We start from the raw sequence: 52,203 nt of genomic DNA on the forward strand, positions 1-52,203 counted from the left end.
TGAATTCTATCTATTATTTGATTAAATATATATTAACATAACTTTCTTTTAATTCAATTACTTAGTCTTGGGGGAAAAAAAAAAGTCCCTTAATTCTTTTCTTATTTGTCCTCAAATTTCATAAAGTTCCATTATTGTTATAACAAATTTTTAAACATTGACAAATGTTCAAACTCAATTATAAAAAGTGGTCAAGACACAAACAAATGGCAAAGGTTAACGAAGAACAATAAAAGAATATATGGGTCAATTAGTGAGTTAAGTTTCTAGTTGTAATAGTATTAAGTATGTCCTAGGTTTTTTTAGGTTTAAAGTATGTTAAAAAAGAAAAAGATTAGGGCTCATGAAGGGTATAAAAGTCATTTAATATTTAAAGGATATTTTGGTCAACCAATATTTATATTCATGCTTTTAAAATAACTAGTTTCTATGTACGTATGTTGCACAAATATTCCTTGTCAATTATTATAAAAACTATGTTATGTTGCACAAATATTCCTTGTCAATTATTATAAAAACTATGTCATAAAACCACATATGTTTATCATTATAAAGTTCTTTTTATTTGTTAAAATTATTTGATCATGCTAAATTCCTTCTCCAACTCCAATTCACATTTCTTAGACAAATCCTCCAGCAACTTTTCTTCCTAATAAAATCTTCAACACATATATACAATCCAAGTAAATATAACTCTCCACGTAAATATATTAGGGGTTGGTTAAAATTTGACTTATCCTTGTAAAATTGTCATAATTTTGGAATTGTCAATAAGAGGTATAATTTGGATGTGGTAGAAAAGATTCTTTAATTAATTAGTTTGAAATCGAAATTCGGATGTAGAATTCTTTTAAAACTCTATTTTCAACGTTGATTTTTTATTTACCAAAATAATCTAGAGAAATATGGTAGAATTAGAACAAAGAGCATATAAGTCGTCTAATATTTTAGGGATATTTTCGTCATTCAACACGTGCGTTGCACTTCTGTCCCAATCTACAATACTTATAAAATTTATATTTAAATGATAAAATTTTACTCGCATATAGTTTACCTAGTAACTGATTTTAGCTATATTGAATATTAACAATTATCTTTATAGGCATTGATCGCAATGCCAACTTAACCTTCAGAAGCTTCCAAAGTGAAGAAAGCTAATTGCAAGACAACTCCAGGATTCGATTGATCTTGGAATCAAATGTTCATAATTTTATTATATCTAATTTCTTGTGATTAATATCTTCCTTCTTTTCAAGCAAAAAGATATGAGCGCATATATAGATGGTCTTTCAAGGCTTAGTTGCTTCAGTGCGTACATGTTGGGAAAAAAAAGTTATGGTATATATATTTTTTTCTCAAAAGCTATTGAAAGGCTAGATTTATTAACTACTATGATACAATCAAAGTCTTCATTTTTAGACGTTGCCAGTAACCGGCAAAGACTTTCTTGTACACATTTTTGAGGACATCATTTATGACAATCATCTTTACTTTCTTCTAAGGGCATGCTATGACGTTGTTCTTTATCTTGTTTAATAGATGTCGACTACCACTTTTTTCCATCTGAGAATCTTCATATGCTTTAAGTGAGCGCGGGCTAAACTCCTTATGTCAGTTTAGTTGTTCAAAAGACTATCATTTTGCCTTTGTATCTTCACTTTTCGAAGAATCTCCACATTAGAATTACCCTTCAAGTATAATTTCCTTCTTTCATTATAATATGATACCTTTTCTCTATCAATGTTCAAAACAAATTAAAAAATAATGTCAAACAAATAGCAAGTATCCCAAAATACGTGATTTTTTTGGATAATAACATGCTAAGTCAGCAAATGTAATAGACTCGCAAGATTAATTTGTAATTTGTATTCGAATTATACAATTGAGACAGAATTGGGGATTTTATTGATTGGTTTGTTGATTACACAAGGAACCAAATGATTACACAATTGGACTAAGCCGAAGGAATAGAAACCAAAACAAGTCTATGAACTTCAATTGATCATTGAGCTCCGATAAGATCCTGCAATGGTGAATTTAGGATTAGAGAGAGAAGAGAGAGAGAGATTCAATATATATATATATATATATATATATATATATATATATATATATATATATATATTCAAGAGACCGCCTTCTACAAACGTTGTCCAATTGGTTATTTAACAATTTCCACCGTAATTTAACAACCTAGGAACCGTGTTTTAATCTCATCCGTAGGATCTCTACTTGAATTTCTAATCTGGGCCGTCGGTTACTGCTCTAATCTGCACCGTTGATGGTTCCACGTGGATAATTGACTCCCTCAACTCAGCTCGTGACCCTTTTCTGCACTTAACAAAATTAATCCCCAATTCCCCTAAACGAATTCAATCCCCAATTATTCGCGAACCCTAACCCCCAATTTATTCACAACAATACCCTCTCCTTCACAACGACCTTGTCCTCAAGGTCAGAATTGAGATGCAAAGTCGGGAAATTGGGCCTTAATGTACCCCCAATCTTCCCACGTAGCTTCATCTGCGCTCAAATTCGACCAATGAACGAGGACCTTCACCATAGCCGCAATGGAGCTCGACCATACGACGCCGAGTATCGCTAAAGGTTGGATCGCACACGACCATCGACATCACAAGTTGGTAGCCGAGTAGGTTGCGGACGATGTCAAGACCAACTCGCCGTTATCGCCAAGATAGACACAATGGAACACGGGTGGAGCGCGATCCCGCCGGACATCCAAACGATAAGCAACTGGTCCCACCTTCTCAAGTATTTTGTAGGGTCCGTAAAATTTAGCACTAAGCTTTAGATTCCTTCGAATAGCAACTGAAGCCTGTCGATAGGGCTGAAGCTTTAGATAAACCAAGTCACTCACTTGAAGGACCCTGTCTGATCTATGCCTATCTGCGAAGAATTTCATTCGAGCCTGAGCCACTTTTAAGTTTTCCTTTAGCTGTTGTAGCAAGTTTTGCCGCTGAGCTAGAAAAGTCAGCTTACGTAAGGAAATGACCGGGCAAGGACCCCATAGAGATCATTGGTGGCGGGTAACCATAGATCCCCAAACGGGATGGGTTTCGAGCGCAAATCTAATTCGTATGTACCACCACTCCGCTAAGGGCAACCATTTCATCCGAGACCGTTTAGGCCGAGCAAATGCCATGGCCCACATAAACAAAATGGGCGCACTCGTCGAGCCTCTCCCCGACCATGAATCGAGGACGGTGCGATGACATATTGAGCTTAGTCCCCATAGATTTGAATCGTCGCCAAAACTGGCTAGTGAAAATTGAGTCCCTGTCTGACACAATGGACTTAGGTAACCCATATAACTTGTAAATTTCTTGCAAGAACACCTCAGACACCTCCTTAGTAGTATAAGGATGCTTTAGTGGTATAAAATGGCCATACTTAGTAAGCCTATCGATGACCACTAAGATAGAATTTTTATGACCAGATGAGGGTAATCCCTCTATGAAATCCATGGCAATATCCCGTACACAATGTACGGGTAAGGGTTGCAACTCGGCACCCGCATAGTGGATCCTCTCAAAAGCCTTTAGTTCTATCGGCAAATGTCACAAATCGCTACCCAAGCACACACATCCCTTTTCATATGGGGACGAGATTGTACCATGCCCATCCTCTTATAACTATATTCATCTTCGATAGCCCCTCAAAGGAGAGGAGTGGAATACATTGAAAATCTGGAACCTGAGATTTGAGGATTTGCCCACATAGATTTTCCCTTTGACCCTCATAATGCCCTGATTTAGAGTGTAATCAAAGCCGGCGGTGGGCAGGACGTGATCGCCCGTCACCACTCGCAATGCTTCGTGTCCAATTCATAACTCTGAATGACCTCTAGCATCCAAGTAGGTTCTGCACTAGACATAGCATGACAATCAGCCTCTTCTTCTAGTCTTCTGCATGCATCAGCAACTCGTTTTCGGCCAGTTTTCTTATACTGCACCTCGTATTCCAACCCTAATAGCTTAGGAGCGAGTCCCTTTTGTGAAAAAGGAAAGGCGTTGTTCACCCCTTTGTTCTAGCATGATTATTTTTCGGCCGATAAGCTATATGATAAAATGACCCTTGTAAATAATGTTCCATCTCCGTCAACCGCCGACAGATGACCCATGTATTCCTTCTCTGTGTGGATAAACCTAGGGAAAGAGTGCCAAGGCTTTAGACAAGGCCAAGGTCCGAAGATTACATTAGGACTGCCTCCATCCCTGTAGAGCAAGCATCTGTTTCAATGATGAAAGTTTTGGTGAAATCGTGTAGGTACGTGCCAACAAAGCGTGATCATAGTGTTTTCGGGGCATTGTTCAAAGCAGCAAGAAAGATCCTTATTCCACTGGAAGGCATTTTTCTTCAATAAATCAGTCAAAGGTCTGCTGATTATTCCATAATTTCGCACGAACCTCCTGTAGTAGCCTGTGAGACCTAAGAATCCTCTTAAGGACTTAAGAGATTTAGGAATAGGCCATTTTGTCATGGCTTCAATCTTGGTAGGGTCAGTAGCCACACCTAGGCCAGTGATAATGTGTCCCAAGTACTCCACTTGCTTTTGGCCAAATGAGCATTTGGACAGTTTGGCAAAGAGTTGTTCTTGTCTTAGTAGCCTCAACACCTCTTGTAAGTGAAACTTGTGTTCCTGAACTGTAGCACTGTATACCAATATGTCATCAAAAAACACCAACACAAAGTGTCTTAAATGGTCTCTAAACACATGATTCATGAGACTTTGAAATGTGACTGGGGCATTGGTCAAGCCAAATGGCATCACCTTAAACTCATAGTGTCCTAAATGAGTTCTAAAAGCTGTTTTGTACACATCCCCCTCAAACATCCTAATTTGACGGTACCACATTAAAACCGTAGATCTATTTGAGAAAAACAAGAGATCCATGTAGCTCATCCAAAGAGATCATCTACCAAGGGAATAGGAAATTCATCCTTAACTGTCATTTTGTTAAGTTCCCTATAATCTACACAAAACCTCTAACTCCCATCCTTCTTTTTAACTAGCAACACTGGTGATGAAAAGGGGGAATGACTAGGCTGTATTACTCCATTATCCATCATATCCTTAACTTGTTTTTCAATCTCATTTTTTTGAAAGAAGTTGTATCTATATGGCCTAATACTTACCGGGTATTGAATCGTGCTTTAACGGGACGAAATAGTCATGTTGTCTCTCGTAAGGGAAGGCTTTTTGGGCTCGCAAACACATCTCAAAACTTCGGATTAGCTTGATCGATATCCGAAGGTATTTCCGCCTTTCCTTGCACTTTGTGGGGTAAATATGAATAGGCGAGCCCGATAGGCGTGCCCTTTCGAGTAGTTGTTCGACACTACCGGCTCATGCTCCTAAGCTCGCTCGATGATAAATCCTTTCAATTCCACCCTTCTCCCTTTATGTGTCACCTGAACTTTATATTCCACAAAATCCAACAACACTGGATTGTGGCTCCTCATCCAATCTCCTCATCCAATCTCCACCAAGAATCATATCATTAGCCCCCATCCGTATGAGTCTCACAGAATCTTCAAACTCAATATCATGAATTTTCCACTTAAAATTTGGACAAGATACGTACCATGACATGATTTCCATCGTCCGTCGTCACCTCTATCGGTATGGCCTCCTAATCGCATCCTAGCTTTTTAGCAAATTTCTAAGTCTAGAAAAACGGCGAGTACCGCTGCAATCCAACAATATGATCAACTTATTCTTTTATTTTCTCCTCTCGACCGACGGTGAGCATCTCTGCCGATAAGGCATTCAAACTAACAAGTGCCCCATCAATGACTTCCCCATACCGAAATGACGCATTAAGTTCTTCTTCGCCTGGTTCCATGATAGTATCCATTGCCGCCACTAATGTCCTCCTAGTGATTTCTAAGTTACCCTTAGCAAAGAAGTTCTACCGTTTGTCTCACACCGGTGCCTGTGGCAACTTGTCTCCACACTTATAACACAATCCTTGTGCTCTTCTGGTCTCAAATAGTTTGTTCCCTGGGTTGCCCCCACTGTTATTGCTTGGACCCTTGTAACTAGTCATTCCACCATAGGTCAGAAGTCGTAACTCTCTAGTCCATTGAGTTCTAGCTCTTCTAGCATTAGAGTCTAACACCTTCTCCTGGAGTTCAGCTTTCTCCACCGAAGAGAAGGAGTAAGGCTCTCGGCGGTTAACTGTGTTCCTTATGTCTTCCTTCAGTCCTTCAATGAAGAATTCTAAGATACCATCTTCAGAATGGTTGGGTTCCTGATTAATACCCATGCTTTTAACTGTTCAAACTTTTCCAAATAGTCATTAACAGTCCCCTTTTGTTCTATTTTCTTGAATTCCCCTATCAAATTGCCTTTACTATTATTCTCGAATCGAATAGAAACCTCTTGCAAATAAATATATATATATATATATATATATATATATATATATATTTGCTAATGTGATAGGAAAAATACCAGGAAAAAGCCCTTGCCATTAAGAATCGCACCGCCAGAGAGCCTTCTCGTTGACGATCTATGTATATCGTGGTACTCAAAGTACCTCTCACACTTCTACCAAGTAATACGGGTCTACTCCATCAAATCTTTTGGAACTCCACTCGAGCACCGAACCCATTCCTCCCACAATAGTTCCTCGGTTGTCAAGGTTCATTACCACCACTACCATGATAGTCGAGGGTACGGTTTCAATCGGTCCAAAATCTAATTTTTAGCGCGGGTTTGCACATTTTCACAAGCATTATTTAAATGTTCCATTTCGAGGCGGAAACATCCTTTCCATCATCCTATCAAGTTTCTTACCCAAATCCTAATTATTATAAAGTTGTTCTCCTACGCCATTTTTATTAGCTTAAAAATACGAGTCAAGATTAATGAAAGGATCTAATTTCTTCATATTTTCTTCCAGGATTTCGATCGAGTTTCGTTATGGTCATTGTGTGGATAGGCTCGATACCAATTGCGTACCCGCAAGATTAATTTGTAATTTGTATTCGAATTATAGAATCTAAGAGATTTTATCGATTGGTTTCTATTACACAAGGAACCAAATGATTACACAATAAAGACTGTTTAAATATAAACCAAAACAAGGATGAACTTCAATTTATCATGAGCTCCAATTTAACATCAAATGGTGAATTTAGGATTGTAGAGAGAGAGAGAGATTCACGAGGAAGAGTAGAGAAGAGAGAATAGAAAGGAAAATACCAGATTCAATAACTGCCTTCTACAGCTGTCCAATTGGTTATTTAACAACCTCCAGCTGTGTTTAACAACCTCCAGCTGTGTTTTAATCTCATCCGTAGGATCTCTACTTGAATTTCTAACTGGGGATAACACTAATCGTAGAATGCACCGATTTTGATGGCTCCAAGTGGATAATTGAGTCCTCATAAGACGTGCTACATGACCCTTTTTCTACACTTAACAAAATTAATCCCCAATTCCCCTAAAAAACGAATTAATCCCCAATTATATGTCGAACCCTAACCCCAATTTATTCACAACAGCAAATGACTTCAATTTAGCCACAAATAATTGAAATAAGACTAAATACCATAACTTTTAATAATCCTGAAGCAAACTCTAAGCAAACAAAAGAGAATTCTCAGATCTTTGTAAAATATAAAGCAAAGGATTAATAGTCAACGTAAAAACAATATTGTGTGAAAAATAGTTTTGAGAATCAATACATTACTTGAACCTGATTCTAATAAGCCAATGTTTCAGTCACATATCATAAGCCTTTCTTTATTCACGAACAATAATACTGAAAAAAAGAAATATATATATTTGATTTGTTAGATAAATAACATAGAGAAAAAAAGTGCTAAAGAAATATAATGGAGAGAGAGAAATCTCGATTGCATCTCGATTTGATACACTCAAACCTCTACAACAAACTCGAAATAAATGTTTATTGTTATAGAAAATAGTTATTATGCACATATAACAACAGTTGACATTTAAATGATAGTTGGCTGTTATAGGCAAAAAAATGCATAAAATCTAATTTTTTTATTTTTTAATGTAACAAAAATAACAAAATTATTTAAATTTTAAATCTTAAAGATATGCATACTTCACTAACTAAACATTAAAGAAAGTTAATACAATTTCAATAAATTCATAATTGAATGTATAAAGTTTTAAGCTCTAAGCCACACATTTTAAATCTACTTAAAAATTAAGTTCTTTCAAGATTAATGAAAGAAATTTATAATTGTAGCTTAAAAATTTCGTATTTCAATCGTAGCTTGATTCAGATTTCAATCTCTTAGGGTGATATAACACCCAATCTGCTTAAATTTGGTCCAAACTTTTATGTATGAAATATGTCAATATCTCATAAGGATTAGAATCGTCAATATTTATCTTAGTCCAAGTAACAATAGATATTGTATTTTTATAAAGATGTTTAATTATTATATTACCAAAAAGTTTAAGATAAATGTTATATGTGTGATAATTTTACACAAATGTTATAACATTGGATACAACTTATAGATCACATGCTAATATAACATAAAAAATTGATTTCGAAATAACTTAGCTATTATAGAGAGTTATTGTTATAGAGATGTCATATATATCAAAAAGTCCATAAAAATATAATCTAATACTTGCTTAACAACAGATAACACTAAAACGTAGAATAGTAACCGATTTTTTTTCCAAGAAATTACCTTTTATAGACCTACATCAAATCATATATATGTCATCATAACATCAAGAAAAGAAGACATGAAGTTCACATGGAATTAGAATGTGCGTTGGAGTTTCATGTTGTGTTATGGCTTTACTTCAAACTCCTATGTTTTAGGTATTAAAACTCTTATTCACGTTATGTTATGGTTTTAAGACTTTTTTACTATTAGTTGGTTTCAAACTCCAATATTTTAGGTATTATAACTTTGGTTCACGTGGTTTTTAGCAATTCTACTGTTAGTTCGTTTAAAACTCATTTATTTTACGCATTATTACAATTTTATCCAACATTATGTTTTTTTGTGAAGAAATAATTTAATTTTAAAGGTTATAAAAGTGGATCAACAATTAAAGGATATTTTCGTCGATATTTTTGTCATTCAACATTTAGCAAAAAATTTGTGCTTTTAATATATGCAGATAGATAGATATAGATATAGATATCTACATTTCAAAATAAATTACAAGTCACTTGCTTATGTTAATATTTGTGCTTAATTAAAATTGACCAATTCTTTTTGTTTGCTAATCGAATTGCTTGACGACGTGATTTGTGACCTCAACTAATCCTATAAATCACGTTTTTCGGTTGATTATCGTCCTAAAGTGACCAGATACTTCATGGTGGCAAACAACTAATATTCTCTTTCGACAAGTCACTGTTTTTTGGGAATAAAGTCACCTTCCTACATTAATTTAGCTATGAACAAAAGCTAGCAGGAGAAGTTTAATTGGACTATAACTTTTCTAGATTAGTAAGTGGCATACTCAATAATTTTTACTAACTATTAATCATAGTGCTTGATTTACCACCACGTGATTTGTTAGTTGTTACCCACAATTGAATCCACTGAATATATTTTGTTTTCTTCAATTATTGTTGTCCTAAAGTGGCTTTTGGGCATGCTATGAAACCAAGTGGGGCCGCAGATCCTATCAACCGTTTAAAAAAAAAAATGGGGGTAAGGGAAGGACAAACGGGAGAAGGGAGTACGGGGTGACGAATCGAACCCTCACCAATAGGGTGAAAGTTCAAATAGTCAATCAAATGAGCTATTAAGACTCCCTATCAACCATTTCAAACACGATTAATATTTTTTTGTATACACCTATACGGATAGTTTAAAGATTTTTTACGCTATCAACTAGGAATAGCTAATTCTTGTTTCGAGCGATGTTACGTGTCGTTGCTTGTCGATTATCTTTTTACTAAATATAACTATAGGTACCTCTTCACTGACCATGATTGTAAATTTAAATTAAATTAAATGTGTTAGCTTGCTCATGTTATCGGTACCAAAACTGATAATAACTAATTTAAAACTAGCCAATTCACGATAAATCATCAAAACAACTAACTAATTGTCCATAAATAACAAAATTACTAACTTTAAGATAAGCGAAATTATGATAGATTAAAATACACTAATGATGTATATGATGTTACTTTGATGTTATATCTGAAAGAGACCCAATTGTGCCGTATTTGCGTCCATGTTCATTTTGATGTCCCTAACCGGTCCCAATTGCGACGTCCATGTGCACTTCTCGAATATTCAAACTAAATCTGTCATCTTCACCATATTTCCAACTTTACCCTCATTATGACTAATCTTTAATTTGTTCCCAAGATTGCTTTTGGTCCTCCAATTATTGATAAGTTTTACTTTTTGTCCTTATAATATTTGATAAAACACAATTTAACCTTCAATTGATTGAAATGTGTGTTTTCGGTCCATTTATGTAAGAAATATGCTATATTTGGACCATTTTTATAATTATATTACTGTCCAATATGGTGCAATACAAGTTTGACATAATGTATGAGCCGTGTTTTCAAAGGCGAGTCACGAGGCTGGGCGTACCAAAAACGCTTCGGGGCGCAAATAAAAGGTGTATCCATAGGGCCTAAACCCTATAATTTGGGGCGTAAGTCCAAAGCGTTAAATTTAATTGTTATTATTTTAAAAGTATTTTTGCTATATATTAAATTTTTTGTTATTGATTTAATGATATTTATACTTTATGTTATCAGTTTTCATGTTTTAGTGATTTTTCCTAAAATATATAAATAAATAACACAACTTTCATAGAAAATGACATTGTCATAAATAGTTTCTTAGATGATTATGTCTGAAATTGGTAGGATCGAGATTTCATATCTTATGTTCCCAAAGCAACTTTATACCTTTGTGTCATTACTGATGAAGATTTCATTTTAAAGATTATTTAGGTCAATATCATTTTTTGTGTTGTTACATTTCTCAAATAATAATTATAATTTTTTTTAAAATAATTGGTGATTTATTTGAATTTATTTGTAGAATTTTAATGAAAGTTGTACTTTTACTTATTTTTAGTAATAAAATTAAAAAATTAAAGATATATGAGACATAAGCCCAGTAGATCCATGGGACTTACGAGCCATGTCTCGGGGCTTACGCCTCGCCCCGTGCTGCGTAAAACGCTTCGGCTCGCGCCCTCACCTCTTAAAACAATGTGTATGAGTAATTAAGTGGTGGGAACAATTGGTGATCATGATACACTTGTGAAAGTTTACAAACAGATGGATCAAAAATGCACATTTCAATTAGCTAAAGGTCAGATATGCTCAGTCAGATACTACAAGGGCTAAAATCAGAATTTATCAATAATTGAGGAACTAAAAATGATATTAATCCTTATTGCCATGTGCCAAAAATGTCTTATACCCTTTTGGTAAATTCATCAAACTAGTCAATCATTGTTACATGCTTTTAAAAAGCACAATATAAAAAACATAAAAACACCAAGAAAACCAAAACAAGAACACAACATTTAATTTGTCTCTCAAGGGATGGCTCAGGCCAAGAATGGTGCTGACATTCCCCTGTTGCCAAAAACAGAATCTTGTTCTACAAGGGAAAATAAGCTGTTAATTTTGAGGGCAGTGTTTAATGTATCGACGAGTATCATCGGTGCTGGAATTATGTCTGTTCCAGCAACTCTTAAGGTTTTAGGAGTAATCCCAGCTTTTGTATTGATTGTGTTGGTTGCTCTGTTGGTTGACATATCGGTAGATTTCATGTTGAGGTTCACGTATGCTGGCGAGTCGAAAACTTATGCTGCATTGATGAATGAGTCCTTTGGAAAGATTGGTTCTGTTGTTGTGCAAATCTCTGTCATGATCACCAACCTTGGTTGCTTGATCATGTACCTTATTATTATTGGTAAGTGCTGATTTTTACTTAAAAAATGAAATTAACTATCTGTCGCTAAATAGTCCGTAGTGAACAAGATTTATTGATAATTCATCGTTAAATAGGATTAGCAACAGATTTTTGCTGCTTAGAGACAGAAGTTGTCCGTTGTTAATTGCTGTTGTTGTTTTGTTTTGTTTTTTTTTGTAGTGAACTTTCTTGTTAATGTGTGCAACATGCTTTGCCTGATGCAAGTCATAATCTGACTTTTCTTTAACTTTTAGAGCCAAAAACACTATCTTTTCTTTCTTTTTGTTTTCTTATTAAAATCATATCAAACTAAAAGAAAAAGCAATTAGTATATTGAAGTAGTTTGATGTTGAAAAGGAAAGGTCTGATTTACTTACAATAGTTGATTATTGAATGACTATGTGGATGAAGTAGCTCAAAAATTTAGTACTATTGTAATCTATATGTTGCTTTTCTGAGGAAATAATCTTTGTACTCGGTTCCTTTAGGTTGAACCAAATTGTCCAATTTAAAATACCAACATACTATTAATACTATGTGTATCTAATTTCATGTGACAATTAATTTTACTATGAATTTCTGTTTTCAATTTGTCTAAATTCAAAAACCTTTATATTGGAAGAAAAGTAGAAAAGAGCCTCGGCAGGATATCCCTTCTGAAAGGGAAAAAAGCTTTAGTTTCAATCTGCAAATGAAGATATACATGATATCCTTGACCTTTTTGTGGATCGCCTTTTTTTTTGGCATTTATCCTCGGAAAAAAATTCACAAATAGCCATTTTTCAGCCCTTGTAATTGAAAGATAGCCACTATCCTGGAGTTATCATCTTTCTACTAGTGTAACTCTAGGATATTGTCATGGAGTTTCACTTGTGGAAATTGAAACTCCACGGCAGAGGCTATTTTTCAAAGATAGTGCCGAAAAGTGGCCAGTCGATGATATTTTTATGTTTATCCTTGTGCTAACCTACTAATGCTTTTCTTATGCATCACTGAGGTTGAGTTGTATGCTTAGAATTGAGTTATTGATTCTAGTGGTAATATTTTTTGTTATTTTCTACGAGCAGGAGATGTTCTTTCTGGACAAGGAGAACATCTTGGTGTTGTACAAGAATGGTTTGGGATTCACTGGTGGAATTCGCGTAATTTCGCCATCCTCTTCATTGTCTTGTTCGTTATGCTCCCTCTAGTCCTCTATCGACGTATTGGTCAGTAAATACAACCTTTTCTTGATGAATTTCTACAAAATTAGTGAAGATATTATTGCTGACATTTTGTTTATGTGGCCTGTGATTGCTTGCAGAATCATTATGGTTGAGTTCAGCATTAGCAGTTCTCCTAGCAATTGTATTTGTTGTCATATGTTCAGTAATGGCAATCACAGCAATCCTAAAAGGGAAAACAGTAAGTCCAAGAATGTTACCACAGATGGATAATGAAACATCTTTCTTCAACCTCTTCACCGCCGTCCCTGTCATTGTTACAGCATTTACATTTCACTTCAACGGTAAAAACTCCAATTCTTGTTTAGTTTTATGTTAAGTTCTATGATGAGCGTGACGTTATAACATGTTTGCAGTTCATCCAATTGGGACCGAGCTGGGAAATCCTGCAGCTATGTCCTCTGCTGTCAAGATTTCACTAGTACTATGTGCAGCTATCTATTTTTCAATTGGTATTTTCGGGTACCTTCTATTCGGGGATTCAATCATGCCAGACATACTTGTAAATTTCGACAAATCATCTGGTACTTCAGCAATAAGTTCACTGCTAAATGACGTAGTTCGTCTGAGCTATGCATTTCACTTAATGCTCGTGTTTCCCCTCTTGAACTTCTCCTTAAGGGCCAATATAGACGAACTCGTGTTCCCTAAGAAGCCCTTTTTGGCAACTGATACCAAACGATTCGTGTCTCTTAGTTTGGTCTTATTAGCCTTCTCATATGTAGCCGCAATTTTTATCCCGTCTGTATGGTACATTTTCCAGTTCATGGGATCAACTACTGGGGTTTGCCTTGCTTTCATATTTCCAGGCGCAATTGCCCTGAGGTATCTCTCTTTCTCTCCTTCATGTTTACTCCTATGACAATATGAATCGTTTTCGTTCTTCATTTTGGTGCTAACATATTGATTTCTTATTTGGCAGAGATGTCCATGGTATATCTTCAAGAAAAGATAAGATCATTGCAGTGATCATGATTGTTCAAGCAGTTGTGACTAGCCTTGTAACAATTGCTACTAATATCTACAATATGAGTGGAAATAGGTCATAGTTTATAGCTTGTCAAAATCATATTTTTTTCATTCTTTTTCATAGATGAGTTCGTTCATACCTTTGGGATTGAGGCGTAGTTGTTATTGTAGTTGTTGAGTTTGTCTGTATTCTTATGTAATACTATCAAATGTCCAACATACTATTTGTGAATACAAGATTTCAGCCGTATTAAGGATAAATAAGCTCGTGTTTACCTGTAATTTCCTTATAACTGGCCTAGCAATATGCACATCAAATTTCAATGATATTGCTGATTATTTTTTTCCCAAACTTAGCAATGTATCAGCATCCTCACACCTACCCCTACCTCATACTCTTCTGAAGGGAAAACTGATAAAATACTAAAATACAGGGTGATCAAATCAGAGTTTGAGATGAAGTTATATACACTTACCGTGTAAAAATATTGAATTACTAGGATCTAGTCTTCAATTCACCAGAAAAATTCATCGAGTCCAACCAAGCACTTCCATTTATTAAATTGTGAAATATAAAGGAAGAAGCTAACGAATCAAATATATGAAGGAGAGGTGAAAAGAGGTGGAATAGATATTTCCAAGCTTGCAAACAGAAAGCAAAATAGTGCAGCTAAAAACCTTCATAATATTTCTTAATTTATCAAACCATAATTACAAAAAGAAGTAACATAGGCTCAAAACCACTCAACTATGAAATTGCAACATGAGGGAATGCTCATTCTGAAGTACAAATAATAAAGGACTTCAAGTAGTAGGGACGATCGATGCTAACTTCTATGTTCCCAAAAAAGTTTTGTTAATTTTGCTAAGCCTGTTGACTACATCTTTCATAGTTATTCTTGATTCTAGCTTTTCCTTTGTGCAATCTAAAGCCAATTCTATCACGGAGGCTATGCAAATTTCACTTTTGGTATTGACCTGTTCTTCCTCATGAAAAAGATTGGCATCCACAAATTCCATCATAGTCCGTCTTGAAAGATTTTCATTGAATATTGTTGCGTATAAGTTTAAACTTGTCCATTCCAGATTACACGGTATAAAATATTTAAAAGCCGGAAGATGAACGAAACGGTGTTGGAAGAGCCCACTTATATCTCTTTATACTGGAGTACCGATTGAATGTTTGCAACCATTCGACCGATCGGTCACGTTTTTTTGGAGGGAATTTTGAAAAAAATCAAATCCAAATCCAAATCCATCAACAGAGAAGGTGATGTAATATATACACCTCTCTTTTCCTCTCTTTTTTCCTATGTGGGACAAATGCTTTATCTCCCTTCACTTTTCATCCCATCATTTCCCATTCACCAATATTAAAACCCAACAAATATCTCTTTATCTGTTGGTCTTCTTTTTGCCAAAACCTCCATCAACAAGATGCCATAACTGTAAACGTCACATTTTGTGGACACTATCCCCTCCAAGCCGAATTCTTAGAAAAGAATGAAAATGAAAAAAAAAAAAAAAAAAGGTTATTTGAATTTTAACAATAATTTTGTACAAATAAAGACTTGGTTTTTCAGTTCTAGAATTTGGAAAGGCTTAATTATGATAAGAGAAAGGGCTTATGATAAGTGAAAAAAGAAGAAAACTAGTATAGGTACCTGGTGCAATGTAACCAAGAGTGCCTAATGTCTCGGTATGTGTCATTGAGTTGCTTACAACCAATATCTTAGAGATGCCGAAATCACCAACGTGAGCCACCATAGCGTCATCCAAAAGAACGTTGGCCGGCTTTGGGTCGCAATGAACTATCGGAGTGTCATGGCCATGATGTAGATATTCAATTGCCATAGCCACGTCAAGCATTATGGTGACTCTTTTCAGAAGGTTCAAGTGGCATTCTTCTCTGTGCAACAAATTATCAAGACTTCCATTTGGCATATATTCCAGAACAATTGCTCTTATGTGTTCACTAGAGCAAGAAGTAATCACTGTTACAAGATTTCTATGCCTAATGTTTCTCATCACTCCACATTCTGTATCAAACCTTTTGTATAGTTCCTCATCTTGCAAATTTAGAACCTTTATTGCCACCACAGTTCCACCAAATAACGCACCTTTGTACACATAGCCAGAACTTCCCACACCAATTAAATTTGATCCATTAAAATTGTTTGTGGCTCGTTGAATCTCGTGATAAGAAACTAATTGATAAGTCCTGATCTCTATTACCTTTTCTACATCTTTGGACCTTCCTTTCTTCCATCAACTCATTATCCAGATTGAAGCCAACAAGAATATCAGAAAAGATGAAATAACCACTGGAATAACGACTTTTAGCACAAGCTTCTTAGACTTTGATTGTTTTTCAGGATTAGTGATAGCACAAACAGGAACCCCAAATATGTGCATTCCACATAGACCTTTGTTCCCTCAAAAAGATTGTGGAGTGGAATTTGCAAACACGCCACCTCTAGGTATTCCACCTTCTAAATCATTAAATGAAACATTGATGTCTTTAAGGTATATGAGTGTTTCCAATGACTTAGGAATGATACCTGACAAGCCATTTAAAGACAAATCCAATTGTTCCAAGCTTATCAAGTTGGAAAAGGATAACGGAATTGGGCCTGAAAATGAATTATTCGATAGGGAAAGAAACTTCAAGTTTTGGAGGTCCCCCAAATTGCTAGGTATCATGCCTGAGAAGTGGTTACCAGAAATATCTATTCTACAATGGCCTTTAATTCTCCAATGTCCGATGGAAGTTCTCCCTCAATAGAATTTCGTTCACAGACGACTCATTTTCCAAAGGCTCAAAGGTAACTTTGACGCTATTTTGTTAGAAACTCAACGAAAGGTATTTAGCATGCTTAGATTTCCTAAGCATTCTAGAACCACCCCAGAGAGCTCATTATCTCGTAGAGATAATTGAACCAAATTAGATAAATTACATACTACCTCTGGAATATGCCTATGCAATTTATTGTTTTCTAGATATAGCCCTTGGAGTTGTTCAAGTTGTCCAATCTCAGTAGGAATATTTCCTATTAAGTTGTTTCCATAAAGACTTAGTTTCATTAGACCACTTATGTTGCCTATACTTGCGGGAATGGGGCCTCTGATGTGTGCATCAGTAGTATGAAATACTTCAGTAGTAGATGAAAGATTCCCAATAGTACTGGGCAAAACAGCATTCAACGGATTGGAACCAACAACAACATACCCAGTTGGATCCCACAATGTGGGGTCTGGGGAGGGTAAAGTGTACGCAGACCTTACCCCCACCTTGGAAGGTAGGGAGGTTGTTTCCGAAAGACCCTCGGCTCAAAAGAAAACAAGGAAAACATCTTACAGTCCACCAAAGAATTTAAGAATCGTAATTCATGTTCTCTTGGTTCATTGGTAAGTTGATTACCAAATAGGAATAATTCTCGCAGCTCACGAAGATTTCCCAAATTAGTCGGTATAGTCCCACTGAAAAAGTTCACTTCTAGACCTAGTATCTCGAGCTTGGAAGCATTTGTGATGTACGGAGGAATTTCCCCTACGAGTTGATTGTGTTCCAAGAGAAGTTCTTTAAGATTAGGAAGATCTTCCTGTAGTGGTTGGAATTATCCCAGAAAGTTTGTTGAAAACTAAAGAAATACCTTCCAAGGAAGATATATTGGAAATAGCCTTTGGAATTTCACCGATTAGATTATAATTCCCCTCAAAATCTAACTCCCTCAAATTTGATAGCTTCCCTAACTCTCGAGGAATTCGCCCCACTAGGTGAATTTCTTCGCCGTGAAGATATTGCAGAGTGAAAATATTTCCCAATGAAGTAGGAATAATCCCACTTATTTCATTAAATCCAATATACAACCTCTCGAGCATGGCTAAACAATCAATAATTCTAGGTATTTCCAGAGGCGAATCCAGGATTTAAATTTTATGGGTTCAATCTTAAGATTTTTAACATTAAACTCATTATATTTTTAAAGTTAGGGGTTCATATACACTAATTATTGCAATTTTAATAATTTTTTACACATAAATTTGGGTTCACGTCGAAAGTTTGGGGTTCAGTTGAACCCCTACCTTATAGGCTAGATACGCCTCTGGGTATTTCTCCAGTTATGTTGTTGTAAGATATGGACAAAATTTTGAGCTCAGTGAGTTGGCAAAGTTTGGAAGGAATGGAACCAAAAATGTTATTGTAAGATAAACTTAAAATCTTTAGTTTTGACAAAATATTTCCTTCACCAAGCAAGAGAGGACCAAAAAGGCTATTGTATTTCAGATGCATTTCCATTAGTGTGCAGAGATTAAAAAGTGTTGCAGGAATGGAACTTGTTAATTGATTATCGACTAAAGACAACCTTTGCAAGTTGGTTCAGATTACCAATCTCCTTTGGAATATCACCGTTGATTCTATTCCCAGACAAACTAAAATTCATCAATTTTGTGGCATTTCCAACAGAAGGAGGGATTATACTTGTGAGTTCTGAGTTCTGGTACATACCATGGCCCTTTCCACAGTTCACCACCGAGTTTATTGAAAGCCAGCCGAATGAATCGAACTCTCTGGTGTTGAAATAGACTTGTCGGAATACTTCCTTGGAGCTGATTGTTTTGAATATCAATCACTAGCAAGCGAGGCAAGTGGCCTAGGCCATTAGGGATGTGGCCATGTAATAAGTTGTTTCCAAGATTGAGCTCTCTGAGAAAGGACAAATTGGATAAAGAAGGTGAAATTTCGCCTTGAAGTTGCAAATTAGGAAGAACCAAGGACCCGACCTTTTGACTTTTTGAACTGCAAGTGACACCAAACCAAGAGCAAAAAGAAGTATTCTTGGTCCAATTATTGGCCAAAAAATGACTAGGACTTGTAATAAGATTTTGAAAAGCTAGTAGAGCTTCTTGATCTGTTTCATTTGAGGAAGTAACTGATATAGAAACTTGAACTAGAATGAGAAGAATCAATAAGAGAATATGCTTCTCCATATGGGCTGGAAACAGAATGCTTCAGGTATTTGGAAAGTGGACTTGGGTAGTTGCCAAAATTTGTACTTCCATTATATAGCACCAAGATTCCAAAAGAGAGAGAAGAGAAGGAAATAGAAAAAGTCCAAAAGGATAGTCGATCATTAACATGAATAAAAAGCTAAGTAGTTGGTAAATAGTCAAAACGTTGTTGGAAAAAAGGTATTTGGTCAAAATGGGAAAACATATACTATATAGAAATCTTGATACCTTGATTGTTGGCAAAACTTTGTATTAATGTTTCCATAAAACACAAGAAAAGTCGTCAACTTTCATTAATTAAGAAAGAAAAACACCTCTTTATGTGTGTATGGTTGAGAACAAAGTCAATAACAAGTTCAGGAAAAGCGTGTAGTTTTGGATTTGTAGCTTATTACAATTTTTTTTTTTAATTTAGTTTTATGTCATTTTTTTCACAAAATCTTTATCTTTACACGAGATATAATTATCTATTTTGTAAAGTTATTTTTTCATTCAAATTATAAAGGGTTATATTGTATCATTTCTTCATTATTTGGCTTCTGTTACCATTACATCACAATCCGACATGCATTTGTCATCTACATTGCGATATCTGAAAGCAGAATGTATAAAGTATAAACAATAGTGTAAACTTGTAAAGTTCAATTGCACCAACCAACCAAAAGAGATATCACCCATCTTGTACTACTGCAATAATCACTACCCCCTAATTCCAAATTAGTTGGATTAGTTATATAGTACTGTAATATTTTTTTCTTGGTAAATATGAATTATATCACTCAATTTAGACCTGTTTGTGGTTAAGAAAAATTAGACTTGTTTTAATCCAATATTCAATAACTTACATTCTTAAAAACTAGAAGTTTTTGTTATTTCTATTGGCCTGCTAAGGCCCACACCACCCCAAGGCAGAGTAATGAAAAAACCAATATTAGCATGCAAATCCTTGACAAGATCAAAAGAACCATAGCAAATGATAGATCTAAAGTAAAGCTTGCCACATGACTAATAGATTGTTTGGCCAAGTTTCTAAAATCGACTTATTTCTTTTGGTGAGAAACAATTTGTGTTTGACCGATTAATTTAAAAAAACACACATTTAAGCAGCCATTAGGGGTGTTCACGGTTTGATTAAAAACCGATCCAAACTGAAAACCAAAACCAAACCGATTGAATAAACCGATATTTACTCAGGTTTGGTTTGGTTTTGAATTTTTAAAAACCGATAATATTTGGCTTGGTATTGGTTTTACTAAAGCAAACTGAACCAACAAATTTTATACATAATTTTTATAATTATATATATACACACAATATATTAATTTTTATAAATACTTTTAAATAATTTATATAATTTTTAAAGCAAAAGTATATTTTATCTCTAATAAGCTAATGAACTTTATACCTTAAGCTGATTTTAAAAAAGAAATCCATGAATTCAAACTCATTTATTCAAAGAAACAACTATATGAGATTTACCTAGATTTGTTTTTTGTATTTCTTATAAACTTTATTCACTTAATTTAAATCATAAATCCTAAGACATTTTCTCCATAATGCAAGAAACTATAGCTACCACAATAAAAGGGTAACAATGGATTATAAGTTGGAAAAGGATAGAAAATTCTCTCCAAAATTGTAGAAAAAAACAAGATATAAGCCTTAATCCTAAAACGAACCAAACCTTTATCGATGGATATATATTTTATTTAGTTTGGTTTGGTTTTATAATTAGGACTAGATTGATTTGGTTTTGACATAAATGGTCATGAACACCCCTAGTGAATTAGTGTTTGACCAAGCATCTAAAAAGTGTTTTAAGTGTATTTTTTCCTCAAAAGTGCTTTTGGAGAAATCTATTTTTTTTAGTTTTTAGAAACAATTTTTGCTATTCTCCAAAAGCACTTATTTTCTCACAAAAGCTTGGCCAAACACCTCACTTTTTTTTTTTTAAATCGCTTTTTATAAAAAAAAAAAATAAAATAAAATCGCCTAACTATATAACTTGGCCAAACAAGATATAAGCCTTGATCCTAACTAATCTTTATCATGTATATGGATCTCTTTTATGTTAGGGAAAAGGACGCAATATATATTCACTGAAACTATATATGTGGCTCAAGAAAAAAGTTATTTTTTAGCTTTTACAAAATAATTTCATTTTCTAGCCGTTTTTCAACATTATCGTATATAAATGTGTATCATTGTTGTATATGTATATGTATATATATAGAAAATGTATTATATTAGTTGTATAATTTGTTGTATAGAATAAATATATATGTATATGTATCAACGTATATTTTAGAATATGTATTAATAAATGTTTATGTATAGAAAATGTATACTTACTAATTATACATGTTTTGAGATATCTCTTGAAGGCTCAACTAACGTATACTTACTAATTATACACATATTATACATTTTTGAGATATTTTTTGAAGGCTTGATGTGAATTTTTTTCGTTGGTGGCGACTAAAATCGCCACAAATAGTCATGTTCTTTTATAGCGAACCTTAGAGTGATGACTTTTAGATCTTTTGAAGCGACTAAAGTCGCCACAAAAAGTCTATTTTTTTTTTTTTTTTTTGTAGTGAATGGACTGGGCGGTTAGCGCATGACATTATTTTGGGCCGAATGGCCAACTCGGTCCAAAATGGGGCCTTTTTTAGACTTTTTTTTGTTGGTGGCCTCTCAATGTCCTTTTCCTTTTATATTATGCTTTACTTTTCGTTAAATCTGCACATATTCTGAAGAATTGTTTTTCAAGGATCACATTTTCTTTTCAACTCCTTCAATTGATGTCATAGTTAAGGACTTGTTCATTTGTAGGACGTAAGAACTGACAAAATCATCTTAAGCGATCTTCTCTCTTGTTGTACTTTACGGGTGCTACTTGCATCTTATCAAGACTAATAACTTTTGCTCTTGTCTAATATATTTTCTACAGAAAAGGGCCACTTTTGCCCCTGTAGCTGTTTTAAGCCCTCACTGTGACAAAAAAGGCGCATTATGCCCTTAATGGACTAACAGCTAGTTCTTGCCAACCAAACCCCGTCCATGCCTACCGGTTCACAGTTCACACCCAATTAAATCCCCAAATTAATTCCCCTTTATTTTTACCAGCCTCATTGCCTTGTTTTACCCGACCCCTTGGTTTTATAGTTAACGTAAACCCCAATTTTGACAGAACCCTTTACCAGACCTAATTTTTTCCTTTCAATTTAAGGTCATGGTCTCAAGAATCTGCCAACAATTGTTCTTTGCATTCAGCTGCCATTAACCCATACTAGTCTTTTGCTTTTAAAAAAACTGTCTAATGTCGTGGCATAAGTTGGTTTTGAAGAAATTCCTTCAGTGGCCTGATTTGCCCTGGCTGAGGGGTGGCATTCCAGACGCTCCGGCTGCGTGCCATCCGATTGCTCCATGAGGAGGAGCGTGCAGAGTACTCGCTTAGTCAGTAGTCGTTCCCAAAGAAAGAAAAAGTTAAAGGTGGTGCAATAAACAATTAACTATGGCCTTAAATTAAAATCAATGTAACACATGGTCAATAATAGCAATATAACAATTTTCCACCAATATCTACTGAGATCTATGCAGAGCTAATCAAAGTATACAGGATCAACAACAACAGGACTGAGAGTGACATAGCAGACCTTATTGTACATTGGTTCCTAATCTCATCATGTCAAAAGCAGCACATAATTATAAGAGGAAGAACAAAAGGAAGACATTTGCAACACAGAATTAGGAAGAACTGTTGGAGCTAGAGTGTCGGCTACGGATTCAGCCGATCCAGTAGCTTTAGTTCAAACCTTAAATTTGTCTTAAATATCCATTGAATATGTACAAATTGTAATTTAGAACTCAAAAAACTTGAAAAGATTAGAATTCCAATCCTGACTCTGCCTCTCATTAAATTAACTAATTCACCCCTCCTCTTCTTCTTCTTTTAGTATTTTCCCCTTCTGTTTTCAAGCCACAGTAATAAGTCAAATTAATAACAACCAAAACTAGACAGACAACCTGCTATAACATGTTTAATTACATTAAAAGGAAAAAAAAAATTTAAGTTATCACTGTATATAACTAATACTAACATAAGTTAACACTGAAAACTTCTGTACTTAGGTGAGTGAAACATACATATCCTGCATAGGTCTTAAACTCTCCGTTTCTTCTGTTTATTAGTGGCGATAACGGAAGCCCTTGTAATCTGTAGAGCTAGATGAGGATTCTTGACTGCAAATGAATCAAATTTAGGTGTGAAAACAATTCCTTCGACGTTATTAACGATGAAGCTCATGGCTGCCACCTTTAAATGCGGGTAAGATTTATGTGTGTCCGAGATCTCCAAATGCTCGAGAGCATTCGACGTGTTCAAAGTTGTCAACATATGGTTCTCACAGCGTATCTGCAATAATTTGATTTCATACTTGTCTGCCGCAACTGATAATGCGTAGATATGTGTTTCCAGTTTCTCTTCAGGCAATCCTGCTCTATAAAGAAACTCCAGCAGAGCATGCAGCTCCAAGTAGCTCAGCTCTTCCAGTGTTATTGTGTGACCTGGTGGAGCTTTGCACCCATCTGAATCCAACATGAACTTGAAGACAACAGAATTTGCTGACTGTTGGATCACAAAATCATATGGTCATTATCATCAAATAGGATTAGTGACGAATTTTTGTTGTTTAGCAACAGAAGTTGCCCGGCGCTAACTGCTTGTTTTTTCCGTAGTATACGTTTTTAAATATAGATATGAAGAACTGAAGATGGAAAGCAATCTTGTTCAACTACAAGATGATTAGAAGCCGTTTGTGTTAACAGGTAAACATCAAATGTTGAAAAGTACTTTTATGTGCTGAAGCTGATTTTATAAATAAGAATCACAAAAGCATATGGTCATTATCGGTCAAATAGGATTACCGACGAATTTTGTTGTTTCAACAGCAATTGTTTGTCGCTAATTCCTATTCTTTTTGTGGTATATGTTGATAAATACAAATGAAGAACTGAAGATGGAAATCAAGATACAAACTGTGTCTCAATTCATTTCATCAGATCCGAGATTAGATATGGTTCCGAAGGATGAAACAGATATGGACAATTCCAATATGATTTCATTCTTGAACAAAACATCATTTTTTGACTTATTTCATCTATCCTATGGTTAAACAGGGGAGGATACACGTTACACTACGATTTTGAATCAAAAGAGAGATTTCATGAAATGACAAATCTATTCACTCTATCAGAGCCGGATCTGATGTATCATAAGGGATTTGCCTTTTAATCTTGTTCAACCAGAAGATGAATAAGGCAACTACTACTCGAAGAGGATTCAAAAAGAAGTTTCTCCACTGCCAGTGATACTACATAGGAAAATACTCAACAGACTTTGAACAAGAAGAGCAAGTATAAATTGAAACAAAGATAAGCAATGCGCACACAAGCAAGAAAATCAAAATCACAAGCTTAGAAGTTTTCTGAAAAACATTGAGCTTAAGAGTTTTCTCTATCCACTGAGAAAGACTACATTGTACCAAAAAGATAACCTAAAATATGAAGGGTCAAACTCATCTGTACGAGAGAAAAAATTCTAACTTTCAAGTGTGAAAGTGTAGGCAGCCATTGATTGTGGTGAAGTCAAAAATCAGCGTGATCGAAGAACAAAAAACATTCTCGTATAAAACTACTCGTCAATTGTGCTCAAGACAAATAAGATTGATCAAGTGAAACTCTTTGAACGTAGGTCATACTGACCGATCATTATAACTCTTGATATCTAAGATATAGAGAAAAGATGGCTACATACCAGAAGAGATTTATGTGCTGCTATTGAGGGGCCATTGTTTCCAGGCTTAACTAGAATATCCGTAGGAATTTGACCTTTGAAAGCATCAAGACAACAACTGAGATAGTTAAGCCTCTCCTTCATTTCTGTCGTCCGTCGCAAGGCATATGCAAATCCCTGTGGAATAATCAAATTATAAGCAACTTCAAGTTTCTCTACATCTTTGGTATGATGTAAAACGGTTTCTAAATATGGCATTTTTTTTTGTGGATTCGTCCCTCTACAAATTGCTATCGACTCAAATGAGGTAATCAATTTAATGAAAGAATCACAACTTTGCACATTGTGAATGACATCTAGTATAGTTTCGGGATCAGAACAGAGTGGCGGATTTGTTATCAAAGGAGTTGGGTGGGGTTGGGGGGGGGGGGATGGGGTATCAAGAAGCATATTTATAATAATCTTGTGTATTTAAAAGTTCCTCCTCCTTCGTTTGCCGTATAGGCTCTTGAGGCAGACTAACTATAAACTATTTTCACTGTGCAGACTACAGAGAGTACTTATTTGGAAAGATCAAGTACTCGTAATAGAACTACTTTTTGTAATGACGCATATCAAGTATAGTATAACATTTCTATCTTTTGAACCAAAAGAAAGAAAAGAAATCATTAGGGTAAATAACCGGAGAAAGGTGCTTTGAGAACATATGAGAAATGTTCATGTGGTAGCAAGTCAATTAATATTCTCGAACTCTTAATGTCTTTGGGGAAATTAGTACAAGAAGTCATGGATACTTGATAATGGAAACGTAGACAACCAATGAGGGACGATCATAAGGTTTTTTCTTATAACTATATTATTGGGGTTAGGTTGCATGCACCTCGACTAATTCTATGAGCCACCAGTAGAGGTGCCGAGGCAAGTCTGTCCACCAAGGCCTTGGACAGATGGAAGAAATCACCTAGTGTTTTCGCTTCCGCTTGAAATTGAACTTGAGACCTCATGATTTTCAGCCCCTTCATCGACCAAGAGGCCATACACTCAGGTGCTTCTCAAACTAAATTTGTTTGATCACATCCAGAAGTAAAGATCAAATTAGGTAGTCAAGAAGAGATCATGATATACATGCCTTACTAACAGTTACATTGGATGAAGAAGTATTAGCTTCATGACTTGTAGAATTGTTGATTCTGTTATCAGGCATGGTTAATAAGGCATGTAGGGCTTTGGCTCCATTAAGACATCCTTCACACAATTTATTCCTTGCCAAAATACCACATATTTCACAAGGCATCTTCCCCTGCATAAACGTAAAACCAGATGAATTCAGTAGAAGCTCAAAACAAGAAGCAAAAGGAGGGAAAACAGAGAGCACTTAAGAATTCCTTTTTACAGTAATTTGAGCTACTTGATGTGGATTTTCAATTTAACAAAATCTATAATAAAATATATTATTTTGAGCTTGCTTGTTTGGATGGTTGTTCTGGACTAAACACAATGGATTAGACTTTTAGAGTTATCACGGGATTGGAAGAGGTCTATTCGTCTTTGATGTTGTTAAGCCAAGAGAGCAAAGCACATGCACGAAATGATAACTAGAGGAATGGGAAGACAAGAGACTGCCCCGGTACTCCATCTACCAAATGAAATGATTGAAATAGAGTGAAGAATGGTAAGGCAGGTTGCGAACTCAAAGGCTGATAGAATTGAACTCAAAGAAAAGTTAATTGGCTAAGCAAGAAGATTTACCATTATAGTGAAAGACGAAGTGATTCACTAAGAGCATAAGGGGATTCAACATCTAATATATATACCAAAGAAAATAATATTGACCTTGTATATACAATCCCGTAGCTGCCCCTCTAAGGTTATTACACACATCGTTTCACAATGTATCGTTTTGCAGTAATAATATAGTATTTACTAAACTGAAGTTAAAATTACACATCCAACACTTACTATGAATCATTCAATTTGGACATCAATTAATTTTTACATAGAACATTCAATCAATTGAATCAAACAATTATAATTGCATTACACACGTAAACTAAAAGGAAGAACTGCTTCGATGAAAGATTAAATCAAATTTGAATCAAAATTTAAACTAGAATAATAATAAGAAGAAATTGGATTAATATAACAAATCCGATAACAAAGTTTAATAGCTCATTACACACTCCTCAGATTCAATTCTTGTTGTCTCCTTCTCTCTTCCAGTTTTCTGATCCCCAATGTAATGGAATAATAAAAATTCTAACAGAAAATACAAATTTTATAAGAATTTTATAATAATTATCCAAATAAACTAACCAATTTTTTTTATTTTATCTTCGCAGGTATGTTGTTCGTTCTCCTCAATAAGTTCATACACTTTGCATGCCTTTATATGACTTGCATGGCAACAGCCCTAATGGGCTGGGCCCTTTTTTTATTTATGCTGAAACTTTGAGTTATGTATTTTTTTAAAACAAAAAAAATAAAAGAAAATTTTTTACACCCCGCGAAATTTCTCTCTTTTGCTCGCATGTTAACATAAAAACCGATCTTTTGTAGAAGAAAAAAAGATTCAAAATAGTATATTATATTAATTGTTTTTAGATATAACATAGAAATAGAAATTGTGAAACCTTAAAACTTGTTTGTAGAGATTGACGCTAAAGTTTACCGATAAATACGCATTAACAACTTCAGCTTGATTTTCTTTTTTCTAATTTAAATCCACATTGTGTTATCAATTTTTTTTTTTAAAGTAGATTTTTACGACAATTAGTTTAGGGAAAAACATTATTAAATAAAATTTATTTGGATCTATTATTTTGATGTTTTCATTTAAAGAGTCAAGCAAATTACAGATGATAAAGTCGAAGAACTTGTCACATTCATTTCACGTACAAATTTTTAGTTCATATCAACAATCTCAAATAGTAACTGAACAATTTCCTTAATCAAACACTTTTCAAGTTTCGATCTCTTGGTTCAATTTCTCAAGTATTTCCAAATCAGTCGTCTTGAAATTTTTCGATTGAGAGTGAGATCATATATCTTAAAGTAAAGGGGAGACAACTATTAAAAAATTACTGGATTTAGCTACGAATTTTGAATCTGTCACTAATATTTGGGTTACCATATAGGAATAATGGTTGACTTTCAACTGAAAAAAGGGAAAAAACTCAAATATGTCATTGAACTATGAAAAATGGCTCATGCTTAGTTGGGCGAATTTATGCCATCGTTGTGACCGAAATGGCTCATTCATGCTACTTACCGTTAGCAACTCAAATGTCTGGTTTTAAAATACTAGATTTTACACTTAGCTTCCAATTAGAGGTCCACGTCGCCAACTTAAACCAGCCCAAATTAAATCCCAAATAAAATTAAAACCTGACCCACCCAGGACCCTCTTAACCCAAATCTATATTCTCATTTCCCACATCCAGATTACTATTGTTGGGATTTGTTTAAATATAATTATTATTTTAAATTTAAAATTAAGTGAAAGAATGTGTCTTTTATTAAAGGGTGTGTTAGTTATTAAATATTTTATCTATATAAAACAATTTAACGTTACTTTGTTGAACAATTTTTCTTTCTCGCAAAGTAACTTTTTCTTCTTCTCAAATCTTCTGCAAATAATTCTTCTTTTCCAATTCCAAAAGATCAAGTTCAAGTTTTTGCTTTCCTATAGAATTTCTTCACTATTTGCTTAGTCCAGAAATTCATAGGCTTGTCATATCCACTAAAACTATTTGCATAAATTCCATAGCAATTTCGCAGAGGAGCGATGAAGCAAATATCATTTTTATGAAGCGTTTCATGCGTGTTTCAAGCCTCCAATCCAGTGTTCTTCATTCATATTTTCCAACAACTATTAGTAGTTATAATAGAGGAGCTTGTTATACTAGATCAATTTGGTGATTCTTTGGTCTCTTCTATTAAGTAGGCGTTTGGACATGCGATTTCATCTCATGAGATGAAATCATGAGATGAAATCAGCGTTTGGACATGCGATTTCATCTCTGATTTCATCTCATGAGATGAAATCCCAAATCATCCAAAAAGGCATGATTTGAGATTTGAAATCATGATTTCAAAAAATATAAATATAAAATTTGACCCATACGTTTATATTTTGTAAAAAAAGACCCATAAGTTGGTAGATATATTTACCAATCATATTTACCAACCATTTGTATTAAATATTAATCTGCAAGTTGGTAAAATATATTTACCAATCATGTTTACCATGTGAGAGGATTATATTAAAGAGTAGTTACGTTACTATTCATGTTAAATTTTCCTTTTTATTGAACTAAAGTTTGATCAATTGATATAATATTTTTTAGAAAGGCCTTCTAGTAGTTTATTAATTTTATTATGAACTATGATTTACTCATTTGGTAAGATTGTATAAGAATTGGAAAATTTTTGATGGTTTTCACAACTTGTGGGGTTTTTATGTTTATAAAAAAAAAAACTGCAACTTAAGAAATCTAAATTGCATATCCAAACATGATTTCATCAGATGATTTCATCTCATGAGATGAAATCATGTCCAAACGGCTCCTAAGTTGACTGTAGTTAAGCACCGAGTGTTTTGCTACACTTTGCTCCCTTTGGTCCATCTTCATGACGATTTTTCTCATCACAAAAATAGTAGTATGCACTCACTTCCTCACCTGCCTTTCTCATCTGTGAATTGTTCTTCTCAGTATGTGCTTCTCTTCTGCCTAGGTCCTCCATTAATTAAAATAAACAACACTCAGTATCTGCTCCTCTTACCCAGTTCAATGGAGCTTGACACACTTCTGTAGGGAAATAGGAATAGGGATTTTGGTTATAAGGGTTTTGGGTGGGTCGGGTTTTAATTTTGTTTGGGATTTAATATGAACTAGTTTATGTTGGCGATGCGGACCTCTAATTGAAGGTCATGTGTAAAATCTGATATTTTAAAATCAGTCATTTGAGCTGTTAACGGTAAGTGGCATGGATAAGACATTTTGGTAACGGAGCCCAACTATTAACAAGTGGCACAAATGAGTCATTCCTTCTGTGGCATATTTGCATAAGGTAGAAAGTTTATTCGTTATTTTACCAAGAGCTTTCTGCATGTGGGAGATGGCAACATCTTAAACACGTTCATCTTGTATTTTTTTTCTTATTATTGGAGAACTCTTTCTCTGCATGACCACAACAACATAGTGAAAGATTCAATTTCTTGCCCAAAGAGCGGTTCGAAACTCGAATTAGAATGAAAACACCACTAAAACTAAACCTGCAAATTTATAGCTGACAGTATGAAATTGTATACTATTAGGTCACCTAAAAGGCAAATAATAAGTTGGAACAGGTAACCTGGTGGCTAAATTACACTGACACCGTAAAAAAGTTATTCTATCGATGTATATATAATTGTATATAAGCTAAATCCTACATAAATAGCGCACATATATATATCCGAACAGCGAAGTAAGTCATCTCATAAAATCTCCTGTACGTGGTGAACCATAGTAATATCATGCCTAGTTCAAAGTCCAATTTTCCTTTTCTTAGTGGCCGCGACGGAATCCCTTGTAATCTGTAGAGCATGCCGAGGATTTTTGGCTGCAAAGGCCTCAAATCTAGCAGTGAAAACAATGTCTTCAATATGTTTAACAATGAAACTCATGGCTTCCTCCTTTAGCTTTGAATGCGGGTTCGAGTAAGTATCTGAAAACTCTAAAACATCGAGAACATTAGACGTGTTCAAGGATCTCAACATCCTGCGCTCACAGTATGTCTGTAGGAACGGGATTCATACTTGTCTGCTGCAACTGACAATGAGTAGACATGTTTGTCCAATTTTTCTTTAGGCAATTCTCCGGTATAAAGAAACTCCAGTAGAGAATCCAGCTCCTCGTAGCTCAGTTCCGGCAATGGTACTACAGTGTAGTGATCTAAGGGAGCTTTGCACCCATCTGAATCCAACATGTTCTTGAAGATTACAGATCTTGCTGCCTGTAGATCACAAGCATATAGTCATAATCATCAAATATGTTTATACATACATATGAAGAATTGGAGATGGAAATAAATCATATAGTCTGTTTGGTCAAAGCTTTTGCCACGCCAAAATGGCGTATTTTAGAGAGTTCAGGTGTTTGGCTAAACTTTAAGTGGTTTCATGTAGTAGAAGAAGCTGGAAAAGTTAGCTTTTCCACATAAGCACTTCTGGAACCTTGACCAAATACGAATTCTTTGCTCTAGTATTTTAGCCAAACACAAATTGCTACTCTTCAAAAGTACTTTCTCGAAAAGCAATTCTTACAAAAAACATTTTTTCAAAATAAGCAAGTTTTAAAAGTTTGGTCAAATAGGCTATTACTCAGCTAGAAGATGATTATTGAGGCAACTATTGCTAGAAGACAATTTCAAACAGAAATTTATCCAAGGCTAATAGTGCCACATATGGAAATACTTAACACTGAGCAAGTACAAAATAAGCAATACACACACAAGCGAAAAAGAAAGAGAGGGGAGGGGGGGGAGGAGCTCGGTGCACAAGCATCCCACATTGGCAGGGCCCCAAGGGGTGTGATGTAGACAACCTTAAATATTGGTGGCGGCTTCCACGGCTCAAACATGTTGCATATCGATCACACGGAGACAACTTTACCGTTGCTCCAAGTGTCCCCTTCAAACACAGGATGCAACACAATGACTTCTCAAGCAGTGGTGGACCCAGAATTTTAAGGTCATAGGTGCTGACCTCCCTTTAGAGTAAAGTTGTTACCGATCATAAAGTTTTGCTACCGATCATAAAGTATAGCGTAGAATTAATGAGATTTAGAGTAAAGTTTGTTGAAATGTGAACCTTACCTTGGAAGAAGAAAAAGATATTTTGATCTACGTGATACATGAATTTAGTTAGTTCATGTATTTGAATATTAGTGTAAGGATACATGTAGGGTTGAATACATGTATTTGAGAAAAATGAAAGGATGAATAGAATTAAATGATGATACATATGTACTAGATTAAGTACATGCTATGATGGTCTTATAAATACCTAGGTACTATAGTCATATGATATGAGAAGAAAAAATGTAGTCTTTTATGCAAGTTAAGTTGGTGGAATAAAAAATTCTCCACTTATCTTCAAAGAGAATGATTGATTATGCAAGTCAAATTGAGAGGAACAAAGAAAAGTCATTGCCTCATTTGTCTTCAAGAGAGAATTTGAGTGATTGAGAATGTTCCTCCCCGATTTTCCAACATTTGGTATCGAGCCACTTGTCTTAAGGGACCTGTGGAGAATCCGACTTCTTCAAAAAATTTGAGAGATTTAATATGAAAGAGATTAGCTATTATAGCTATGAGAATGTTGTGCTAGAGGAGCACCAACTTGAAGAAATTGTAGTGGTAGATGTGGAACTACCAAAATTTTAAAAGTTGAAAAAGCTTTTGAAAGGTGTTTTTTTAGGGCAAGGAGCCCAACAAAGGTGTCAACCTTTATAAAGCAGTTGCGTTTGAAGTAGTTGCACGTTGAAGAATCTCGAGTAGAGAGGTTGCGAATGATATTGCTGCCATGAGAAAGATGGATATGAAAATCTACACTCGGATTGATAAAGAGATGCCGAAGAAGGTTTCTTTTTGTGAAACCCGAGAGAAGATGAAGATGAAGATGTATAATCATCATCGTGAGAAATCATGTTGTCAAATCTGACAACTCAAGCTTTGATGAGAATTTAAAGATGTGAATCCTGAAGAGATGGACACTTCTAAAATATTATCTATTGTTGTAGAATCTAAAAAGATTTTTACAATAAAAATGATAATTGAGAAAATAATGAAAAGAACTGTTAATGCTACTGAGAAATCTCCAGAAGGGGAGGGCAATGCCTTTTGAAGAACAATTAGTAAAAATGACAACCTCAATCTTAAGAAGAAAATATCTTTTGAGAAGATGAGGATCTTTTAAAGGATGATGAGTTCATATAACGAACATAGTCTTGAGCTAGCTTTGCAAGTCAAGGCTGTGATCGACTCAAACTCCTCGTCGAAGAAGAAGAAGAGGAGACAACTGTTGACACCCAATTTTGCCCCTCCTCTATTTTAATTAATAAATCAATATCTTATTTTTACCTTTATTTTATTATAATTTCTACTACTATATTAATAGTTTTAAATATTAACACGTCGTACATCGCTACTTACTTATTATATATGAGATATAACTTAGGTAATATTTTACTCTATTATCGCTTCGTTTATATTTTACGTACTAATGCTCATATTCTATATTAACGCTAAATTACGAAATCTATTATTACGGTCATTATTATTATTATTATTATTATTATTATTATTATTACTACGTAATATATTTGATCTAATTTTAGAAGCCAAAAGAAATACGGGGGAAAAGATATTTCAATCCCAAAATTCGGACCACAACAACCCATATTTTATACCCAAATTAGACCATTGCCATTCGGACCAACTGAGCCCATTAATGACCAGGCTAAACCAACCCATCCGAAACACTCGACCCGACCCGACCGGCCCAATATGTTTACCCCTAAAACCCTTCAGCCGCCTCCCTTCTCCCTTCTTTCATCTTTCTCTTACCTCTTCTCTCTTCCCCCTTTCTACACAAAAATAAACCCTAATCCCCTTCAAATCTTGAACGCCGCCGGCTCACCTAAATCGATTTTTGGCAAAAATTCGTCTGCATTTCATGTTACCAGTGTTGTTTGCCCATTTCGGGTAACGCATTTAATGTTGTTGTCTTCATCCTCTCCATTCGACGACTCCAACACAGAAAAGTGAATCCTCCTCCCCTCCCATTTTTAGATGAATCTTGCGCCTTCTTTCATCATAACAAGACTTTGCTCCACCATTTTGGTGAAAATTTCAGATATTAACCAAAGCTATTTTGTTCCCTTCGACAAATCTTTGGTTCCAAGTCAAAAGTCAGGACGAGAGATTCAAGAGAGATCACGGGTTTATTGTCTCTATTGAACGATATCAGTCCTTTTCTCTTCTCTCTTCCATCATGACTTTGATGTCTCACAACGACTATATTTGAAAGTTGAAAATTCCCGCCTAGCGAAAACCCTAGCCATTTTCTACCCATATAAATGCTTGTTTCGAGTTTAGGTTGGGCAGTTCTTGATCATCCGGAAGAACTCCTCAAAAAAATACTTACCTTCTTTTTAGTCACTATATCTGGGAAAGAACAGCGATAGCCTCACTCTAAAAAAAAAAAATGAAAAGAACAGCCACATATCATTCTATTTTCATTTTTTAGTTTGAAATTTTAGTTACTTTAATCGGGTTCGGGTTCGTTCGTGTTCGAGCATAAATCCGAGACCTCCGCACCCCGTTCACTGCACCAACAAAAGGTCAGTGCATTGTCTTTTGCTTCGAATCTAAAATTTTTGATGTATTCGTGTTCTGTTATGTGTGTTGAGACTGTCGATTTCCTTTAGATTTTTTATATATTAGATATCGTAAAAAAGTTAAATGTCTGCTTACCGGTTAATGATGATATTTGACCACAAGATATGGATCTGTACTTAATAGCTTAATTTAGGCAGTCGACGACATTTAGATTATGGTATCTGATCTATTTGTGATTAAGTTATTTATCAATTTTATTACTCGTATCTCTCGTCGAGTCCATGAGAGTATGTTCATCATATTAGTGTAAGTTTCTCTTTCATGTTCTTTTCTTACATATTTGTTTAGAACCTAGATTAACTAAGTTAAGGTTTAAATTTCCCTTGTCAACCTGCTCTCTGAGTTTTAATATGTCTTGTTTGGTGTATCTGATGATTTGATTCTACTTTGGCTAAACGATAAGTTGAACAAAATAGGATAACTTGTTAGTAGTCGTTATAATATAGGGGAATCATTTCAGCTTAATGGTCGCCTGAAACATGACTACTATTTTGTTTGTTAAGTTGAAATCCTGTTTCTCGTTATGTTTGAACCATGTTTGTCAAAGTTTTATGAAGAAGCTCTGATTTATGTGTTTTGTATTTCTGGATGTGTTAAAATCATGTTCTTTGGTTTAAGCTTAAGGTCACATTTCGTGGCTGCATATTATCCAAAATATGAGGGATAGATGTTCGATAAAATGCTCGGGAGTGTTCCATTTGTTCCAAAATATTTATCTTGTGTGTTCTAGACTCCAAGCTTAGGGGATCATGTCACATTCTGGTTATTCATCACATTCTCTGTCATATGGTGGAATAGCTTAGCCTTTTTTTTGTTAAAATTCTGCTAGACTTAAAACTTGATTTGTACAACTCTTGTAAATTTGCCTAGACACAATCTGTTTGAACTGATTTCTTACTATAACAAATCGACTACTATGGTTTAGAATTAGATATGCTATTTAGAGAGATTGTAGTAATCAACGCATGGTCAATTAACGAATATGGAACTTGTTTGGACATGGTAACAGTGGAATATTGATCCCTGCCCACTCTCTTTTTTTCATTTTCCTTGAAAGTCATATATATGGAGTGTGTTTTGGCGTAATTTTAATCTCTGCAAATCCCACTTGTTGTTTCCAAGTATATGAAATATTCTAGTTTGTGTGGAAGGTACCGACAATGAAAATCTAGACTATTTTTAAAAAACAACGTACATGATGTTCTCTGTTAGTTCCTGTTGCTGCCCCCATGTGAACGTGTTCAGTTAAACTCTCAATCCGGCCTATGAATCGGTGCCGTAAGGTGCTCACTGGATTTAGCGAAACTTGTCTCTAAATATTGATATATAAATAATAGATCTCATGATGTAGTTTCATATGCATCTTTACACGGCTTTAAGTAATACTAGGAATTCTGCTTATCTCTTTATTGATACTCTCACTTTAGACCCATGTCTTAGATGTATAATAACAACGACTTAGGAAAGAAAGTGAATTAACCATATAAAATCTTTCATTGATCTTTTCCTTATTATATGTTACATTCATATTGCATTGAAATACCCCAAACATGGTGCATCTTGACGTTCATTAGTTAGGATTGATTATTTTGGTTGCACTCATTTTACTTTCTCTTTTTTTGAGAATCAAATTTTCTTATACTAATCCTCTGGTTACTTTTCATTGTTTGACATGTACACCGGAGCCGAAGAGTTTCACTTTGAGACTCAACGACGCCGCTACCACATGGAGCCTGTACATCCTAGATTATTTCCAGCTTTACATCGCCGGAACAGAACCACAAAATAATCAAATCTTTCTGTCAGGAGCCTATTTTGGCTAAATTTATTTATTTGTTGACGCTGCTTGTTTATATGTTTGGTGTGCCTAATATTCTACCTAGTTGTATGGTTATTATTAAATGCTTAACTGCTTTATTTTAACCAAGTCCCATGTTATCCATATTAGGATGTCCTAATCAACAATTTAGTTCTCAAATCAAGTGGAGCTTAATTGTTACTCTCGCGGGTTTGGCATTTTTTTAGTTAGAAAGAAAAGATATTCTTTCAAAGTATCACAAATTTTACACCCAAACGTTAGCTTGTTTTGAGAATAACAAAAAAAAAAAAAAAAAAAAAAGCAAACTGGTTGTTATGGACAATTTTTTTCACTTTGGCTCCTTTCCAATATTTGGAACATGTATTTGTTAAAACAGCCTTTGCATAGTTTTTATTGAACTGAGTCTTTTCATAAGTCTTTTATGTTAAGCTAATCACAACTTTCGAAATACACAAACGTTTTTTTTCTAAACTTTATTTAATCTACTATTTTTCATATGATATTTGTATTTTTAGAATGTCTTCACATTTGTATACCACAATCAGCCTCAATTTTTCTCAACTTAAGTCCGGTCGGTTAACCATTTTTAATGGATCTTAAAGGATGCTTAATACCTTCCCTTTAGATTAATTGAACCCTTACCTAGAATCTTTAAGTTTAGTAGACCTTAAAACGGAGTGAACTTTAGACATGTACTTTATATAACTTTAGGTGTCCTAATTCACCATAAAAAATTAGGTGCGACTCCTTAATTTTAACTAACCTCGGAATTACCGAAATGTTCTAAACCATTTTGACTCCGGTTAAAATGGGGTATAACAACAACTTTGCTACTGGCACTTCACGAAGAAGATGCTGAAATCTAGATTTGAGAAGTCGAAGAGTACTTTGCGAATTCCAACCACAAGGTTCAAGGGAGAATGTTGAAATGTGAACCTTGCATTGGAAGAAGAAAAAGATATTTTGATTTACGTGCTACATGAATTTAGTTAGTTCATGTATTTGAATATTAGTGTAAGGATACATGTATGGTTGAATACCTGTATTTGCGAAAAGTGAATGGATTAATAGAATTAAATGATGCTATTATAGTACGTATTATAGTCATATGATATGAGAAAAGAAAAAATGAAGTCTTTTATGCAAGTTAAGCTGGTGGAATAAAAAATTCTCCACTTATCTTCAAAGAGAATGATTAATTATGTAAGTCAAATTGGGAGGAACAAAGAAAATTTGTTGCCCCACTTGTCTTCAAGAGAGAATTTTAGTGACTGAGAGTGCTTCGACTCCCCTGATTTTCCAACATTTTTTGAAATATAATTTTGAATATTATAAGTTCATGCACTTTGATGTTATCTATGTGGCTTTTAGGATATCTATGCAATTAGATGCATAGAATTTAAATGTTATTAGGTGCATGATTTTGTGTTTATGAGATGACTAAGTTCATAGTATGAGTGTAAAAGCATTTAGTAGTTTTCTATCTAGAATTATCTATTAGCACCTAAATATACCCTCTTTGTAGTGATATTATGTGAATGTATATCTCCCTCTTCCGTCTTCTTTGTGCCCTTTGATATTATCAAGGGCCTGCCCGATATTTCCAACAAGTGATATCAGAGCATTGGTCTGATCCCGAAAGGTGTAAATGTGAAATTTTGGTAATCTCCATTAAAGGTGTGTCTCCAGGTATGATGACCTGTTGAGAGGCTGGCTATTTGCAAAAGAAGAGTGGATTTCTCCAGGTTTGTGAAGAGAAGCATTAATAACCCGTCAAGAAGGTGTGAGTCTTGAAGGACTTCACAAGGTCATAAAGAAGATGAGAGAAGTCTTCCGTGAATTTGTACTTGCAAAAGCCAAAAGTTGAAAGAAAATGGAGAGTGAACTGCATGTATCATGTGGTTGTTCAGTTTGAGCCAATTTTAAAGGAATTACTGGAAAAGTTGAAATTATAACCAACAATTTGTGAATGGGGAAAGTTATGCCTAGATCACCAACCTAGATTCATGGAAAGATTATGTTTGAAGGCAAATTTGAAAGGCGAGCACAAAGAGGATGTATTGGAAATGAAGTACAAATCATCAAAGAACGATAAATGATCGATATGAAAAGAAAATTCAAAATTAAGGGGGAGTGTTGATAATATAATTTTGAATATTATAAGTTAATGCACTTTGATGTTATCTATGTGGCTTTTAGGATATCTCTGTGATTAGATGCATAGAATTTAAATGTTATTAGGTGGATGATTTTGTGTTTATGAGATGACCAAGTTCATAGTATGAGTGTGAAAGCATTTAGTAGTTTTTTGTCTAGAATTATCTATTAGCACCTATATATACCCTCTTTGTAGTGATAATATGTAAGAGTGGAGTTTTCTAATGATATGAAATGAGCATAATGGTTATCTCCCTCTTCCGTCCTCTTTGTTCCTATGATATTATCAAGGGCCTACCCGATATTTCGGACAAAGTTGTTACTGATCATAAAGTCTAAGCGTAAAATTAATGAGAAATGGTAAAAAAAAAAATAAGTATATATATAAAAAAAATAAAAAATAAAAACTGAATGAAGAAAGTTTCAAAAAAAAAAAACAAAAAAAAAGGGAAGAAGAAAAACAATCTATATTGGAGCAAAAGAGCTCTTAAATTTTGTGTCTCCTGGAATCAATCCAGGACCAAGCCCATGAAGCCCTTCGAATTGGGGCTCTCAACCAAAGCACCCACCACAACTTTTGGTTGATGGGTGCTATTCAACTAATATATTCATGTTTTAAGAAATTTTTACATAAATATATATAGTTCGCGTCAGGGTCAATGGGTGCTCGAGCACCGGAAAACAGTACGTGGGTCCGCCCCAGTTCCCAGGGGGTCACCCATCTTAGTACTACTGTCGCCCAAGCACGTTTAACTTCACATTCAATACACACACAAACAAGCAAATCAAAATCACAAGCTTATAAAAATTCTGAATATCATTGAGCTTAAGAGTTTTATCTATCCCTTGCGAGTGAAATTGCATTGTACTAAAAAGATACCCTAAACTATAAAAGATAAACCATATCTATACACTGTAGACAGTGGCAGATCCAACTTGAACCCATAAGTTTAAAAGTACAATGAATTAAGTCGTAAGAATTTTATATTTTCTTTGACTATAGGGAGAAAAAGCCTTAACTTTCAAGTGTGAAAGTGTAGACTACTTTTGTTTTTGGTGCAAGTTGAAAATCACAGATCGTGGAGATTGAAGAGTTAAAGCATACCTTGTGTTGCTCGTGTAGAAGGACCCGTCGCTTGTGTTCGAAGAAAAAAAGATTGATCTAGTGAAACCCTTTTAACGAAAGGCTAGACAAATGTCACATTGATCGAACACAGTACAACTATTGGCGTCTCAATCTTTTAGTTCTTGGGCTTACATTTTCTTGTTCCACTAACTAATTAAGACCAAATTCTCACATGTCTGTTTCATTATTACAACCTTCTTTTTTTGTCAAAGACTGGAAGCTACGCGCAAATTCTGGCTTGCTCAAAAGTTAAATCGTGTTTTCTGAAACAACGTCATCTAAGACATTCACTTCAAGAGGTTGAGCATTTAGGTAAATCATTTTTCGTTGAAATCTAACTACGAGTCAATGCATATAAGCCTAATTAGTCAACTAAAGTTTTGAAAAATAAATAGCACCAATTCACCTCTCCTCTTGTGTGTTTTTTGTCAATTGATCTTTTATAAAGGGGGTCGAGGATAGTAAAATGTCTTGTTGTTAACAGTTGGGGGGGGGTGTTATGAGTTCAATACATATAGTTGAGAGATGTTCGATCAATTAGTCTAATATATATTTAAAATTTTCATAAAATGTATAACCAGTATATGTTAAATTTTTGAAAAAGTGAAAGTAAAAATGGTATTTCACTCTCCAAATGTAGTTTCATATTTGAACTTTGAAGTTGCACCAAACCTAAAGATAAATAATGGCTACATACCAGAAGAGCTCTATGTGTTGGTATTGAGGGGCCATTGTTCCGCGGCTTAAGTAGAATATCCGTATGAATCTGATCTCTATAAGCAGAAACAAAACCACTGAGATAGTTAAGCTTCTCCTTATAAGAATCAATTGCCTGTAAAACAATCAATTATAAGCAATATCAACTTTATAACATAAATGCATAGAAGGTGGAACTAACATGCTAAGAAGCATAAAAGCCTAGATTTAGGGTTGTGTTTGGTATGGAGGAAAATGTTTTCCACGAAATATGTTTTCTTGAAAATAAATGATTTTCTTACTTTTATAAAAAAAAATTAAAACATATTTTTTTATGTAATCAAAACGGAACTCAAAGGAAAAGGTATAAGTAAGTGATTTCTTATTTATTTTCTAGTGTTGGATAAGCAAACAAAAAATATTGTCCCCAACGTATTTATATATAATCTAGGCAAGGATACACTATGAGGGTGATGGGTAGGGGTGGGTTGGTGAGGGTGCTATGGATCGGAGGGTAGGGGTGTGTTTCAGGGTGGGGGATCCCAATTATGGAACCTACTCTTTTTACTTCCATCGAGGAAGTCATTTTCAAGGGACTAACCAAACATGAGAAAATTAAATTACTTTCCTCCATTCCTTCATGCCAAACACACCGTTATTGGAAAAGAAAAAGGAAAGGAAACAAAAGAAAATAAGGATATACGACCTGTTTATTGGCCTTCAACGTCTCTGTAAGTATAATTTTCTGAAATAAAAATAAAGAAAATCAAAATCCCAATAAAATACAATTCCATTACCACAAAATAAAGACACTATATAGAAGACTGAAAAACACATCCCTATTAACAAAGCTAGAAGAAAAGAATAAAGGCACACTGTAAAAAAAAATTGTACTCTTGAGTAATGACTAAAGACACAGAAAATCCTCATGATTTTCAAACACACTACAGTATTGAGGAGACTAAGGAGCGTAAAGAAAAGCTTACGCTCTTCGTTTATTCATTTTCCTTTGTGTTTGTTACTCACATTTATAGTCCATAATTATATAACTATAAGAAAGATAGATAGGTGGTATTCCACATGCTACCGACACCTTATCTGAAAGTCCACACCTGTGTAGAGTAGCTAAGAATTGCGCTATCAAACATATTCATCTCTCTAAGAATTTCTACCGACTCAAGAGGTAATCAGTTTTATTAGAAATAATGACAACTTTACAGTAATTGCGATTGACATCCAGGACAGTTTCGGGGGCAATTGGTTTGTTGTATTAGCTCTTTAGGCACACAGACTAGGAACTATTTTCACTATGCAGACTACAGATAGTACTTATTTGGTAAGACCAAGTACCTGTAATAGCACTACTTTTTTTCTTTTTTGTAATGATGGATATTACATGTATATCACATTTCTATCTTTTGAACCAAAAGAAAAAAGAAATCATTTTTTTGTGCGGAATGCCCTTCAAAGGCACTAGTCTTTACCTCCTCGCCCTTCGCTAAAAACCCCTTGGTTCCGGGTTCGAACCCCGCTTAATCAAAAAAAAATTAAAAAAATCGCAAGTTAGAGTTTGGATTCGTAAAACAGAGTTTTGCCTCAAACTCTACCTAATTAGGCAGAGTTTTGCTAACCTTCAGGCAGGGTTTGCGGCAAACTCTGCCTTAAAGTAGAGTTTTGCCTTCAGGCATGGCAAAACTCTACTTGCTTTATACCTGAAACTCTACCTTAAGGTAGAGTTTTGCATTCAAGCCATTTTTTTTTTATTCAGTTAAAATTTTACAAAACTCTACCTTAAGGCCTAACTTTGCTATGAAACTCTCCCTTGCGATTTTTTTTTTTTTGAGTGAGCCGGGGTTCGAACCCCAAACCTCATGGTTGTTAGCGGAAACGCAAAGAAAGAACACAAGATTTAACGTGGTTCGGATCAAAATGATCCTACGTCCACCAGAGAACAATTGCCTTTTTATTATTAACAAAGAAAGGGGAGATTTTCCAATTACACTTAAGGGAATTGCTCTCTCGACTCTCTACTCACTACAAAGGATTGCATGAATTTTGGGATGATGAACAAAGAAGAATTGCCTCTCATTTTATAGGCATAAAATGACTTGGGCTCCAAGTGTGCTACATGGCATTTCAATTCTCCTCCACATCTTTGGCTCCAAGCAATGCATTCTTTGCCTCTAAGAGCCCGTTTGGATTGGCTTATAGCTTAAAGTTGTTAGTACTATAAGCCGAAAAATAAGTTGGGGTAGTCTAACTTATTTTTTTTGGCTTATAAGTCGCTTTAGATAAACTAAGTTAAATGGTCCAATTATTTTTGCGAGCTTATTTTAAGCACAAAATGATTTTAAGTCAAGCCCAAACACTCAAAAAAGTTTAAAACAAATGTTTTATAAGCCAACTTATAAGCCAATCCAAACGGGCTCTAAGTAATAGAAATCATCCAACTAAAATTGTCACATGGATTTTTCTATCACATGACAAAAATATCAACTATTTCAATCTCCACCTTATTTTGCGTCACGAGCATGCGTATGAACAACTCCAGCCAAAACTTCTAAGCTTACTGGGCAACCCCGTTGTAAGAAACAAGAAGAATCAAACCATTGTTGAACATACCACCTCCACCTAACAACTCGTTCTCTCGAGTTGCATCGCTTGATGCGTACTCCCGCTAAGTCCCGTAACGTGCAAACTTACGAGCGGACTATCTTGGTCAACATGTCTGGCAGCTGCTATCATTCCGTGATAACCTTCATGACCTTGATAGTTCCCTCTTCAACAACATCTCGAATAAAATGAAATCGACATCAATGTGTTTAGCGCTCATGAAATCTCTCGATTTTTACCCGATGAATAAAGACTCGACTATCACATCTAACGGTTGATTCCCGCCGAACCAAACTCACCCCCGCCACCAAACCTTTCAACCGTATAGCTTCTTTCAAATTTTTCACCTCCACCGCTGCCATGTATTCTCGCTTCGTCGTAGACAAAGCGACAATCGACTACAAAGTCGATTTCCAACTAACGCAAGACCGCCAACAAGAGTAAAGCAGAGATCCAAATAAGGACCTCCTTCTCAAGATCCCCCGCATAGTCGTAATCCACATAACCGAGAATTGAAATACCTCCACCACCTTTTTGAAAGGTCGGACCAACATCAAAAGCCTCCGAGATATCTCAATATCCACTTCTGATGCCTTCTCAATGCCTCTTTCCCGGGCCGGACATGTATCCGCTTACCACACTTACAGATTGAGCAATATCTGGACGTGTGCATACCATAGCATACATAATACTACCAACTGCACTGGCATAAGAAACCTTTGACATATGCTCCACCTCATATCCGGACCGAGGCATTTTGTTACATCCCGTAGTTTCAAGCAAAGTGCGATAATTTATAAGCGTCGAATGACTCTAAGCATGGATACCGGAGTTCCCTTCAAGGATGTATGATATTATACGAAGTAATCCTATGGTCATGAAGGTTTACGTTCATTTAATAAGCTATGGGAAACTCCGACCAAGCAAATCGAATTTGTCGAAAATTTGAAAAAAGTTGACAGAATTTTGAGTCAACTTTGGAGGGGTATATCTCCTAGTATATTGAGAGTTTTAAGGTGTTTCAAATTCCTAAAATGAAGTTCAAGCCGAGTCTAGTTTCCAACGCAACAACAAACCGCTTCGTCGATACGATATCGGAGTAGAGAATTATGGACGTTACAAGTTCAAATTTCGACCGAGTTGCAACGCGGCTAGCGCATATTACAAAGATTTAATTCGCTTACAAGATCGCTAGCACCCGAACCACACTTATAAATACCCCTCTAACCCAATAATTTTCATATATTTCACCATTTTCTCATTCTCCATCGTTCTAGAGAACTCTTGAGAGTTCTACAACTTTCCATAACCCTCCATAATTTTCTATAATTCTCCCTAATCTTCCATAATACTCCATAATCTTTCATAACCTTTCCAAATCATCAAGAGAGAATATTAACATCCAAACCTCAAGGAAAATTTATGGAAGGAAATTGTTTTTGCTTCATCTTAAGGTGGTGTTGAACTTGGATTGGAAAGGGTGTGAATAAAGTGAAGTCCTTTCTACTATAAGGTTTACGAGCCCGGGAGGACGAGTAGTTAAAGGGTTAAGGCGACCACATGCATGTTAAGGCTCGTCCCTTTCTTTCAAAGCCATGATTCCGATGTTATAATTCCATAATTTTTTTCCATAACCGCCTTGTTTTCAAATGCTAGAAGTTTATGACTCTTAAAGATTCTTACAATGTTGAATGAAAAATGTTCTATGATGATTGTGGCGATGATGATGATCCTCTTCTAGAAACTCCGAAGCTATGATTTGAGAGCATTATGAGATTATAGAGCCATTCCATGAATCCCTTGATTTTACTTATTGTTGATGGTCTCACCTCATGTTACTCGTTCCTTCGAGGCGTAGATATAGCGAAGATAATGATTCTATTTCCAAAGTTGCCGTTCTAAGTTCATGATTCTCGAGACTTCGTGACATTATCGATTTCATCTTACGATGGTTGATTCTTCAAGGAATGATATAGTGACAATGGTAATGCTAATGATGACGTTGATTTCATTTATGTATTTTTATGTGTGTGTATGTATGTATGCATTGCATCCCACCGATCACTCGCGGATAATACCGCGCCTCATACGGCCGGCAAGACAATACCGTGCTTATACGGCCGAGCAAGATAACACCGCGCCTATACGGCCGGGCAAGATAACACCTCGCCTATAGGCCGGCCGGCAAGACAACACCGTGCCTTAATGGCCGGGCAAGATGCTAATATATATTACCGTGCCTTAATGGCCGGGCAAGATGCTATATATATATTACCGTGCCTATATGGCAGGGCAAGATGACACCGAGTCCCGAAAGTGCCATACCTACGGATGCGATGGATGTATATAGTATGTGTGTGTGTGAATGCATGCATGCATGGATGTGTATGAAATGCTTCCAGAGATTGAAAGAAGTGAGCGATGTAGGACTTTATATAATGAGCAAGAGGCAGCACTGGCGCTGCATTTACCTATGCCAGCCTCATCTCCACACTGTTACCCAGCCTACACCGTGACATTGTCGGAATTACTGCCTTCTTTTTTGTGACGCCGCGTTTATGCCCGCAGTGCAGCTGCAGGAGCATCAGATCTTTCATCGCAGCCGCCTTCAGTGCTCTCCTGCCTTTGACTGCTTTGGAGGCCCACTCTTCCTGGAGCATCATTGAAGTCCGAGCTGTATATGTTTTTTTTGTGACAAGAGAGGGTATGTCGGGGGCCCGTCCCCGACTTATATACTTCAATCATGTTCATAGAGGTTTTGGCATAGCCTCGTGTATAGCTTAGTCATATGACAATAGTAACGTTCGCATTACGGGTCTATCAGACATTCACTTATGCATGATATTATGTTCATAATCAGCCTGATTCTATTGTTTCCATTCGAGACATGAAGGATGCTGGTGCTGGTTCCCGCCCGGTTCGTAAGGTGTCGTGCCAATCACGCCTGAATATGGCTACAAAAGCGACACATTTTGTAACTCGAAAGTTTAAAATTATGAGCTAACGGTGTACTTACAAAGCTCGCACGTATGCATATTGAATCTCTCGAGAACCCTTCAACGTACCTCTTCTCGAGAAAGATGTACAACACCGTCTTCTCTTGAAATCTCCATACCAAGAATTTTCTGTAACCCCAAATCCTTCATGTCAAATTCCTTACCAAATGTTTCTTTAAAGCATTTATCTCTCGTAATGTCATAAGTAGCAAAGTGAATAAGCATATCATCAACATACAAATAAGAAATAAATCATTGAGTTACCAAACATCTTCTCTTATGATACACATAGCTATCAAATGCACTCCTTGAGAATTCATGTGCAGTCATGAATGCATCAAACCTTTTGTACCACTGTCTAGGGGATTGCTTCAAACCATACAAAGAGTTCTTCAGTTGGCATACATGATCTTCTTTTTCTTCAACTAGGAAACCTTCAGGCTGATCCATATAGATTGTCTCTTCTAGATCACCATGTAAGAAAGCAGTTTTGACATCAATCTGTTGAAGCTCCAAGTCAAATTGTGCAACCAATGCTAGTAGCACGCGAATTCGAGCTACGTCACGACCGGAGAAAATCTCATCCGTAGTCACTTCCCTCCCGCTCGACCGAAACCCCTTGCAACCAATCTTGCCCTCAACCTTAGCATCTTCCACTTCCGGAATTCCCCTCTCTTTCTTTCTCGTTGCGACTCCATTTGCATCCAACCTGCCCTCTTCTCCTTGTCTTTTCACTAAGACTCCACGTAAACCAATTTCGTGGAAGAGACTCCATCTTCCGTCATGGCTAACCGCCACTGCAGCATCATCCTGCAAGCCCTTGGGCCAACATACAAGGAGGGCTCCGCATCCTTAATCTCTTCTCAGCCTACGAACACATATGCAATTAGGTTTGCTTGATCTACAAGGCGTTCCGGTCTTCGATCCGCCTTTCTCCTTTCCCTTCGCAATTGTGTATGGTCATTGAGCCGGAAGTTCTTCAAGATCTACATCTTTCGACTCATCTTTAACCTAAGTCTTCGGATCCTTCGGGTAAGCTCCACCCCAAGCTCCACCTACTTGTTGTTCTCGTTTCCCGAAAACTCTGCGTAAACTTTACGGGGACTCCATAGAGGATTCATCAAAGGTGACCATCTCTACTAACTATAAATTTGAGTAAAGACAAACGTCAAAGTTTGTACCCTTTTTAGTCCATCCACATACACTACGAATATGGCCTTCTTAGCTCCTTGGTTCAAGCTTTTCATTAACATGATAATAAGTCGGGACACCCACATACTCGTATACATGAATAGCTAGAGTGAGGGTTCACCTCGACCATACCTCATTCGAGTCTTAAAGTCAATCGCCGCCGGAGATCGATTAACACATGAAGCAGTTAGCGGAATCGTTTCAGCCTCAAAATACTTGGACATTCCGGCTTGTAAGAGCATACAACGAGCCTTCTCAAGAAGAGTTCTATTCATTCTCTCAAGAATCTATTCACGCAAGAAGCCCACGCCTTATGTCTTCGAGATCCCTACTTAACCTTTAAGTAATCATTAAACTCTTCGCGTTGCAAAACTCCAAGCCATTATCCTGTGCGAAGATACTTGATTTTTCGCTCCATTTGATTTTCAATCAAAATCTTCCACTCTTTAAATTCTTCAAAGATCACTTTTTGCCTTCAAAATGCACCCAAAACTTTTGTGAGAAATCATCAATCAAAAGTAAGAAGATCCGTCATGGAAGCTTGTAGTGACCCCATAAATCTAAATGGATGTAGTCTAGCACCCCGGCCTTATGCTTGCCGCGTCTCTCTCTCTCGACCTTCTTCTCGCTTCCCGTGAACGCAGTTTTTTTTTCACAAAATTCAAGTCATATTTCGATCTTCACCTTTCAAAAGGTTACGGTTGCTCAACATCTCCACCACGCGCGCTCATACGACCCAATCTCTACGTAAAAGGCTACAATCTTGCTTTTTGTCATCATTAGATAATCGCATCAGATGACGGCAGTAGCTAACAATGGTGCTTCCCTCGCCAATGTGTAAAGGCCATCCTCCAAATGTATTTACGTACTCAAAGAACCTTTAGTCAACTTCAGTTCATCCTTCGCTCATGTACTTGAAGCCTTGTTCATCCAGAAAATCTGTGTGAGATCAAATCTTCTTCTCGCATCAGAACATGATGGACCAGGTAATAGTCCTCACGGCCACATCATGGTAGCGAACCCGACCGCATCTGCATGCCAACTATCAGCACAAGTTGTATTACCGCCATTACTATGGTTCCTCCACTTTTCCTCATAGCCGCTAAACCAAAATCTTTCCGAACGTCATACGCTACAGAGTACATGCCGAGTCTAACACCCATTTGTTCCCATAACTTCCATTATTGCTTGATGTTGTAAGCACATAATCATTATCGAATCATAAAATTTTCCGTTCAACCGTGACGCAATGCTTTTCCTTGGACTTTAACGTTGGGCAATCTCGTCTGCTGCCCCCCGCGCGGCACTCCAACACAACTCCGCATTCTTCTTGTTCACCTAGGCCTGCATCCGTGCTTTGATTTTCTCTTTCCGTGTTGGCCAGTCTCGGCCTCTCACAAAGAGCCCACTTGCCTCGATCATCTCCTCGTCTCCTTCAAAATGCCTCCTCACATCACTGCAGCTGCTGCTTGCCGCACTTGCTCAAGGTTGATAAAATTTTCTTTGCTATACATCATTGAATTCTCGATATCACGATATCCCGAAGTCAATGAAAATAGCAAAGCACATGCAAGCGTCTCCGTCCTTTTAATTCCCAAGAATCTGAAGTCCGTACAATTTTAGTATCGAACGTTGCTCAAATAATCTTGTAACGTGTATCCGACCCCATCTTAAATGCGTGATGACGCCGTCGTAATAACATCCTTGCTGTTACCGATCGGCCCCGTAAAGACCTTTAGTTTGTCCTATAACTACTTCACCGTCTCTTCGTACTTGTACTCACTTCACAAAGCACATTAGGTGCAAGTGACAATTGGGATTACACCAATGTATCTCTTCAATCTTCTCCGATTTGCTCTAAGCTCGCTGTACCACGGATACTTTCTCGCCAACAACAGCATGGATTGAACCTTCCCTCCGCAAGAATTCACGCCATCATCCGGATCTTCCGTATATATTGAAGTTGTTGCATCCACCGAATCTATCATTTCTAAAACCATGGAACTCACTCTTGCTTGTTCTTCCTAGGATCTTTAAAGATAACGTGGTTCGGATCAAAATGATCCTACGTATTCACCGTAGAGAATGCTTGCCTTTTTATTATTAACAAAGAAAGTGGACCTCCTCTAATTACACTTAAGAGAATTGCTCTCTTCAACTCTCTACTCACTACAAAGGATTGTATGAATTTTCAGATGATGAACAAAGAAATAAATTGTTTCTCATTGGCATAAAATGACTCGGCTCCAAGTGTGCTACATGGCATTTCAATTCTCCTCCACATCTTTGGCTCCAAGCAATGCATCTTTAGCTCCAAGTTAATGCATTCTTTGGCTCCAAGTAAATCATCCTTTGGCTCCAAGTAATAGAAATCATCCAACTAAAATGGTCACATGGATTTTTCTATCACATGACAAAAAAATCAACTATTTCAATGGTATTAGGCGAAGGGCAAAAATTAAAGACCACTAATTTGAGGGGTAAAAATTAAAGACCAGTGCCTTTGAAGGACAATCGTGCAAATGACCCAAAAGAAATCATGAGCGCAAAATAACTGGACAAAAGTACTTTGAAAACGTATATGAGAAATCTTTATCTGCTAGCAAGTCGATAATTCAGTGAAATGGTTAGGGATGTTCTAAAACTCATTATCGTTTTGTGTTTGAAAAGATAATAGGTCACACATATCTAGAAGTAAAGATAAAACAAAGCAATCAAGAAAGAGATCATGCATACCTTTAAACCTTCATTTGTTGTACTGTTGATGTTGATAGCTCCGATTGATAAGGCAAGCTTGGCTGTCTTACGGCATTCGTCACATAGAGGATAAACATAAACGGTACTAAGTGGATTCGGAAGTTCATGTGTTGTGAACTCAGTACTACATACACTACAAAGCATCTTCCCTGCATAAAACAAAACTAGGCCTGAATTTTTAATTTATGCATACTGGATCATAATTTTTTTTTCTTTTTTGCTTACTAGGTTCTGGATAGAATATTTGTACATATTAAATGAATTTTTAACACAAATACAGAGTTTGAGCCAAAAATACTGGATTCTAAAGCAAAGAGATGAAGCAGAACATTCTTATTGAAATAATGAGAAGAAGCAGTAGTTTTAGAGAATGAACTAAACCTTTTTATTGAAAGTTTATATGAAAGAATACAACAAAAATTTTCTTTTTTGACTAAAATCAAAGTCATATTTTTGACTCCTAAAAGAAGCATAACTAGACTCCTAAAAAATCCTACTACATCAGAGTATTGATTGACTCCAACCGATCCCAATAATGTAGGAACAAACACCTTGACTTGGTAAAACTAAAAGACAACAAAGAAAGCAGTAAACATACACTAATTTGTAATAGTTTCTGCCAAACACGTGACTACCATTGTTCCATTAGTATGATGTTCATGGACTTCATGTTTTATTGGAGAATGTTCTGTGAATCAAGGAGTTAGTATTACATGTCTATTCATCACAAAACACTACTAAAAAATGCGAATTTCCAATGAAGTCCGTCAAAATTTGGCTTGTCAGAAACATTTCCGATGGAAACATGTGTTGAAAATTCACGTTTTTTATACATGACGCCGATACGTCAACCATGAGAAAAGTACATCACCTATAAGATAAGTCTATGTCACATACATGAGAAGGTTTATCATCTACATGAGATAGTTATATTAAAAAATGAAATAACTGCATTCCATTCCTAATACAATTAAAGAAACAAATTGTGGTGCTCTCTATATGCAAGCGCAATATTTGAGGACAAATTATCTCTATCTCTGTTTAGGAACCAGCCCTATCTGTATTTCCTTGTCACCCAAATTTCAAGCGTACTTGGGTATTTCCGAGACAGTTGGAGTAATAAAAGTTTAAAATTTCCCTCTATAACTCAAACAAGATAGAGGTATTTGGAATAAAAACTAATTTACTAAGCCAAAGTATTTCTGTTAAGATCACCAAAATTAGCATTCAATAAATTATAGTAGTAAGTAGTTAAAAGGGAAATCGTTAAGTGAATTAAATTTAATTAGCGTGTAATTGATAGAAAAAAATTAGAACGCAACCAACAAAAAAATTTGCAGGAACAATGCAGAGTGTCAACTTACTTAATAACTCCATACACTCCACAAGTTTTGGTCCACCAAGAAAAAACAATTTGTAATCCAATAATTAACACTTGTATGAATTATTCAATTTTGAAATTGTTCGTCTAATTTTCGAATAAAATATTCTATCAATTAAATTCATACAATCATGCATGACCTACATTCTTAGAACTACAAACAACTGGAGAACTCGATTTTTATAACCCTAGTGCCTGGACCAACACGAGGCGGGACCAGGATCTGAAAGCTTATAAATTAAGGATACCAATCTTTTTAGGTTATTGGGTTTTATATGAATAATTTGTCACCTTGGTCTCTAGCTCCTCGACTAATTCCAATTTAGGCTTCATACCCACCACAACAAGTTGTCGTGAATCCTCTATCCACCGCCAAGAACTCTCTCAAACTAATGCGACGCACTTAGGGTGCACAGGAGAACTCGAATTCAATCACAGATTAAATTATACAAGAATAATTAATAAAAAGAGGTTGGATTATAGCAAACTCCAAAATAAAATTTGTTTAATTAGCAAATTAGACACACGTCGAAGAATTTTATGACAATAATGCAAGTATATACTAACCAATTGTTGTTTTCTTCCAAAGTTGGACGATAACTTTAAATTGAGTGGCTTTCCTCCAATGATGTTTTTTCCAACGAAGTTATTGCACTTTGCATGTCTTTATAACTTGCATGACAATAGCCAGCCCTAATGGGCTTTTTCTTTAATGGGTGGGCTTTTTTATGGGCCGTTTTAATTCCTATTTTTTTTCTTTTTTTTTTTGCGCCGAGCGCCCTTCTTTTTGGCTGGTCTTTATATTTTGCCCATCATTTATGTCTTCTTTAATTTTTTTTCCCCGCATTACTGCTTAATTTAAAGTTTTTTGACAAAATTCATTCTACCCCAAGAAACCCTTTCTCCTTTTCGTTATTTTCCCTTTTTCTTTTCTTTTTTTTTGCTTCTTCATTCCTCCTCTCGTTTCGTGTCTGGTTTTATCTGTTCAAAAATTTAGGTACGAATATTTTGGTACGGAAAATACGAAAATTTAGGTATGTTAAATTGTTGTTTGTTGAATTGATATCTTTGTCTTAATTGA

General features: G+C 35.5%; 4 protein-coding genes and 1 pseudogene across 4 annotated transcripts; 1 reads left to right on the forward strand and 4 right to left on the reverse strand.

Annotated features, from left to right (window-relative positions):
* Positions 1–11,507: 11,507 nt before the first annotated feature.
* Positions 11,508–14,414, forward strand: LOC132068401 (amino acid transporter AVT6C-like). Its single transcript, XM_059461974.1, has 5 exons — positions 11,508–11,940; positions 13,008–13,148; positions 13,244–13,447; positions 13,520–13,988; positions 14,086–14,414. The coding sequence occupies exons 1-5, from the start codon at positions 11,568–11,570 to the stop codon at positions 14,210–14,212; spliced, it is 1,314 nt and encodes a 437-aa protein (XP_059317957.1). The 5' UTR covers positions 11,508–11,567; the 3' UTR covers positions 14,213–14,414.
* A 71-nt stretch (positions 14,415–14,485) lies between these two features.
* On the reverse strand, positions 14,486–16,547 carry LOC132066327 (receptor kinase-like protein Xa21). The gene is made up of 3 exons (XM_059459656.1): positions 16,455–16,547; positions 15,797–16,394; positions 14,486–14,544 (listed from the first exon to the last, which is right to left on the reverse strand). Exons 1-3 carry the CDS (start codon positions 16,545–16,547, stop codon positions 14,486–14,488), a joined length of 750 nt encoding a protein of 249 aa, XP_059315639.1.
* A 21-nt stretch (positions 16,548–16,568) lies between these two features.
* Positions 16,569–19,124, reverse strand: LOC132066328 (LRR receptor-like serine/threonine-protein kinase EFR). The gene is made up of 4 exons (XM_059459657.1): positions 18,643–19,124; positions 18,500–18,566; positions 17,491–17,734; positions 16,569–16,693 (listed from the first exon to the last, which is right to left on the reverse strand). Exons 1-4 carry the CDS (start codon positions 19,122–19,124, stop codon positions 16,569–16,571), a joined length of 918 nt encoding a protein of 305 aa, XP_059315640.1.
* Positions 19,125–23,061: 3,937 nt separating this feature from the next.
* LOC132066914 (BTB/POZ domain-containing protein At3g56230-like) lies at positions 23,062–25,299 on the reverse strand. Its single transcript, XM_059460104.1, has 2 exons — positions 24,964–25,299; positions 23,062–23,775 (listed from the first exon to the last, which is right to left on the reverse strand). Exons 1-2 carry the CDS (start codon positions 25,198–25,200, stop codon positions 23,311–23,313), a joined length of 702 nt encoding a protein of 233 aa, XP_059316087.1. The 5' UTR covers positions 25,201–25,299; the 3' UTR covers positions 23,062–23,310.
* Positions 25,300–30,469: 5,170 nt separating this feature from the next.
* LOC132066329 (BTB/POZ domain-containing protein At3g56230-like) lies at positions 30,470–43,553 on the reverse strand (annotated as a pseudogene).
* Between the last annotated feature and the right edge of the window lie 8,650 nt (positions 43,554–52,203).

Source organism: Lycium ferocissimum, chromosome 8 (genome assembly GCF_029784015.1).
Source record: "Lycium ferocissimum isolate CSIRO_LF1 chromosome 8, AGI_CSIRO_Lferr_CH_V1, whole genome shotgun sequence".
Lineage (NCBI taxonomy): Eukaryota > Viridiplantae > Streptophyta > Magnoliopsida > Solanales > Solanaceae > Lycium > Lycium ferocissimum.

Coding starts and splice junctions, on each gene's coding strand:
- LOC132068401 (XM_059461974.1), top strand. CDS start 11,568: ATGGCTCAGGCCAAGAATGGTGCTGACATTCCCCTGTTGCCAAAAACA. Junction 11,941..13,007: donor CATGTACCTTATTATTATTG/GTAAGTGCTGAT, acceptor TTCTACGAGCAG/GAGATGTTCTTTCTGGACAA. Junction 13,989..14,085: donor CCAGGCGCAATTGCCCTGAG/GTATCTCTCTTT, acceptor CTTATTTGGCAG/AGATGTCCATGGTATATCTT.
- LOC132066327 (XM_059459656.1), bottom strand. CDS start 16,547: ATGCACATATTTGGGGTTCCTGTTTGTGCTATCACTAATCCTGAAAAA. Junction 16,395..16,454: donor TAAAAGTCGTTATTCCAGTG/GTTATTTCATCT, acceptor AGTTGATGGAAG/AAAGGAAGGTCCAAAGATGT. Junction 14,545..15,796: donor TCTTGGTTACATTGCACCAG/GTACCTATACTA, acceptor GTATTTTATCAG/TTTTCCCTTCAGAAGAGTAT.
- LOC132066328 (XM_059459657.1), bottom strand. CDS start 19,124: ATGGAGAAGCATATTCTCTTATTGATTCTTCTCATTCTAGTTCAAGTT. Junction 18,567..18,642: donor GAACTGTGGAAAGGGCCATG/GTATGTACCAGA, acceptor GATGAATTTTAG/TTTGTCTGGGAATAGAATCA. Junction 17,735..18,499: donor ATCTGAACCAACTTGCAAAG/GTTGTCTTTAGT, acceptor CAACCACTACAG/GAAGATCTTCCTAATCTTAA.
- LOC132066914 (XM_059460104.1), bottom strand. CDS start 25,200: ATGCCATATTTAGAAACCGTTTTACATCATACCAAAGATGTAGAGAAA. Junction 23,776..24,963: donor CAGCACATAAATCTCTTCTG/GTATGTAGCCAT, acceptor GTGATCCAACAG/TCAGCAAATTCTGTTGTCTT.